General features: G+C 42.1%; 3 protein-coding genes and 1 long non-coding RNA gene across 11 annotated transcripts in view; 3 read left to right on the top strand and 1 right to left on the bottom strand.

The window, feature by feature from the left end:
* The first annotated feature begins 10,529 nt into the window (after positions 1-10,529).
* Positions 10,530-14,062, top strand: LOC117594385. Of its 3 annotated transcripts, none has more exons than XM_034291676.1 (3): positions 10,530-11,299; positions 12,881-12,984; positions 13,193-14,062. In XM_034291676.1, exons 1-3 carry the CDS (start codon positions 10,579-10,581, stop codon positions 13,199-13,201), a joined length of 834 nt encoding a protein of 277 aa, XP_034147567.1. In that variant the 5' UTR covers positions 10,530-10,578; the 3' UTR covers positions 13,202-14,062. The 3 variants fall into 3 exon arrangements, with proteins under 3 accessions (XP_034147567.1, XP_034147565.1, XP_034147564.1); XM_034291674.1 differs by having other exon boundaries at positions 13,190-14,062; XM_034291673.1 differs by having other exon boundaries at positions 12,881-14,062.
* An 18,160-nt stretch (positions 14,063-32,222) lies between these two features.
* LOC117594435 lies at positions 32,223-35,813 on the bottom strand. The gene is made up of 4 exons (XM_034291998.1): positions 35,706-35,813; positions 35,257-35,316; positions 35,113-35,170; positions 32,223-34,798 (listed from the first exon to the last, which is right to left on the bottom strand). Exons 1-4 carry the CDS (start codon positions 35,786-35,788, stop codon positions 32,534-32,536), a joined length of 2,466 nt encoding a protein of 821 aa, XP_034147889.1. The 5' UTR covers positions 35,789-35,813; the 3' UTR covers positions 32,223-32,533.
* A 221-nt stretch (positions 35,814-36,034) lies between these two features.
* Positions 36,035-41,004, top strand: LOC117594436 (unconventional myosin-X-like). 5 transcript variants are annotated; one of them, XM_034292001.1, is made up of 13 exons: positions 36,035-36,153; positions 36,411-36,547; positions 36,752-36,856; positions 37,014-37,079; positions 37,351-37,498; positions 38,035-38,078; positions 38,233-38,295; positions 38,520-38,606; positions 38,763-38,798; positions 39,186-39,330; positions 39,554-39,625; positions 39,843-39,870; positions 40,761-41,004. In XM_034292001.1, the coding sequence occupies exons 2-13, from the start codon at positions 36,452-36,454 to the stop codon at positions 40,909-40,911; spliced, it is 1,041 nt and encodes a 346-aa protein (XP_034147892.1). In that variant the 5' UTR covers positions 36,035-36,153; positions 36,411-36,451; the 3' UTR covers positions 40,912-41,004. The 5 variants fall into 5 exon arrangements, with proteins under 5 accessions (XP_034147892.1, XP_034147891.1, XP_034147890.1 ...); XM_034292000.1 differs by having other exon boundaries at positions 36,035-36,149; positions 38,230-38,295; positions 40,761-41,003; XM_034291999.1 differs by having other exon boundaries at positions 36,035-36,547; positions 38,230-38,295; positions 40,761-41,002.
* Positions 41,005-69,445: 28,441 nt separating this feature from the next.
* The window catches only part of LOC114828796, a 3,278-nt gene continuing 634 nt past the window's right edge, over positions 69,446-72,089 (top strand). The window contains exons 1-3 of one of the 2 annotated variants that reach the window (XR_003777184.2): positions 69,446-69,508; positions 71,538-71,677; positions 71,787-72,089. The exon at positions 71,787-72,089 is cut by the window's right edge and continues 634 nt beyond it. This is a non-coding gene — a long non-coding RNA (uncharacterized LOC114828796). Of the gene's footprint in view, positions 69,509-71,537 lie in introns of both variants that reach the window. The other variant, XR_004575711.1, reaches the window with a different exon arrangement.

The raw sequence follows: 72,089 nt of genomic DNA, 5'->3' as shown, positions 1-72,089 counted from the left end.
TCGGAGCTGTGGCCGTAAGGTCTCCGGTGCCTGTCGAGGCGGCAATCCCCGAACCCGGTGGTGGACACCGGAAGTAAGGGATGCCGTCAAGCTGAAGAAGGAGTCCTATCAGGCCTGGTTGGCTTGTGGGACTCCTGACGCAGCTGACGGGTACCGACAGGCCAAGCGGGCTGCAGCCCGGGTGGTTGTGGAGGCAAAAACTCGGGCCTGGGAGGAGTTCGGTGAGGCCATGGAGAAGGACTATCGGCTGGCCTCGAAGAGATTCTGGCAAACCATCCGGCGCCTCAGGAGAGGGAAACAGTGCCCTACCAACGCTGTTTACAGTAGAGGTGGGCAGCTGTTGACCTCAACTGAGGATGTCGTCGGGCGGTGGAAGGAATACTTCGAGGATCTCCTCAATCCCGCCGTCACGTCTTCCATTGAGGAAGCAGAGGATGAGGGCTCAGAGGTGGACTCGTCCATCACCCGGGCTGAAGTCACCGAGGTGGTTAAGAAACTCCTCGGTGGCAAGGCACCGGGGGTGGATGAGATCCGCCCTGAGTACCTCAAGTCTCTGGATGTTGTGGGGCTGTCTTGGCTGACACGCCTGTGCAACATCGCGTGGCAGTCGGGGACAGTGCCTCTGGGATGGCAGACCGGGGTGGTGGTCCCTCTTTATAAGAAGGGGGACCGGAGGGTGTGTTCCAACTATAGGGGGATCACACTTCTCAGCCTCCCCGGGAAAGTCTATGCCAGGGTTCTGGAGAGGAGAATACGGCCGATAGTAGAACCTCGGATTCAGGAGGAACAGTGTGGTTTTCGTCCAGGCCGCGGAACACTGGACCAGCTCTATACCCTCTACAGGGTGATGGAGGGTTCATGGGAGTTTGCCCAACCAGTCCACATGTGTTTTGTGGATTTGGAGAAGGCATTCGACTGTGTCCCTCGTGGCATCCTGTGGAGGGTGCTTCGGGAATATGGGGTCCTGGGTCCTTTGCTAAGGGCTGTCAGGTCCCTGTACGACCGAAGCAGGAGCTTGGTCCGCATTGCCGGCAGTAAGTCAGACTTGTTCCCTGTGCATGTTGGACTCCGGCAGGGCTGCCCTTTGTCACCGGTTCTGTTCGTAATTTTTATGGACAGAATTTCTAGGCGCAGCCAGGGGCCGGAGGGTGTCAGGTTTGGGGACCACACGATTTCGTCTCTGCTCTTTGCGGATGATGTTGTCGTGTTGGCCCCTTCAAGCCAGGACCTTCAGCATGCACTTGGACGGTTTGCAGCCGAGTGTGAAGCGGTGGGGATGAAAATCAGTACCTCCAAATCCGAGGCCATGGTCATCAGTCGGAAAAGGGTGGCTTGCCCACTTCAGGTTGGTGGAGAGTGCCTGCCTCAAGTGGAGGAGTTTAAGTATCTAGGGGTCTTGTTCACGAGTGAGGGAAGGATGGAACGGGAGATTGACAGACGGATCGGTGCAGCTTCTGCAGTAATGCGGTCGATGTATCGGTCTGTCGTGGTGAAGAAAGAGCTGAGCCGTAAGGCGAAGCTCTCGATTTACCGGTCAATCTACGTTCCTACTCTCACCTATGGTCATGAGCTTTGGGTCATGACCGAAAGGACAAGATCCCGGATACAGGCGGCCGAAATGAGCTTTCTCCGCAGGGTGGCTGGGCGATCCCTTAGAGATAGGGTGAGAAGCTCGGTCACCCGGGAGGAGCTCAGAGTAGAGCCGCTGCTCCTCCACATCGAGAGGGGTCAGCTGAGGTGGCTTGGGCATCTGTTTCGGATGCCTCCGGGACGCCTTCCTGGGAAGGTGTTCCGGTCCCGTCCCACCGGGAAGAGACCCCGGGGAAGACCTAGGACACGCTGGAGGGACTATGTCTCCCGGCTGGCCTGGGAACGCCTCGGTGTCCCCCCGGAAGAGCTGGAGGAAGTGTCTGGGGAGAGGGAAGTCTGGGCATCCCTGCTTAGACTGCTGCCCCCGCGACCCGGCCCCGGATTAAGCGGAAGATGATGCGATGCGATGCGATGTACCTTTGACAGGAACCACCTATAATAGGGAACAATTCACTGTCCAAACATACCATGATGTAGATCATTAAGCATCATCACAAAATATTCCAAAGTCCAATATTGGGATTGTCATTTTACAGAGTTTCCCCTGTCTTGCGAGAAACAAATCTTCATACATATGAAATCAACATATCAGTTCATTTAGGAAAATCTTAGATTGTTAGTAAAGAAGTTGGTTTCCAATCAAGCTTCCTTTAGTTCTTGTCTTCAGTTCTTTGTATTGCATCAGTGATGAAAGTTCCAAAATCAGTTATTGCAGTCAGTGGGATGTGGACCCAGAAAATTGCCTGATTGTCCTAACAAGTAAGTGTAGGTGTATAATGGAACCGTGAGTTTCCAACACTTCACTAATTAAAGATTAACACCACAACAGTGTCGTCGACTGTGTTGGGACCATGTGACCTTTCCAGTCAACTGGCCCATAGTACTCTGACCTGTAGAGTGTGGAGCTCTTTCGGACTGAAAATGGAGTGTGAAGCCAAGTGATCTGACCCTGGCATCGTTCTGCCATGTGAGTGGTCAGGAAGATTTGAAACAGATTCCACCAGTGTAGTTGTAGAAATCCTTCTTGAACATGTTGCTGGTACTCACACATTCAGTTGTCTGTGTCCAATCAGTGACATCATCAGAAAAGGGGTTGGGATGTCCTGATCTGTTGAAAGTATATCTACAAAACAACGATTAGTGTGGTTCCATATGACTTTCATCCACTGGGTATGGTTCCGTCAACTCCCAACAAGGAAGACAATAGATAAGTCCTGAAAACTTGTGGATCTCAGAAGTTCGATCATCAGAGTGAAGTGTACACCCTATTCAGACAAGTTTTCATAAAAGTCTATGTCAAAGTTCCTTTTCCATCCAGAACTGGCTTAGTTGTTGTTTGACTCCTTGTGCTATGTTAATGCCTGATAGCAGCTAGCTATCATGGAACAAAATTGTCAGACTTGACTTTGCTTAGCCAAATCAGAAATGGTTAGATCTATTTTATTCAACCATTAAATTGTTAGACCTTACATAAAAATCTCCAAATAAACCAATTAAAAACATCCTGTAAATGGAAAATTTAAAACATTACAGATGCCAATGTTCCGTTATAACTATGCTAACAGTAAAAACTCGATTTTATATGTATCTCCATATAAATACCATTTTGATTTGCCTTGAGCCCTAAGCTCAACTCTTTCCAATAATAATCTATTATCATATCATACATCCCCCCTGCATTCACTTCATTTAAGTCAATGGAAAGTGACACCATGAGTGAATGCAGAACAATGAAAAATATGGCAACAGGAGGTACCATCCTGAACCTGCACTGGCCCTCTTTTCAGGACGGACATGGAAAATAGAGAATTGGTAATAGGAATGGATCTATAATCCATTCGATAAGGAGTTGCATTCTGTATATTCATCAAAACAAAGTGAACATGTTAAAAAACACGAACATTTACTAACACTATCAAAGACATCAATGTGCAACACAGTTGCTTGTGCGAAGGAATTATAAACCATATACCCTATTAACAAATTTGTCTAACATAGCTAAACAGCTCTCAAATTTGAATTTACCACAGTACCATCACACAGGTCTGTGAAATTGGCAATCATGCATTTATAATATCCTGTAGTTTCTTGGCACATGCCTAACTAAATTGTTTGGCCCCCTAGGGGATAAGCTGCAAAACTAAATTGTAGGAGTCAAAAACCCCAGCCCATGTGCAGTAAAATTGTAGACCTGCACAAGGCTGTGATGGGCTACAGGACAATAGGCAGGCAGCTTGATAAGAAGGCAACAGCTGTTGGCTCACTTATTAAAAAATGGAAGAAATTCAAGATGATGGTCATTCTCCCTCGGTCTGGGGCTCCATGCAAGATCTCACCTCGTGGGTCATCAATGATCATGAGGAAGGTGAGGGATCAGCCCAGAACTACATGGCAGGACCTGGTCAATGACCTGAAGAGAGCTGGGACCACAGTCTCAAAGAAAACCATTAGTAACACACTATGCCGTCATTGATTAAAATCCTGCAGCGCATGCAAGGTCCCCTGCTCAAGCCAGCGCATGTCCAGGCCTGTCTGAAGTTTGCCAATGACCATCTGGATGATCCAGAGGAGGAATGGGAGAAGGTCATGTGGTCCGATGAGACAAAAATAGAGCTTTTTGGTCTAAACTCCACTCGCCGTGTTTGGAGGAAGAAGGAGAATGAGTACAACCCCAAGAACACCAACCCAACCGTGAAGCATGAAGGTGGAAACATCATTCTTTGGTGATGCTTTTCTGCAAAGGGGACAGGACGACTGCACCTTATTGAGGGGAGGATGTATGGGGCCATGTATTGCCGTGTATCTTGGCCAACAACCTCCTTCCCTCAGTAAGATCATTGAAGTTGGGTCGTGGCTCTTGGGTCTTCCAGCATGACAACGACCCAAAACACACAGCCAGAGCAACTAAGGAGTGGCTCCGTAAGAAGCATCTCAAGGTCCTGGAGTGCCCTAGCCAGTCTCCAGACCTGAACCCTATAGACAATCTTTGGAGGGAGCTGAAAGTCTGTATTGCCCAGCGACAGCTCCGAAACCTGAAGGATCTGGAGAAGGTCTGTATGGAGGAGTGGGCCAAAATCCCTGCTGCAGTGTGTGCAAACCTGGTCAAGAACTACAGGAAATGTATGATCTCTGTAATTGCTAACAAAGGTTTCTGTACCAAATATTAAGTTCTGCTTTTCTGATGTATCAAATACTTACCATACCATACCATACCATCTTCTTCCGCTTCATCCGGGGCCGGGTCGCGGGGGCAGCAGTCTAAGCAGGGATGCCCAGACCTCCCTCTCCCCAGACACTTCCTCTAGCTCTTCCGGGGGGACACCGAGGCGTTCCCAGGCCAGCTGGGAGATATAGTCCCTCCAGCGTGTCCTAGGTCTTCCCCGGGGTCTCCTCCCGGTGGGACGGGACCGGAACACCTTCCCAGGAAGGCGTTCCGGAGGCATCCGAAAAAGATGCCCAAGCCACCTCAGCTGACCCCTCTCGATGTGGAGGAGCAGCGGCTCTACTCTGAGCTCCTCCCGGGTGACCGAGCTTCTCACCCTATCTCTAAGGGATCGCCCGGCCACCCTGCGGAGAAAGCTCATTTCGGCCGCCTGTATCCGGGATCTTGTCCTTTCGGTCATGACCCAAAGCTCATGACCATAGGTGAGAATAGGAACGTAGATTGACTGGTAAATCGAGAGCTTCGCCTTGCGGCTCAGCTCTTTCTTCACCACGACAGACCGATACATCGACTGCATTACTGCAGAAGCTGCACCGATCCGTCTGTCAATCTCCCGTTCCATCCTTCCCTCACTCGTGAACAAAACCCCTAGATACTTAAACTCCTCCACTTGAGGCAGGCACTCTCCACAAACCTGAAGTGGGCAAGCCACCCTTTTCCGACTGAGGACCATGGCCTCGGATTTGGAGGTACTGATTTTCATCCCCACCGCTTCACACTCGGCTGCAAACCGTCCCAGCGCATGCTGAAGGTCCTGGTTAGAAGGGGCCAACACGACAACATCATCTGCAAAGAGCAGAGACGAAATTGTGTGGTCCCCAAACCTGACACCCTCCGGCCCCTGGCTGCGCCTAGAAATTCTGTCCATAAAAATTACGAACAGAACCGGTGACAAAGAGCAGCCCTGCCGGAGTCCAACATGCACTGGGAACAAGTCTGACTTACTGCCGGCAATGCGGACCAAGCTCCTGCTTCGGTTGTACAGGGACCTGACAGCCCTTAGCAAAGGACCCAGGACCCCATATTCCCCAAGCACCCTCCACAAGATGCCGCGAGGGACACAGTCAAATGCCTTCTCCAAATCCACAAAACACATGTGGATTGGTTGGGCAAACTCTCATGAACCCTCCAAAACCCCGTAGAGGGTATAGAGCTGGTCCAGTGTTCCACGGCCCGGACGAAAACCACACTGTTCCTCCTGAATCCGAGGTTCTACTATCGGCCGTATTCTCCTCTCCAGAACCCTGGCATAGACTTTCCCGGGGAGGCTGAGAAGTGTGATCCCCCTATAGTTGGAACACACCCTCCGGTCCCCCTTCTTAAAAAGAGGGACCACCACCCCGGTCTGCCATCCCAGAGGCACTGTCCCCGACCGCCACGCGATGTTGCACAGGCGTGTCAACCAAGACAGCCCCACAACATCCAGAGACTTGAGGTACTCAGGGCGGATCTCATCCATCCCCGGTGCCTTGCCACCGAGGAGTTTCTTGACCACCTCAGTGACTTCAGCCCGGGTGATGGACGAGTCCACCTCTGAGCCCTCATCCTCTGCTTCCTCAATGGAAGAAGTGACAGCGGGATTGAGGAGATCCTCGAAGTACTCCTTCCACCGCCCGACGACATCCTCAGTTGAGGTCAACAGCTGCCCACCTCTACTGTAAACAGCGTTGGTAGGGCACTGTTTCCCTCTCCTGAGGCGCCAGATGGTTTGCCAGAATCTCTTCGAGGCCAGCCGATAGTCCTTCTCCATGGCCTCACCGAACTCCTCCCAGGCCCGAGTTTTTGCTTCCACAACCACCCGGGCTGCAGCCCGCTTGGCCTGTCGGTACCCGTCAGCTGCGTCAGGAGTCCCACAAGCCAACCAGGCCTGATAGGACTCCTTCTTCAGCTTGACGGCATCCCTTACTTCCGGTGTCCACCACCGGGTTCGGGGATTGCCGCCACGACAGGCACCGGAGACCTTACGGCCACAGCTCCGAGCGCCCGCTTCGACAATGGCGGTGGAGAACATGGTCCACTCGGACTCAATATCTCCAACCTCCCTCGGGATCCAGTCGAAGCTCTGCCGGAGGTGGGAGTTAAAGATCTCTCTGACAGGAGACTCGGCCAGACGTTCCCAGCAGACCCTTACAGTACGCTTGGGCCTGCCGAGTCTGTCCAGCTTCCTCCCCCGCCATCGGATCCAACTCACCACCAGGTGGTGATCAGTTGACAGCTCCGCCCCTCTCTTCACCCGAGTGTCCAAGACATACGACCGCAGGTCAGATGAGACGACAACAAAGTCGATCATCGACCTGCGGCCTAGGGTGTCCTGGTGCCACGTGCACTGATGGACACCCTTATGCTTGAACATGGTGTTCGTTATGGACAAACTGTGACTAGCACAGAAGTCCAATAACTGAACACCACTCGGGTTCAGATCAGGGGGGCCGTTCCTCCCAATCACACCCCTCCAGGTGTCACTGTCGTTGCCCACGTGGGCGTTGAAGTCCCCCAGTAGAACAATAGAGTCCCCAGTCGGAGCACTTTCCAGCACCCCTCCCAGAGACTCCAAGAAGGTCGGGTACTCTGCACTGCCGTTCGGCCCGTAGGCACAAACAACAGTGAGAGACCTATCCCCGACCCGTAGGCGCAGGGAAACGACCCTCTCGTTCACCGGGGTAAACTCCAACACATGGCGGCAGAGCTGGGGAGCTATAAGCAAACCCACACCAGCCCGCCGCCTCTCACCATGGGCAACTCCAGAGTGGTGAAGAGTCCATCCTCTCTCAAGGAGTGTGGTTCCAGAGCCCAAGCCGTGCGTAGAGGTGATCCCGACTACCTCTAATCGGAACCTCTCAACCTCACGCACTAACTCAGGCTCCTTCCCCGCCAGCGAGGTGACATTCCACGTCCCTAGAGCTAGTTTCCGTGTCCAGAGATCGGGTTGCCTAGGCCCCTGCCTTCGACTGCCGCCCGATCCTCTTCGCACCGGCCCCTTATGGTCCCTCCTGTGGGTGGTGAGCCCACGGGAGGGCGGCCCCACGTCGCCTGTTCGGGCTGAGCCCGGCCGGGCCCCATGGGGGAAGGCCCGGCCACCAGGCGCTCGCATACGAGCCCCAACCCTGGGCCTGGCTCCAGGGTGGGGCCCCGGCTGCGCCATACCGGGCGACGTCACGGTACTCATAATGTTGTTCTTCAAATACTTATGTCATGCAATAAAATGCTAATTAATTACTTAAAAATACAATTTGATATTCTGGATTTTTGTCACTCACAGTTGAAGAGTACCTATGATAAGAATTACAGACTTCTACATGCTTTGTAAGTGGGAAAACCAACAAAATGTATCAAATACTTGTTCTCCCCACTGTGTAAGGAGAAAGAAAATACAATATTTTAACCTTTTGTATGAAAACCATGAGACTATTTTACCAGATTAGAAAATCATTGTACCAATATCCAATTCATTACTAGGTTTCCAATGTACCCACTCGTGCTAGTGAGCAGCTCAGTACGCAACAGACAGTTACAACGTGGTGGGCCTTGGTTAAGGCCTACCTACATTGTCGTGTGACCCCCCTTGAGGCCATACGGTTTTAACCCTTTGGTGCGTACGATCACACCGGTGTGATCAATCTAGAGTGGTCTCTGGAGCGTACGATCACACTGGTGTGATTAGAACGTCATGTTTAGAACGCACCATTAGCATACCTAGCTACAAGTAACGTAACAATGACTGGTAAAACCGCACAATTATTTACTCACATTTAGCTCAAACAGTGTTTATAACTTTATTTCCTGATTGTAATTGTTTCAAGACCATACTATGATATTAACCAGGTAGAAAGCATTCAAATCGGGACAAGAAGCGTTACTTACGTACCAACAGACAGCCAACACTAATGCACAAAAACAAATTATATTAGTGACTACTACCGATCAAAACCATTGCAAAAACTTTCTAGAAGTTACGTTCCCCGTTGTATGCATTTTATATAGTTTATTCATTTTCACTGCACTGAATAACTGGTCACGATTTGTTAGCTAGCGGGCAGCTGACGTTTGCTAGCGGTTAGCTGACATTTTCTAGCTAGCTACAGTTATAAATCAACCAACTTTTGCAGCTCTTAGAATTCGAGTCAACAAGAGAAGCTTGCAATGCAATGCATGTAGTGTTCCTTACCTAACAAGGTGACTGTTCAAATGCTGGCGTGAATTCAAATGCTGCAGAGTACTGAAGTCACGTGCAAAAAAACTCACGCTGGGGGGTCGGTAAGGAATATTTGAAACTCACACGTGAAAAGGTTAAACATTATCATCATCGCAATAAATAAGCATGACAGAAAATAGGCTATTTCGAATGCCTATTAAAACATGCTATATAACATCCAAGTGCTTTTCAAACTATTAGTAATATTCAATTAATTAAGCTTGGCTATTACCGAGGAAGGTGATCATGTTTCCTTGATAATTTCTAGCTTTATTTAATGGTTAGGTACGATACATTTTAAGAAAGAAATATTTAAGAACTCTGAATCAATGATTATGAAAGCTCACGTCAGTTTCTAGTATCGTCCAAGATTCCAGGATCCCATAAGAGAGACTCGATCTTAAGACTACTGTTGGTCGGCCAGGTGGTCAAACGGAATGAAACTTTGTCCATTATGATTGTTTCCTTTGTCTCCTTTCGACTGTTGTCCTTTCTCGGCCATCCTAACTTTCCTTCTCTCTTCGTCTGTACCACACTCTCCATCTGTCCATACACAACTTCCTCGGAATCCATTTTGTTTAGCCGGAAAACGTTCTTTTTCTTTCTGTCCATTTCGACTCCAGGCATCGTTGTTAATTATCCTTTTCGTTCTTGATGGTGTCCTATACACGCCATGATTTTTAAACATGAACGCATCATGCGTGTCAGAGGCTGCAGTTCTCTTGTTGTATTTGTACAACTGGACGGCAATATATTTTTACTTGTACAAATCACTGTAGCTTATGATAAAATGGAATCCGAATTGGAGAGGCTGCAACTGGAGGTTAAAGGAGCGTTGTACAAACTGACCATCGAACAGCTGATTAAAGTATGCAATGAACTGCAGATTTCAGGACCAGTGAAAGAACATGTAACTGGTAAAACTCGCAGCCAAGTGATTCCACATGTAATAAAGTATCTTGAACGGGAAGAGTTGGCCGACCTAGAGGATGAGGGTATGTCAGACCTCCTTAGTATTCATGACATAATAGACAAAATCGATTCGGCAACAAACGTAAGTGAAAGCGAAATCTCCAGTCAAATTGAGTCACAGGAAAACCTCCAGAAAGAGGTAGAGGCGCTAAGGCTGTCATTGAAAGAAAAAGAGAACGCGATGTATGACTTAATGAAAACAAACATGACCACCCCTGCCAGTTTCATCAAACAAGGAAAGAATTTGACCCCAGCAACCCCTAATGGCTCCATGTGGCGCAAAGATTTTAAAATATCTGGCCAGATAGGTGAGCCAGGGCAAAAAGATAAGCTGACGTTTTCTAGCCTGGCCAAACAAATTGAAAGTGGGCTCAGCAAAGGCTACCCAGAGTCAGAGATTATTGATGCTGTAATCCGTGCTATCACACCAGGCCTGCAGTTACGAAGTTACCTTGAAGGGAAAGATAAACTATCACTGCCTGCCCTTCGTAGGATCCTCAGGTGTCACTACCAGGAGAGAGGTGCTACAGAGTTATATAAACAGCTCACTTCTGAGGTTCAAAGCAGTAAAGAGACCCCTCAAAACTTCTTGCTTAGGGCAATGGACTTAAGACAAAAAATCCTGTTTGCTTCTCAGGAAGCTGATTCAAGTCTAAAATATGACCCGGTACTAGTTCAGAGTCTGTTTATGCATACAGTTCTAACTGGCCTTCAGAGTGACAATATTAAAGGTGACCTGCAGCCCTACCTCCTCCAGACAGATACCTCAGATGAGCTGCTGTTGGAGAAACTGAACATTTCACATGCCAATGAAAAAGAGAGACAGGACAAAAAGAAACACTCTGCCCCATCACGTGTAACTAATGTGAATACAGTCCAGTCAAGTGAAGCTCTGGTGGAAAAGAAAAGTGCCGCCTCACAAAGCCCAGCTTCACTTCCCCCTGATCTGCTCGCTGAAATAAAAGAAATGCGCTCTGACATAGTGCTATTGAAAGACTTGAAAGCTGAGATCTGTCAAATCAGGGAAACAATCCAAAGACCCGCCCCTGCACTGCCACAGTACCTTCCACCAAGCAGAGAACCAGCAACTGTGCCCTCTCCTTACCCAGTATTCTCACCCCCCCAATCCTCACCTTATCAGACTGAGTCAAATGAAATGCCATATTTCCACCAGCAGTCACCAGCAGCAGTGCAGGAGTATCGACCAACATTCGGGCCTGGACGGATGAGAGAGACGGCCCAGTTCCAGCAGAGGTTTGCACCGCAGAGGTTTTACCCAGCGCGACGCCCTCAGCCAAAATGTCCCTCATGTACTCAAGCAGGTGAGGAGTACTGTCAGCATTGCTTTAGGTGTGGAAGCAGTGAACACTTCAGAGCAGGTTGCAAAGCACAGAGACCTGTAGAGCCCGCTCGGAGAATCCCTTTAAACTAAGAGGGGTTGCCCCCACGGGACATGGAGCAACCAGCGGTATTGATAAGTCCCAATTCTGTGCAGGCTGTAAAGAGGAGAAAGGAAGAGAGGAACTAAAATGTTGTTCAGTTTGTAATACCACTCTATACTGCTCAAAGGAGTGTCAGGTAAACCATTGGCAAACACACAAAAGATTTTGTAAGCCATATGTATGTTCAGGTATCAAGAAGCAGACAACTCAGTCACGAGATAGAGTCAAGTACAAGAAAAAGGGGGCTTCAGAGAAAACACCTACTGTAAGTGAGTTAGTGGGGAAGAAGTGTGTCATTTGGTGTTTCCTGCACAAACAGAAAACCCAGGCACTTTGGGATACAGGTTCACAAGTTTGTGCTATAGATGAGGTATGGAAAAAAAGCCATTTACCTGATGTTCCTCTCAGAGACGTATCAGAACTAGTTGACCCTTTTGACCCTTTGCAAATCGAAGCAGCCAATGGAACAGAGATGCCGTATGTCGGATGGCTCGAAGTGTCCTTTAAACTTACTGCTGGTGATGATGAGCTGCTAATACCCATGCTAGTGTTAAAGGGCAAACAACAACAATGTCCCATTATTGGCTTTAATGTCATCGAGCGTCTTGTCCTAGATAGCCTGCAAGATCAAACAAAGTATGTGGATAAAGACAACCTTGTGAAGGCAGTAAGAATGGCTTTTCCTCACCTCAGGAAAAACAAAGCAAAGACCCTTATTAATGCAGTGCGTGTAGGACAGACATGTGACTATAATGTGAAGACAGCAAATGAGAGAGTTAGTGTGCCTAAGCATACCTCCATCCAAATTGAGTGTCGAGTACAGGTCCCACTTTTCAGAGAGGATAAGACTCTTATCTTTGAACCTGATGATAACCCACGTTGGCCTGAAGGACTAGAATTTTGTGACACTCTTGTGTCAGTGAAGGCAGGGATGACCCCAAAAATTATAGTCACTGTGCAAAACCCTACAAGTCATGACATTATGCTGTCAGGAAGAACAGTCATTGGAACTGTACAGTCAGCCAGATCAGTGTACCCTGCTAACATATTTAAAACAGATAACCTACCAACTGCATCTATTCACCATGTCCAGGCTCAGATTTCTAGTGAAAACACCCCTAGCCAAGAACAATGGGAACCTCCTGTTGATTTGACTCACCTTAATGAACACCAGAGGCAGACAGTTGGTCGGATGTTAAGAGAAGAGTCAGAGTCATTCTCCAGGTCTGATAATGACATAGGTTGTGCAGAGAATCTGCAAATGGACATTTCACTAAAAGACGGTGAGCCAGTGTCAAAAACTTACCTCTCTGTTCCAAAACCTTTATATAGAGAGATGAAAGACTATTTACAGGACTTGATAGCACAAGGGTGGGTTGAAAAGTCGACCTCTTCCTACTCCTCTCCAGTTGTTTGTGTCAGAAAAAAAGACGGTACCATGCGCTTATGCATTGACTACAGGGAGCTCAACAAGAAAACCCATCCAGATCGCCACCCCATCCCCAGAGTACAGGACATTATGGACACCCTGGGAGGGAACACCCTCTTTTCACTGCTGGATCAGGGTAAGGCGTACCACCAGGGATTCATGGCAAAGGGAAGTAGACATTTGACAGCTTTTGTTACCCCATGGGGCCTATATGAGTGGGTTCGGATCCCGTTTGGACTCATGAATGCTCCTGCCGTATTCCAACGTTGCATGGAACAATGCTTAGAAGGCTTAAGAGATGAAATATGTGTGCCATATCTCGATGATGTTCTTGTGTTTAGCAGAACGTTTGAGGATCATGTCAGTGACGTCAGAAAGGTGTTGCAACGCTTGAGAGAGCATGGGATAAAACTGAAACCCAGGAAATGTGACCTGTTTAAGACAGAAGTGCGATACCTTGGGAGAATTGTGTCTGCTGAGGGAAACAGAATGGACCCTGCTGATACTGTTGCGGTAAGAGCCCTGAAAGACAAGCAACCAGGTACTGTTGGCGAGTTGAGAGCCATTTTAGGACTGTTGAGTTATTACCGGCAGTATATCAAGGATTTTTCACGTATTGCCAGCCCCTTGTATGATTTGCTCAAAGCACCTGTCGAGACTGAGACCCTGAAAGATAAAAAGAGAAAGTGGCAAACAAAACGAAACAGTAGAGGAGTTCCGTCCAACACACCCATTGAGTGGGCTAATGTGCATCAGATCATATTGGAACGGTTGATAGACTGCCTCATTCAGCCACCTGTTCTGGGTTTCCCAGAATTTTCCCAGCCATTCACCCTCCATACTGATGCTTCCAATCAGGGGTTAGGGGCGGTATTATATCAAAGACAGAATGGAAAGCTACGTGTGATTGCTTATGGCTCGCGTACTTTGACTGCAGCAGAGAAGAATTATCATTTGCACTCAGGCAAGTTAGAGTTTCTAGCCCTAAAGTGGGCGATCACAGAGAAATTTCGTGACTACTTATACTATGCACCATTCTTCACCGTCTACAGTGACAATAATCCACTCACCTATGTGCTGTCCACTGCTAAACTGAATGCGACAGGTTGTCGCTGGGTAGCGGAGCTGGCCGATTTCCATTTCACAATAAAATACCGCCCTGGTAAAGAAAATATTGATGCAGACAGTTTGTCCAGAATGCCTTTGGATGAAGAGACGTTTATGAAAGAGTGTTCAGAGGAAATGTCATATGATGTGATTGGAGCAGCGTCCCAAGCAGTGGAAAGTCAGGACGAGTCCAGCGTATCTTGGTCCATGGGCATCTCAGCTGAATGTGAAACACTAGCTACAGAGACAATACTCAGTCCACTAACAGCAGGACAAGTTAAAAATGACCAGAGGAATGACCCCGCTGTTGGACCTGTGGTTCAGTTCAAACTGACAGGAGATAAACCATCAGGTCACGAACTAAGACAGCTCAGCCCACAGATCACATGCCTTCTTAGAGAGTGGGACAAACTGGACATGAATGAAAACGGTGTATTGTACAGGAAAACGACAAACAGAAAACAACTAGTGCTTCCAGAGAAATACAAAAGCACTGTGTTAAAGGAACTTCACGACGAAATGGGCCACCAAGGCGTAGACAGGACTACGTCACTGATACGAGACCGGTTTTACTGGCCCTATATGCAACGAGAGATAGAGGATTATGTCACACGGAAGTGTGCATGTCTCAAACACAAGAAACCAAGCCGTGAGACGAGAGCCCCGATGAGAAGCATTGTCACCACTCAACCGTTTGAACTTGTCTCTGTGGATTTCTTGCATCTTGAGAAATGTAAAGGTGGCTATGAATATATTCTTGTAATCATTGATCACTTTACACGTTTTGCCCAGGCATACGCCACAACTTCAAAATCAGGAAAAACAGCAGCAGACAAAATATTTAATGACTATGCACTGAGATTTGGCTTCCCCACAAGAATACACCATGATCAAGGTGGTGAATTTGAAAACCAACTGTTCACACAACTGAAAATGTACTGTGGAGTTGCTGGGTCAAGAACTACTCCCTACCACCCCCAAGGGAATGGACAGGTAGAGCGGTTTAACCGAACATTACTTCAGATGTTAAAGACCCTTACGGAGAGACAAAAGAGTAACTGGAAAGACTCACTGAACAAGTTGACCTACGCATACAATTGTACCCGCAGCGAAGTGACTGGATTTTCCCCCTTCTACTTACTGTACGGACGCTCCCCACGGTTGCCAGTTGACATGTTATTTAGTTTGACTTCAGAACAAGGAAACTGTAATCACCACCATTACATGGAAAAGTGGAAGCAAGGCATGGAAGAAGCCTACGAGATCACAAGAGAGAATGCTCACAAAGCTACGATCAGAAGTAAGAGATATTATGACTGTAAAGCTAAAAGCTCTGTGTTACAGCCTGGAGATCGTGTTTTAGTCAGGAACATGACACCTCGTGGGGGTCCAGGAAAATTGAGGAACCATTGGGAGGATACTATCCACACAGTTGTGCGCCAAGTGAGTCCAGACGTTCCTGTTTATGAACTCAGACCTGAGAAAGGAAAAGGGAGATCAAGGATTTTACATCGTAACCTTCTCCTCCCATGTGACCACCTGCCACTCGAAACGACAGTGCAGCCACGAGCAAGGAAGAGAAATGTGGAGCAAACCGAGGAAGCAGAGCAGTCGGAAGAAGAGGACGATGGGGATGAGTATTATCCAGTCTCATTCCAGCAGCAATCTGAGTTTCGCTCACCTGAAACAATGAACCCTGTGTGTAGTACACCTCCGGAGCCCGAATGCACACAGACTGAGGAAAACATGCCATCTGAGCCAGAGAGAGAACAAGGAACGACGAACCAAATGGAAACCTCACTGGAGAGAGAGGACAGTTTTGTCGAGAGTATGTCTTTGGAGGAAGCTGTCCCCTTGCTTGTTTCAAGTGACCCAAGTGGTGAGGCGCTCCAGCGGCCCAGACGACGGCACAGACAGCCTAAAGTTTTCACATATGATAGGCTTGGCTCACCAACTTGCCACAACATTAGGACATCACAACAACAACACTGGATGGTTCCGTGGACATACGTTGCGCAGCCACACCACTTCCAATACTTCCGGCACTACGCGCATGAAAGATAGAAATTGAACTGAGCAAATGCAGAGACAATGCACATTCAAATGGACTGTGGTTACACTCTACATATACATTCATGCGACGCTGTTGCAGTGAATCACACCACATTCATGGACCTTTGTTAAAGGAGAGTGTAATTGACTTGAACATGAACAGAACTGTTAACGAGGTACTAACGTGTCTAAGTGGACACAAAACAAAGACCAAAAGAGGGAACAAAGACATTAAAAGATATTGGGTACTTACCTGTGCTTGAAAGAATATATGGAAAGAGTTCCAGTCTGTGATAGCGCACTATATAAGATACGTTGTAGCAGAAGTGTTGATCTGAAATAACCGTGCCTTGTGTGTTGATTAATAGTGTATGACTAACCCCTTTCTTTGCGCTTAAGGTCATAGGTTACATTCGGATGTTGGGGACAACATCTATTTTGAGGGGGAGTATGTGACAAGTGGTTCTAACTCATTTAATTTACAATAGTCTGTTATATTAATGGTTATATTAGAATACACATTAAGTTCGTCACTGTTAAAAACCGTATTATTGAGAAGCAGAATTCAGATAATGCTGATCCGTGTATAGATTGATTATTCGTCAATGTATTAGTAATGCCTTGGGGCTTCTGTAGGGGGATCGCAGGCGCGCGCTTTTCTTCCTCATTCAATACAGACGAGTGAAGGCGAGAGCAGCGTCTTGTGTGTTTCTTAAACCTTCCCGCTACTTTTTTCCCTTTTTAAGGTAGTTACCACTCACAAAGCAATGTAGATATTAAAACATGTTGATTAAAATATAAATCGTTATGATATTGTGGTTTTATATGAGTAAATAAGTTTTTGCATTGTTTAAAGAGTTTTGTGATAACCGCGTAGGTGTGTAATTTTATGCTAGCTGCTAAGTATCTCGTGGCTCCGTCGTGTCCGAGTCTCGACACATATGAGTGTTTACAGTGTGTACACACGTTTTTGCTGTAAAGGTTATTGTGTAATTATCACTATAAGGGTGATTTATTGTGATGCTGAGATACTGAATACTGCTGAATATTGTTAAAAGTATAATTCATTTAATGTTACTTGAGAACCCATTTAAAAAGGAGTATTAAAATGTATTTTGATAACTTTGTTTAAAACAATTCACATTTTATATGGTAATTTAGTTAAAAAGAAATTAGAAAGCCTTAGAATGTGTACAAGTGCAAGAAGTGTATGGTTTATTGTATACATTGTTCAACTCATTTAATACAGACGAGTGAAGGCGAGAGCAGCGTCTTGTGTGTTTCTTAAACCTTCCCGCTACTTTTTTCCCTTTTAAAGGGTACAACATAATCGCCAAAAAAATACAATATCACACTCTAATCCTCAAAAGGAAAATGTAGTGTCATCATACTATGGCGACACGAAATACAGTTCAGCACTGAAACACACCGCTCAACGCCCCACTAAATTGAAACGGACTGTCCGCACCTGTAGACAGATTCCACGCAATAAAAATCACGGCCTAGTCGGATCGTCATAGGGCTTGTTCGACTACCTAACACTTTTTGTAATCTTGACAGTTCTTTATATGCCGTAGTTTTACGACTCACTGTTCAGTTGTTCTCAGCAACCAGGGAAAACAACTTCTTCCTCGTGATTGCAAATCGAGCCCCTAAGCTCTCCTGCCGAAGTTCAGTAGAATCGTTAAAACTTGTCCATCCAGGTCATGGCACCATCGTGTTAGAAATCAGCCATTTCGTATAGTGGTTGTAATAATTATCGCATACCTGTTTGTCAGGAGAGAGAGTAATTAAATTATTTATTGCAGCGTTAGATAGTCTTGTTCATGAGGTTACGGACCTGGTCTTGCTTACACAACCTCAATCTCATCTCTTCTCACTGTAATGTTGGTTACAAGCTGATATATACATTGAAGGGTGTGTGTGCCTAGCAAAGATCAGGTTTCCATGCCAAATGGTCAATGCAAACATTCCTGTGGTTACAGTCATGGCCAAAAGTGTTGGCACCCCTGAAATAATTCCAGAAAATCAAGTATTCCTCACAGAAAAGTATTGCATTAACACATGTTTATTCCCTTTGTGTGTTTTGGAAAAAAAAAACTAATTGGACATAATTGCACACAAAAGTGGCGCTCCACCAAGTTGGAAGTATTTAGAATAGCCTGGATAGACAGTACACTACAATACCGAAAATCACTCACGTCTGCTGGATCAGCTTATTTCTCCAACCTGATTGAGGTGAACAAAAACAATCCAAAATTTCTCTTTGATACAGTTGCAAAGTTAACAAAAAAGCAAAGCTTAGCAAGTGAAGAGGGTCTTCACTTTAGTTGTAATTAATACATTAACTACTTTAATGAAAAGATTGTCACCATTTGAAAACAAATAACTGACTCCTCCTTAAATGATTATGGTCCTCAAAATCTCAGTTGTCCTAAAAATGTCCTGAATCTCCCTGACCAGGTGTCAATGGGGACACTTGAATTTTTTGATACCGTATCGCTTGACACATTTACTACATTTGTAATTAGTTCTAAACCCACAAACTCTCAGCTAGACCCGATTCCAACAAACTTACTTAAGGAGCCATTTCCTGTGCTAGGTCAGCCAATGCTGAACATAATAAATTGCTCCCTTTCCTCTGGATGTGTACCAAACTCACTAAAAATAGCGGAAATTAAGCCTCTTCTAAAAAATCTAATCTGGATCCCGACATATTAAATAATTATAGGCCAATTTTGAACCTCCCATTCCTCTCAAAAAGCTTAGAAAAATGTGTTTCCCAACAACTGAATGCCTTCCTAAAGACAAAGAACATTTATGAAATACTCCAGTCCGGTTTCAGATCCCATCATAGTACTGAGACTGCACTCGTGAAGGTAACAAATGACCTTCTAATGGCCTCAGACAAAGGTTCTGCATCTGTCTTGCCGTCTTGTTGCTGCTAGAATCCTAACTAGAACTAAAAAAATGTAACACATTACTCTTGTCCTAGCGTCCTTACACTGGCTGCCTGTTAAGGTTGGGGCTGATTTTAAGGTTTTACTCTTAACCTATAAATCAATACATGGACTTGCTCCTACTTACCTTGCTGAAATGATCCAGCCATACATACCTACACGTAACCTACGATCGCAAAATGCAGGCCTTTTAATTGTACCTAGAATTTCTATACAAACAGCCGGAGGCAGGGCCTTTTCTCATAGAGCTCCACTACTGGGGAATAATCTGCCAATTAAGGTTAGAAATGCAAACTCAGTGCAAACTTTCAAGTGTCTACTAAAAACTCATATCTACAGCACGGTTTATAATTAGGTGTAGCCTAGCCCGGGGGCGTGAAGGTGACCAGTAGGCTTGATACTGTCCACCCTTGCTGTCTTGCCAGATGGGCTCTCGTCGCCACTGGGATGCCCTCCCTCCAATGCCTTTCGGGGAAGAGTCACTGGCTTGTTGACTCTCTTTTGCGCATTGTGCAATTGGGCTGAACGCTGCTGGCAATACTCGGCCCTCATTCAGGGGGGTTGCGGTTGGTGGGTGTCCCTTTGGTTGATGCCTGGCAATGTGGGTGGATTGATTTCCTGCCTGTTGGGCCCTGTCCGGGGCCTGTCCGGGTAGGGCCACAGTGTCGCCGAACCCCCCCGTCTCAATTACAAGGTGTGACACTGCTATATTATTGTGCTGGGGGATATTAGGAATGCACTTCTAACTTTTCTCAGTCTCCTCCAGTTTAACATTTTAGGAGTAGATGACGTCCTGGTCCACACCTGCGGAGTACCTGGTTTGGAGGGCCCATTGCTGTCCCTGTCCACCTGGTCATACTTTTGACCTAGTCTAGAATCAAATAGCCTCTGGATTTAGCCCAAATAAATTCATTTATTATTCCAATTGGACTGGTCACCCCTCTGAGCCTGGGTTCTCGCTAGGTTTCTTCCTAAAATTCGACCTTCTTAGGGAGTTTTTCCTAGCCACTGAAATTCAACACTACTGTTGTTTGCTCCTTGGGGATTAAGGCCGGGTGTCTCTGTAAAGCACTTTGTGACAACTACTGTTGTAAAAAGGGCTTTATAAATACATTTGATTGATTGATTGAAAACCCCAAAAATGGGCTGGACAAAGTTCTTGGCACCCTTTCGAAGTTGTGGATAAATAAGATTGTTTCAAGCATGTGATGCTCCTTTAAACTGTGGGCAATATAAAAATCACACCTGAAAGCAGATAAAAAGGAGATAAGTTGACTTAGTCTGTGCATTGTGTGTACCACACTAAGCATGGACAACAGAAAGAGGAGAAGAGAACTGTCTGAGGACTTGAGAACCAAAATTGTGGAAAAACATCAACAATCTCAAGGTTACAAGTCCATCTCCAGAGATCTAGATGTCATTCGTCCACAGTGTGCAGCATTATCAAGAAGTTTGCAACCCATAGCACTGTAGCTAATCTCCCTGGATGTGGACGGAAGAGAAAAATTAAGGAAAGTGTTGAAGTCTAACACTTCCCCGAGTTGGTTTGATGGAAAGGAGAATAACACACCAGGAGTCAGGTCAATTCCAATACCGTATATTCCGTTTATTACAGAAGCTTCTGGTGACAGAGTGTCGCCCCACAATGTCCAAAAATCAGTAGTCACACAAGTATTATTTATACTCCCAATACGCCCAAAAAGCAGGGGGTGGAGGTAGCCAAGCATGTGTGCCGTTCGTCCAGTTTATGTTCTTTACCTTATATGTGTACGTGCAGCCCAACCATCATCTTGCCCTTTGTGGTTTCTGTCTTGTCTATTCTTAATTCACTCCTACCCAGACTATGTGTGTGTGTTGTTAATCTGTCTCCCTCTATTTCCTGTTAGTCTGACACACAGGCTTAGTCTACTCTTCCACCCCAACAACAGCCTAAATAAGATTTCCTGTTTTCTACTTGCAACTTTCAGTTTCAGCGTATGCCACATACATTCAACATTTTGCTTCAATGCTCACAACAGTTTGACAGCTTATACATTCAGTGTATCCACAAAAGGTTGCAACGCAGGATATTTCGGATGGTGGATAAGCAGCCCCAAACAAGTTCCAAAGAAATTCAAGCTGTCCTGCAGGCTCAGGGTGCATCAGTGTCAGCACGAACTATCCGTCGACATTTGAATTAAATGAAACGCTATGGCAGGAGACCCAGGAGGACCCCACTGCTGACACAGAGACATAAGAAAGCAAGACTACAGTTTGCCAAAATGTACTTGAATAAGCCAAAATCCTTCTGGGAAAACATCTTGTGGACAGATGAGACCAAGATAGAGCTTTTCGGTAAAGCAGATCATTCTACTGTTTACCGAAAACGGAATGAGGCCTACAAAGAAAGGAACACAGTACCTACAGTCAAATATGGTGGAGGTTCAAAGATGTTTTGGGGTTATTTTGCTGCCTCTGGCACTGGGTGCCTTGACTGTGTGCAAGGCATCATGAAATCTGAGGATTACCAAAGGATTTTGGGTCGCAATGTAGGGCCCAGTGTCAAAAAGCTGGGTTTACGTCCAAGATTTACGTCCGGGTCTTCCAGCAGGACAATGACCCCAAACATACTTCAAAAAGCACACAGAAATGGATGGCAACAAATCGCTGGAGAGTTCTGAAGTGGCCAGCAATGAGTCCAGATCTAAATCCCATTGAACACCTGTCCAATTTGCTTTTTTTCCTTCTTTTTTTTGTTTTGTTCCAATACACTCAAGGGGAATAAACATGTGTATAGCAAAACATGTGTTAATGCAATACTTTTCTGTGAGAAATACTTGATTTTATGGAATAATTTCAGGGATGCCAACACTTTTGGCCATGACTGTATCAGAGCGCAACCTACAGAGAGGTTTCTGTTGTTGTCATTATCTAGGCACATCCACTTCCAATGAAACGTACATTCTCATTGTAATTGTTAATGCTCAGATTCCACAGGTGTTAAACCCTGCCAGATTATCTGTGGGCAATGGGCCGTACCATGGGCCAGAGATGGGGACAAGTCACACATGGTCAAGTCCAAGCAAGTCTCAAGTCTTAACCATCAAGTCTCGAGTCAAGTCTCAAGTCACAGTTCAGATAAATCAAGCAAGTCAAGTCAAGTCAAGGATTCACCCTAAGCAAGTCAAGTCGAGTCCTTAAAAGTTTCAAGTCAAGTCACAGTACTAAAGAGATGAACACACACACACACTGTCCTCTGTTTCTGACGTGTGCTCGGTGCGAACCTCGATTTCAAAATCAAATATTTTTCTCTTCTGCGGTACAATTTTTTGGGGGGACGAAGCGGAGGGATCTTGAATCAGCCTGAAGGGGTTGTATTCGCTATAACAACCACCTCGCTATACCTTATCCCGCTTATTATATGGCTACCTACCAAATAAATCAATAATTGGCACAAAATATTAGAATCCTGCTGCGTCCATAGCAACGCGCTGTTTTTCATGGCAACGGTCTGTTATCAAGAAATAACACGCATTCTGCACTGGAATTCAGCCAATCCATGTAATAAGGGCTAATAATAACAACCTTATAAACTAATTATTGTGATTGAAAAACTGCCTAATATTTAATTACGCTGTAATTATTCTTGTCTGTATGAGTAAAAAAAAAAAAACTCTTCGAAATGTTTAGGTGCTAGTACATCGGCGCCTCCATGTTAGCCTTTCATGCAGTAAAGTTAACTGTTATGGTGTAAGCACAATGCTTTTAAGTTTCCACACGCAGTCCACAAACACTTGAAAATGCGCACATTTAATACAGACATTATAGCCTACGTGTAATACATGCCCGCTCATTTTAAGATGCCCATCAACATTAAAATTCAGGCTATGCCACTGTTTTAGTCAAATTCCCTTACATCTATTTACCAGACGTATTCAGTAATGATAATGGTCACATTTCTAACAAGAAAAAAAAACTAACATAAAATGCAACCAAGGCCAAATTCTGACAAACAAAAGATTAATTCATTACATTAGTAACTTAATCGTTATAGATCTTAGTGAAACTGAATATAAAGAGATTACTTTCTTACCTTTCCTTGTGGTTCTTAAAATGACGAATGAAAATTGACGTTGTTGCATATTTTGCATCTGGCAAATCTTTTTTTATTCACACGGTCCAGTTTAAAGTCCTTGTATCCAAATGATACTATTTGTGGAGCTCGACTAACGTTACTGTCTGCCATGTTTGGCGCGGTTTGAATTGTGCAGCGTTAAAGGCACATACGCTGATTAGTAGTGCTGATGTCACAACATATATAATTATTTTATTGCTGTCTGTTTATTATAAGTTCAAGTCATTGTCTTCCACTTCAAGTCAAGTCAAGTCTCAAGCAACTTGTTCTCAAGGCAAAGTCAAGTCAAGTCATTTTCATACTTTAATCAAGCAAGTCACAAGTCCTGAAAATTGTGACTCGAGTCCCCCACCTCTGCCATGGGCCATACAATGGACCGTACCATGGGGCGTACCACTGATTGCCTGGTTTTAAGACTAATATCTGTTCGATTTTTTGCACAACATTTCTAAAAAAATTGCGCTCGCCTTTAGAAACTTTTTATTTTTAAATTCATCATATCCTGCCCATACACCATGTGGTTTTATATGAATGTTGATCTGTGCCACTAGTTTTCCTATGCCATTGTAATAACCGGTGTTGAGTTCATATTTCCAACAAAATCTTAAATAACCTCAACATAGCGATGAGTGTTGGCAGCTGTGAGATACAATTAAATTACAAGGTTTTAGTAAATCTATTTTATGTTTTATGTTGTACTTCTTCATTAACATTTCAAAATGTGAATTAAAAAAATCCTTCCCCTTGTCCATTTGGACTTTTTGTGGTGTTCTTCCTTCTTTTAATGTCTTCAAATGCTCGCTTCACCTCGATAGCGCTTTTATTTCTCAGCACACTGTTCTATGTGTATTTGCTTAATACATCTATGCATGTTAACTTACATTTCATGTTTTCATTTTCCACACTAGAAGCACACAACCAAATCCAGCTGAAATTGTGAATTTATATCATGAACAATAACTAATATATAGCTACAGGCCTGTGTAGCGTGTATGTATACTGGGTGAGTAGCCATTTTTGAGAAGCCAATGGTAGTTTCTTGTACGGTATAGCAGTGAAATCGACCTGTCAGGGTCCGTGGTACCATAGCAGGGTTCAGCGTTGTCATCTAAGGCATCACACAGCCAGTCCTCAGCCTTGGGTTCTTCAAAGTCTGGTTGGTTGTATTCTTGAGACTTGTTTTGTAAATTCTGCTGACTGCTTGCTAGTCACAGGCGGTCTGTCTGTTTTTATGGTGTGTTGAGGACTGTGTTAGCTAAAGTCAGGGCTTCAGGGTCTTATGTCAGTCGAGCAGTCCGCAGTCGCAGTCACCCTCTAACCTGCTGATGTTTTCCGCAAATAGCGCCAATCTCACAGTCATACTGTTTCATTCCTTCAACTTTAAAGAACACATCTACCGTATTATGTGTGCCCTGTTATGGGCCACACTATTCGAAAGGTGGTCCAAAAACTGGCATTAAAGACCATTTAAAGACCACTATGACCAGCTATTATGAGTAGACAAAAAAGTGATGTGGACAACCCAGTCCATCAGTACAGTAAAACTGCATTACAGGACAGTGGCTGTCCACCAGCACTCAAGCTATCTGCACTTACATTGCTGCTACTATTTATTTATTGAATCCTACTACTACTACTATTTTACCATTCACTGTACTGTTTATACCTGATGTATCAAGTGCAAGTGAATTTTTTTTAATTTGGTTTTGATATAGTACAGTTGATATAAAAAGTCACACCCCTGTTAAAATGCCAGGTTATTGTGATGTAAAAGAATGAGACAAAGATAAATCGTGTCAGAACTTTTTCCACCTTTAATGTGACCTATACCATGAACAATTCAATTGAAAAACAAACTGAGATCTTTGAGGGGGGACATTTTTTATAAATTCACAATAACCTGGTTGCATAAGTGTGCACACCCTTAAACTAATACTTTGTTAAAGCATACTTTTTATTACAGCACTCAGTCTTTTTGGGTAGGAGTCTATTAGCATGGCACATCTTGACTTGGCAATATTTGCCCACTCTTCTTTGCAAAAGCGCTACAAATTCGTCAGATTTCGAGGACATCTCCTGTGCACAGCCCTCTTCAGATCACCCCACAGATGTTCAATTGGATTCAGGTCTGGGCTCTGCCTGGGCCATTCCAAAATGTTAATCTTCTTCTGGTGAAGACATGCTTTTGTGGATTTGGATGTGTGCTTTGGGTCGTTGTCGTACTGAAAGGTGAACTTCCTCTTCATCTTCAGCTTTTTAATGCACGCCTGAAGGCGTTCAACCTTAGTTTAATCAGACCATAACACAATTTCCCACGTGCTTTTGGGGGACTTGATGTTTGTTTTTGCAAATTTCAGCCGAGCTTGGGTGTTTTTCTTTGTAAGAAAAGGCTTCCGTCTTGACACCCTACCCCATAGCCCATTCATATGAAGAATACGGGAGATGGTTGTCACATAAAGCACACAGCCAGTACTTGCCTGAAATTCCTGCAGTTCCTTTAATGTTGCTGTAGACCTCTTGGAAGCCTCCCTGACCAGTTTTCTTCTCGTCTTTTCATCAATTTTGGAGGGACGTCCAGTCCTTGGTAATGTCTCTGTTGTGCCATGTTGTCTCCACTTGATGATGACTGTCTTCACTGCATTCCATGGTATATCTAATGCTTATTTGTACCCTGCTCCTGACTGACATCTTTCAACAATGAGATCGCTCTGATGCTTTGGAAGCTCTCTGCAGACCATGGCTTTTGCTCTGAGATGCAACTAAGAATATGGCAGGAAAATCCTACTAGAACAGCTGAACTTTATTTGTGATTAATCAGTCATTTTAAGTGATGGCAGGTGTGTAATGACTTCTATTTAACATGAGTTTGAATGTGTTTGGTTAATTCTGAGCACAGCCACATCCCCAGTTATAAGAGGGTGTGCACACTTGTGCAACCAGGTTATTGTTTTTATTTTTCATTTTTACCCCACAAAGATTTCAGTTTGTTTTTCTATTGAATTGTTCACATTATAGATCACATTAAGAGTGGAAAAAGTTCTGACATGATTTATCTTTGTCTCATTCTTTTACAAAATCACAAAAACCTGGCATTTTAATAGGTGTGTGTAAACATTTTACATCCACTGTATGTGTTCATTAGAGACTGACCAGACCAGTTTAGCACAAGGTCAGAGTGTCCCCATTTTAATACTTAAATAGGTGGGGGGGTTTAATGGGTGAACAACGTTGAATGGGGGTAAACAAAGACCAACATGATAAATTGAAAGCGATTCATGTTCAATACAGTGTTGTAGAACAAAATCCAACGCGGAGCAAAACTATTCATGGCAAGTGTGAATCTTTCATTATCTATCAACCACCTAGTATTTAAAAATATGAAGGACAACATTTATATAATAAGTAAAAAAACTTTAACCAGTGCACCAAAGGAGTGTAACGATGTTCAGGAATTTGTAGTTTAGCCCTTAACCTAGTGTTTGGTGCCAATAACCCTCTAAACCTCATAGAGGAAAAAACAAAACAAAGATTAAACAGCCATTACAGCTTGGTAGTTAATCAACACTAATTACTCTAATTAGCAAACGTAATTTGTTTTATTGTTTCCTAATTTGAAGTAGGGATAGCCTAAACTGGTGTAACAATGTTGGTTTCGTGTCTGTAGCTCGAACGGTTCAGAAGATACAGCCTAATTGCTAATGAATGCTAATTACACAAATTAGTATATGTTAAATTGATAAATGTTTCCTAATTTGAATTAGGGATAGCTTAATCGTGTGAAACAAAGTTGGTTTCGTGTCTGTAACACAAACGGTTCAAAAGATTAGTCTATTAGTTAATTTACGCTAATTATGTAAATTTGCATACGTAAAATCAAGTACCGGTTCATAAATTGCAGTGGTTATAGCCTCAATGTGTGAAACAAAGTTGGTTTTGTGTCTGTAGCTCAAATGGTGTCTGTAGCTCAAATTGTTAATTCATGGTAAATACACTAATTAGCATATGTAAAATCAATAAAGGTTTCATTATATGAACTGGGGATAGTCTAAACTTTGAATGAGAGTCAGTTTGTTTTCTGTAGCTCCAATGGTTCAAAATATACAGCCTAGTATTTAATAACGCTAATTAGCATAACGGTTAGCATGTTAAGTATATGCTCTTTTCGTCCAGTGAACCGCTGAAACCCTAATAGTGAAACGGAACAAACACAGTAGGGTTTAACCAGTGAACTGGCAAAACCATAATAATAAAACAACGATAAAAACATAAGAGGGTTCTAGCAACTTCGTTGCTTGGCACCCTGATAAACCTGTGAGGAATTTCTGAGGAAAACAAAGAACAGTCAGAGTATTTAAACCGTTAAAAGGGGTGTGGTAAGACTGCTCATGCATTCCCTAAAGACAACATTTGTTCCTTATCCTTCCTGCCCCTACTTGTGTTTACTCTCAAGGGGGTAGGGGAACATCGTAAAAGTCACTCTCAGACAGCTAGCCACATTCCTGAAAAACAAAAGACAGATACCCTTATCGGTTTTGGCAGATTAACAGATATCCACTGATATCATTCAGACATGTCACAAAGACCAGAGTTACATACCAGGGAATAGAAAAGCAGACATTTCTAAAATGTACATTAGATCAAGAAATTCCATAACAATAAAAAGGACGTTTTAATATCACAGACAACCTAAGAGATCTTTCATCGTGGGCATGGATGTAGGAGTCAGTATCAAAGCCATTATTGTTCTTTTTCTTGTGTTCACTATTCACTCACTTTAAAATCCCTCAGTTTATACAGATTGAAACAAGTCACAGATCTAACCCTAGGAGAAACTGAAAAAGTGAGAGAGAGAGAATGTTGAAAGGGGGTTGATCCTTGTTTTATGACATACAATATTTGAAGTGGTCTCGCCAAAATCCGTCCTTAGGTCTCTTCCTAATATGAGAGAGTAAGTTTGAACCTATGAAACCATCCTTGCCCAACCCCACTTCCAAAGGCAACTCGTGATCCCTCAGTAAATGTGCACCTTTCTAAACATATATACAATAAGACCATTTTAATACACAATTCCCCATAGGCATCTTTGAGAAGGTCATGAAAACATAAATTATCTGGTCTAAATAGTCTGGAAATGACCTGAACGGTCATAGAAATTAATATCTATATTTAGCCCTGCCTAAGGGCTCAAAGGTCAAAGTAAAAAACAATAAATCAGACAATGTTTATCCAAAAGTGTAATAAAGTATGTGGTCTATTCTTCTGCTATACATCAGGTCTGGACAGTTACAGCTATCCCTATCATCAATGGTCGAAGAGTTCAAAGTGGCGAAGTGCAGGGCAGTGATGATACAGAGACAGAGACTCCAGCAATGAAAAGATCAGAGGTGCAGTCATCACCACAAGATCAGGATGCAAGTGGGCAGCTGCTAGATCAGGCAGAAAGCATGCTAAAGTGCACCATAGGGAACCCATGCATTGGGAGGCAAGGTCTCTGAACCACCGATTTCCAGCAGCGAAGGAAAGCAGATCATAGGCTGAGGAGATCCAAGCTGAGGTCTGTTGCCTGGTGGAGGAAGGACAAAGTGGGACTTTCCAAAATGGAAAATCAGGTTGGTTGCCTGGAGGAGAAAGGACTAAGTGGGACCTTCCAAAATGGAAAATCACATGGCCTGAACTTAGGAGCCAGAGCCTTTTCACATCTCTTTCCTGCTCCAATCAGTGTATTACACTCTTCCAACACCAACAAACCTGCACAGGTGGGGAATGAGGGAGGACCCACTGTGCAAGTTATGTGAAGGGAGAGGCACATTGGCACACATACTGGCAGGGTGCGATACAGATGGCATCATGACAAGGTCCCCATAGCACTGGCTGACAGCTAGGATGAGGAGATACAGAAAAAACACTAGATCCATTGGAAACCAGCCCCATCGGGGGGCGCTGTTGAGCAATTGGCGATGTGAGATGTGGCTCCTGGAAATGTGGCACTTTATATGATATAATTCATCTACTTGACGTCTGCAAAGACTCTTGTTAATCAAGGGAAAATAATTTCCATCTTCCCCGACTTCGCCCCGGCGGTGGCTAAGAGACGGGCCGCATTTGCTGCAGTGAAGAAAGTGCTCAATTCCTGCCCAAGTGTCAAGTTTGGTCTTCGCTTCCCAGCTACTCTACAGATCACTCTACCAAGCAGTGCTGTTGAAAGGTTTGAGGATCCTGACATGGCTTTAAAGTTTGTTGAGAAAAAGTTGCTACACCAGAGACGGATGAATGAGTCTAGGTTGACATCATTTTTGTAGCTAGGCTATACGTTCTAATTTTGTCTGTTTATTTTCCCTACATCTGCACTCAATGTATATAAAACTTGTTAACAGTGCAGTTTGCACTTTACATAATTTATTTTATGGGCTGCAATTCCTTATATGCCTGTGTAGTTTAGTGTGTTTAAAACTAGAGGGTGATTGTGTTTATTACTAGGAGGGGTATGCATGCATCTCCATTAGGGCGAGGCTTATGTTGCAGACGGGGGGTGGGCGGTTATTGGACAACTGTATTGGTGTTTCCCTGGTATTGTTTCATGATAAAGTGGGTGGGGGTTTGTCCATGGATGTTTTTGTGTGGGAGGGGGGTTTAATAAATGGTATTAATCTAAAACAAGGCTGGGATGGGCTACAGGACAATAGGCAAGCAGCTTGGTGAGAAGGCAACAACTGTTGGCGGAATAATTAGAAAATGGAAGAAGTTCAAGATGATGGTCAATCTCCTCGGTCTGGGGCAACATGTAAGATCTCACCTCATGGGGCATCAATGATCATGAGGAAGGTGAGGGATCTGTCCAGAACTACACGGCAGGACCTGGTCAATGACCTGAAGAGAACTGGGACCACAGTCTCAAAGAAAACCATTAGTAACACACTACACCGTCATGGATTAAAATCCTGCAGCGCACGCAAGGTCCCCCTGAAGCATCTCAAGGTCCTATAAGAAGCATCTCAAGGTCCTGGAGTGGCCTAGCCAGTCTCCGGACCTGAACCCAATAGAAAATCTTTGTAGGGAGTTGAAGGTCCGTATTGCCCAGCGACAACCCTGAAACCTGAAGGATCTGGACAAGGACTGTATGGAGGAGTGGGCCAAAATCCCTGCTGCAGTGTGTGCAAACCTGGTCAAGAACTACAGGAAACATATGATCTCTGTAAATGCAAACAATGGTTTCTGTACCAAATATTAAGTTCTGCTTTTCTGATATATCAAATACTTATGTCATGCAATAAAATGCAAATTAATTACTTAAAAATCATACAATGTGATTTTCTAGATTTTTGTTTTAGATTCCGTCACTCACAGTTGAAGAGTACCTATGATAACAATTATAGACTCCTACATGCTTTGTAAGTGGGAAAACATCAACATCGGCAGTGTATCAAATACTTGTTCTCCCCACTGAAGGGATAAAGGGTGGCAGGCCTGGCTATTTCCATTTGAGGTTGGCTACAGAGGTTTCCCGGGCTAGTGTTTGTGAATGTCCGTTCACAGCCCTGGGAATAGCAGGAAGGGAGAGGAAATTAGCTCTGGCATAGGTGGGAGGAGTTGAGGTGGAAGCCACGAGAAGAGCTTCATCTGTGTTCTGGGACTACAGCTTCTCAATAATTTGAGTATATTTTGCTTTATCCTTATAGTTGTTAATGGTATTGTTTTTCTTGACCTATTGAAATTTAGTGCAGTCTTTTTGGCTGACCTGTCATCCTTTCATTTGCTTCTCTCTACCTTCTCTTCCTCTGTTTCTGCTGGTAAAATTTCAAGCATCTGCCTCTCATCCCAGGAAACACGTTGCCACCTTTTCCTCTCTCCTAAATCCTCCCCCTCCTCCACCTTCTTCCTTATCGGTTGATGACCTTGCCAAACAACGAAGGTTGACAAGATTTACTCCTCTTTCACTTATACAGATTTAAGAGTACCCCTCTAATCCACACGTGCCGGTCAAGGATGTCTCCTATTCAAACACCAGACCCCTCTCGGTATCTTTAACTAGTAACTCATTCATACATGTATAGGACGACAAAGAATACATCCTTCTTCTAGGCAGAAATACCTAATAATCCTCTGATATTATACAGACATGTGTGTCCCAATCAAAGTACAGATTTACATATCAGCCAATAGAAAGACAGACATTTCTCGAATGCACCTTAGTTCAAAATTTCCATAACAACATTTGTGATTTAATTGTTTTATTAAATCTCTCAACGATACTCGCTTTGACATAATTTCCTGTAGCAAAATGTGTTATGTTGTACTTCTTCATCAACATTTCAAAATGTGAATTAAAAAACTCCTTCCCCTTGTCCGTTTGGACTTTTTGCGGTGTTCTTCCTTCTTTTAATAGGTCTTCAAATGCTTGCTTTACCTCGATAGCACTTTTATTTCTCAGCATGCGAATCCATGCGTATTTGCTTAATACATCTATGCATGTTAACATGAATTTCATGTTATCGTTTTCCCCACTGTAAGCACTCACGTCAACCAAATCCAACTGATATTGTGAATTTATATCATGAACAATAACTCTATTTCTTTTAAAATGTATAGCTACAGGCCTGTGTAGCGTGTATGTACCCTGAGCGAGCAGCCACCCACATGGAAAGAACCTATATGAGGATATATGCACATATATGTAACCTATATGCAGTCTATATGCACATATATGCTGCATATATACAGCATATATGCACATATATGATAATATATATGCTGCATATATGCGTGTATATGCCACATATAGGCAAAATTGAGGTGCATATATGTGCATATACAGGCCATATAGGTCTCCTGTATTGCTTCTTTATATCCACATATAAGCCCTATATGTACATACAAGATACGTCTCCTAGCTCATGGCAAGATCTGGTCATTTTGTAGCTCATATCTCACTTTGGAAACTGTCATACATGATGCCTAGCTCATATTTTCTATTATCAAGGCAATAACTAAGAAATAACTAAAAAAAATTATGCAAGAACTTATGTATGTGCGAACACATGAAATGGGTATCACATCTAATTGGCATGTTATGGAATTTAACTATGGCACTTAAGTGAGAGGAGATGGAAAGCTATGATGTCTACACGTTTTCCTGAAACATTTACAAGGTCAATTCTTTCTTGTATGAAAATAGTGGAAAAGAAGGAAATGTATAACAAAATGGTTTGTGTTGTTTTTTTTATTTTTGTCAATCAAGCCTTTTTTCCAATTTCAAGTCACTTCCAGATTCACATTACAGCTCATACACATCCACACATTCACCGTTACATCCACCAAATGCAATGTTTTCTGTATTGTCTTAATGCATTTTCCAGAATATGGCTGAAAGGTCATTACAGTCTGAATGTAGCAAAAAAACTAACAAAAGAAAAGTACATAGAACATACATTCAAGTAATCATCATCATCCCACATCTATCTGAGCATTTCACTGTGGTTAATGAATTTGAAGACAATGTCAACATTTCTGTTCACAGTTTTAACAAACAGACACTTTTCTTTTATCTGAGATGCTTGTATAGCAACTAAAGGCCCCAGACATTTCCCTACAGGGATGAAATAACAAGGATTCTTAAATTGACCGCAGATGTCCTGTTTCACTTTTTGGTAGTACTTCCCCACTGCATAACATGTCTCCCCCTGCCCCAGATCACAGACAATGAATGTCTTCACAGAGAAAATACTTTCCTCTCGATCAGAAAGAATGACAGTGTACGAGTTTCTCCGAAAAGTACGCGAGTAGTTTTGTGAATGAACTATTTCAAGATTAACCACTACTCTGCAAAAATACTTCACAGTGACTCTATTTTCAAGGTTGCTGATGCTGTTCAAGGCCAGAAAATCATCATTTCTGATCATACAAATTTTAGGCCTACCCAGAGATGTAACACCATGACAGCGACTTACTTCCTGCACCATTTTTTTCTCAACTGAAAAAGACTCTAAGAGAGCTAAGTAATCATCAGAAGCTGCCACCATGGTTTTTTGGGAAAATGATGGAAATGCAACCTGTAGCCAAACTGTTTTCATTATCTGCAGAGAAACTCCCTGGCTGCTCTTTATCATATCTAAAATGATCCCATTGTATGACTCAAACACAAATGCAGACTGTGCCCAGAGGGGACCCCAGTTCCTCACAGTATTGGGCAGATGAAGGCACAAATGTACATTGAAAGTGACATTATTGATCCCATAAAGGGTCTCCATTTCCTGAACAAACTCTGTTAGCAACCCCTCAGATTCTGATATGTGCAGTGGTGATATATTCTCACCGAGTAGAAGAGAAACCCCCTTTACCAACTTAAACCAGTGCTTCAGATATTTTTCAGGTAAGACCCCTTTCAATGTTGGTATGCTGTAATAAAACAACCACATGTTCCACTCGTGTGCCTTCCAGAACTTTTTCTCTTTCACTGAGCGGGGGACACGGGAAACATTACAGGGGGGTTTAATAGAAGTTAAAATGTCATCAATCTGTTCTGTTGAGTGTCCGATATACCATGGCGATTGGTTGTTTTCAGAATGAAACCACAGCGTGGTGATGCTTCTTGCTACACCCAGCAGCACACTGTGCATATAATCTGGAACACAGCCATCAATGATATTAAAATCAGGTAGACAAGACAAAATACTAGGCCCTTTCACTCCCTTAGTGGGGTTTCCAGCAAGAGCCTCTTCCACCAGATCATCAGTCTGGGAGGGATTCCTCAACTCTGCTTTTTCATAGGGATAAGCCCTTACACGCCCCCTGCGTTTTAGCACACTTGTTCCTTTCTGCATACAAAAAGAACACCCAAACTCACCATTAAACTGTTTAAAGTTCTGAATCAGTGGCCGAGCAACTGAATCTGCCACCATGGTAGTAAGCAGTACTTTACTTGTGACAATTTCCCAACTTTCACTTTCCCATATAAGACCATTAGAGTACAACTCTATGCATTCATCGACAAATGGTTTCATGTAAGTGTTCATATTTGGTTTGTTTTGACCAAACCACAGGCCACAAAGCATAACATGTTTTGCACGTAGCTGTATTGGCAGTTCATTAATAGTACACAAAATTGGCCACAAACTTTTTGTGTTTGATTTGTGCACTGGCACTCCATCACAGTTGAAAGTCAGTGATATGCTGTCTGGTGATGCAAGGGGTGATAGTTTTTTGTATAAATGTCCATCATATATATCTTTGATGGAGGCATCCTTCTTCTCAAAGCGGTGTTTCAGGTGTTTCCCTAATTGGTGGTCCTCAAGCAGTTTTTTAATTTGGTATTTTAGTGGCAAGTACAAAAAACACTGGTCTTTTTGTGCATGCGCTTTTGATGTGTCCTGGTCACAGACTGGGCACTTGACATTAAAGGGACCTTCCTGCATGCTTACCTTGCAACTCTTGCACACATAATGTACTTCTAATATGTCTTTCACTGAATCAAATGCTTTGTAGAAAAGGTACTTTGAGCCACTAACCAATTCCCCACCAGGACCAGCAATAAAGTTGATAAGATGCATGATGTCCTCCAAGGCTCTATTTGTTAATCCATGTTTAAGTTTTAATGCCAGCAGCAGGAGTTCCACCTGTTCTTTTGTTGGTTTCTGGTCTAAAGTTGGACTTGTGGGGTCTTCTAGATGTTCCTCTACTGGCTCCCTAGGTGAAGAGCTAGGGCCAGGTATGGGTTGGTTCATCTGTGAATTTAAAACATTGGATTAGCAATCCCAAATTTGCACAGACTCATACAAATGTACCATTTCATGTGGTTGGTAACCACTTGCATTTGAAGGCTCAAGTGTATTTGTTTATTTTTTTAACAGTCTTCTCCAAATTAATTTTATGCCCCCTTTTGTCCACATGTATATTTTTCTGACACTTTAAGCAACATCAGGAAGAATTGGGTTGTGGAATTATCTATGATGATTTACATTAACTAGTGTGCATGCACATGCACGAACAAAACAAAAAACACCTAACTTTAATATTTTTGCCATTTTTAGCCACTTACTGTGTCATCAGAAGCAGTAGACACCGGGTCATCTTGATTGTCCTCTTGGGTGAGATACCTAAAATAAAAATAAAAATCATTCAGCAAGAAATATGTAGGTTTTTTTATTTGGTATTTAATTTGGTGTGCTTGTTTTCTACTTACTGAGTTGTAGAAGAAGAGGCCACAGCTTCTTCATCATCACCCATATCTTCAGAAATGTCCCTAACAAAAATGTTGTGGTAATGTTAAAACACTTCATGCATCACTCAATATAATAGGATTGATATGACTGATTGATTAAGTCCAAGCAGGTAAATTCCATTCATGAGGTGAAACCTTTAAGACTGTAGATTCAAAACACACAAAGTGAAATATTTTCCTGGCTAGAGTTCCAACTTGAACAGTTTTCTTTATTTATTTACTTTGGACATGGAAAGGTACAGTGGACATGGAAAGATACATTTTACCTTTATACAAACATACTTAACATACATTAAGGGGAATTATGCCACATGCGTTTACATGGTATAGGAAATTATCTGTAGCTGGTAGCTTTGTTAGCTGGCTAATTTAGCTAGCTAGCTTCTAGTACGTTTTGTTACAAGACTTACTTTCGTTTACGTCTTCTCTTTGTTCTTTCTGGAACGGGTGCTTCGTCGTCAACGAGGTACCTTTTGTAACGTACTGGATCCATATCTATTGCTTTTCTTTAATTGCGTCTAAATTGCATTTCTCCACTCTGCTGCCACCGATCAGCCGCTACAGCGTCGCGTAGTTGATGACGTCATCCGCATGCGGCCCAGCACACTATCTTTCGCGCCGAAAGATAACGGCTGGGCGTAAAAATTGCGATATCAGCGTTGGAGATCCGCTATGTCCTACTTGAATGGACTGAGGGTGAGGATAGAGGGGCCCATAGTATTTTGGCTCTCGACTGTGTCCGGAATTTTTAAGTAAAAAAATTTCTTGAAAGGACTGAAAAAAACGAGAAGCTGGTGGAATGGCGAAAAGGCCGCCAACCCTGGCCGGTGCACCGAGCAAGAATTATTGACGTGGCAAGTATGTTACATGCTAACTTTATCTGACGTTATGAAGTTACATACCACATTTAATGTTTTTTCTCGCTCTTAAAGAAGTCTAAAATGGATCTTGCTAGGTCCCTGGTTAGCAATAGCTTCGCTTTCTGGCTCATGTTAGCTACATAATTTGCTAATGTAAGCGAAGTCCAATTGGGACTAATGTTAGATTTGGTAACGTTAAGCATGATTAGACAAACGTTTGCAGTTCATGATAACATTTTAATTTTATTGTACCAGAATTTGAAAAAACTCTCCAAATTAAACTGCGTGGGATCGAGATGGAGAAAGAAGTCACACAGCAAACAAAACGTCCTCACATCCCAAACTCAAAGTACCGTGATCAGGGGCAGACTGAGAAGGCTTCAAAGAAAAGGGTAACTGACTGCACCAATTGGTGCTTTACTTAAATGATCTCCCCCTCTCTCTCTTGTTTCTTAATGTGTAGGCATGTGTGTAGGTTTGTAATTGTGTCATCTATGATGATTTCATGTGCTTTGTTGACAAGATGTATGTGCAAGGTGGTGTAACGTAAGTTAATAAGAGTTGGGCTAAAAGTCAGTCTGTTTCTCTCTGTCAAGGTTGACAATAAAAAGAGATGTCCTTCTAAATACAACCACGAGGAGGAGGAGGAGAAGGAGGAGGAGGAGGATGAGGCGCGTCATGACAGGCCTTCAAAGAACAAGGTACACTACCAGTCTGCATCCAGTGTGTGTTGTTACATTGCAATACAGTAAAGATAAGTAAGACTTTTATAATAAAGTGCATTACCAGTAGCTGTAACAAGGTATGACACCGGCACAGTAGGCAACTTTGTCCTCTCTCTTTCTCTCTCCCTCCCAGCGGGCCAGCGAAGAGGAGGAGCGTATTGGGGATGAAGAGGACATAGTACCACCCTCTAAGAAAAAGGTAGCCTAAATGATGACATCCATTGTGTGGTGTATTACATACATACATTACATGACATACAAGATGAGGAAGTTTCATGTTTTAAGTAAGGAATAACCACCAGGAGGCCGGACAACCAGTTACATATAGCCAAGGGACTTCTGCCCTAGACTTCTTGCCACCTTCCTCTTACACCTCTCGTGACATCCTCCCAGCCAATCAGAATCAACCATTTACAAAATAAGTTATATAACAATTAGCTGTTGTTCTTCTCTCTGTCTCTTTCTCGTAGACAGCTGCTGAATTTAGAAAACACCTGGATGAACAGATGTGGGAGAGGAGGAAACTTGACCAAATGCAAAGAAATTTGCAGGAGTTGAGAAATGAAGTCCATTCTCTTAAAAATGAAAATGCACGTCTGAAAGACATTATCATCAATCGTAAGTATTCCTAATTTTTATATTTATTAGCAAGGTTTTTTCTGGAGATGGATATTGCGGTGGCAGAGAAGTGTAAACTTAGAAATGTTATGGGCTGAAACACGTGTTTGGCAAAATATGTTGTTAGCTGGTGAGGTAGTGTGTGTGCTCATATAGCCGTTGATAAGATTCAAATTAGATTTATATTTATTTGTCTCTTTCTGGAGGAATTTGTAGAGGGTTAACAAAAGTCATGGCCTAGAGAACATACAGTTCATGAGAATAAATGATGCTTTTCTGCCTTCAACGGCTCAAGAAGGCAATCGGCTCCAGAAAAAAACCCTGGGGAATTAGAATTTGGGAGAAATTGGAGAAAGAAAATTGCGTTCACAACCAGGTTTCCTATGCAGAGCCTTATCAATGGGCTTTGGAGGGTTTTAGCTTGAGTTCACACCTGCAGGAAATGTCTTTCGAAGAGTAAGGGCACTGAGTTGCTGGGTGCTATTTTGATCCAGTGATTGTAATTATAGTTTTTTCTTTATATAACCTCTTTCTAGAAATCCCTCAAATGAAAAGTGACATCGCCATTATTGCTCAAAAGGTAAGTTCCTCTGATTTTCATTGCTTTTTAAAATTGTTTCTCAAGCAGAACTGGAGAGACTTGTGATGTTGGGCTGATTGATAGTGTTAATTTTTTATGTATTTACACTTTAATTTATTTAAGAGAATAACTATATTTTTCTTCTATGAAGAAGACTGGAAGGACTCCTGTGGAGGATCTAGATTCCTCCTTCTCGACTTTTGGAGAAATGCAACCGGTGAGTAACCCCCTTGCATTTTTATTTATTTATTTATTTATTTTACTTGTTACTCAAACAGAGCTATGGATTTTCATTATGTTTGGCTGATTACTTTTGCATGTAACTTTAATTTATTGGCATGTTTAATGTTTTTCAAGCCCCCCCTGTAAATAAGAATCTATAGTGGCTTGCTTGGATGAATAGAAATTGTTGAGTTTGACTATGTTTCTTTCTTCTCTAAGACTCCAGAGAGGAGACAGAGCCCAGAGGACACCGAGCCCTTTAAAGAGAGTCCCATGGTGACTGAGCGCTTTCGAGAGACACCACAGGTGTGTGTAACCCTTTTATACCTCAGATTTTACTTAAGGCTCCAACTGAGCTATAGGGATTTTTATGTTGGGATAGTTAGTGGTAATATGTAATTTACTTGCCCCATATTTATAAAATTGTTGAAGAGTTTAACAATGTTTTTCTTCTCTAACAAGACTGCAGCAACAGCTGAGACCTCAGCGAAAACACAGGTGAATAACATATTATGTAGTAAGGATGGGTATAAACTGTGTGCTTTGTAGGAGCCAATTAGTGTTATAAGTGACAATCATCCTCTCCTCCTGCCCCCCTTCACTCCTCTCCACCCACTGTCTTTTCTCCTTCCCTACTCTCCATCCAACCTCCTCCTTTCCCCCCACCCTGTCCTCCTCCTTCTCTCCTTTAATAACGTTTTGGGCAGTGATTAATTTGTTTCATTTCTTTATCATTCATCTGCATTTATACATATCATTAATCTGCATTTATACATAAAAACCTATTAACTATTGGGAAGCTAAGCATAAGAATCAATATGAAACATGAAAAAGTTTCTAAAAATTGCCAATAAATGTATATTGTGATGTGAAATTATTTTTCAGATGGAAGTTATAAAGGGCTCTGGGGTGTTTTGCCAGGCAGAAGCGTGGAAAGCAGCCCGCCTTGCCCCCTCTGCTACTGCCATGGTGCGGAATCTCCTGCTGGGCACCTTTGATTTGGAGACTTTGCTGAAAAGCAACCTGAATGGTACAAAACAACATGTTCCTAATATCTTCTGTCCTTGAAAAAAAAAACAGTCATATTCTGTGGAATAAATTATGTGTGTGCGGGCATACCATCGCTTTTTTACTTGGCATTTTTGTATTTCCTTGCACCTCAAGAAAACATGATGTGTATATAAAAAAAACTCTTGCTTTCTCCACCTTCATTTTACACCCCTTTCATAATAATTTTGAAATATTACTTTAAGGTGGGAAGCCAACCAGAGGGGATGGGGAGCAGCTGGTCGCACTTGACCAAATTAAAAAGGCAGCCATTATTGGTGAGTAAATGCATAATGCATTGAGAAGGGAAAACCAAACTTTTAAGACTTTATAAGTTCACCACTTTAACCATAGCCTACTTGTATCAATATTTATTAGGCATCAATGGAGACTGCATAAAGTAGGGCACCAATTATTGTTACTGTATCTGCTTGGCACCTTTAATACTAATTCATCGCTTTCTGACTTCTTGATCCTACCTTTCCTCTTCTAAAGCCACATTGCTGGGGTATTGCGCTGTAAGGTGTGTAGTCCTCTATTTTGTAGAACATATAGTGTTGCAAATAACCTCATGGCATATTGTTGTCGTCTGAAGTGTTCTTAAATAATCATATTCACCCCTCCTTCACCTTAATCCCCTCTGTCCTGTGTTTGTGCCTTATTTTGTCTATACCGGTTATTGATTTGCTTGATTTTATTGCTTGATCTTATTGCTCTTCGAGTAAACCTAGCATGGCAGCTCGCGGGTGGAATGTGTGTGTGAATGGGTCAATGGGAGGACATTGTAATGTATTTTGGGGGTGCAGGAAAATGCTATAAAAGTGCAGCCCATTGACAACTAGATATGTTTACATGTGCAAAGTTTCTTACATCAGATAAAAAATTTGAGGGATTAGAATATCTGAATCTGTTTACATGGAAACAAATAATCTAATCATGACGTGCATAAACATGCACCAAGCCTTATTCAGAATAATAGCATTTTGACATCCGCAGAGCGGTCTTAATTTCCCTAAAACAACTGCAGAAGTTGTACTTCACCTGTGTTTTAAGCTAAACAAAAAACTCGGGAGTGGCAACATTTTTCCTATCCATGAATTTTCTCTGCTTTGGATGCACATGATTGACTGTGTGACTGTTAACAATGCAGTTCCCATGACGGACGTGTGCATATGAAAGAACAATGCCCCCCCCCCAAAAAGGGGGGGTGATGTTTCCAATCAGAATTTCTTTCAGATTTAGCAGAATCCAATCAGAATCTTCCAATTGACGTGTTTACATGACACATTTTTTATTATGGTCAGCCCTTTATCCAAAATATGTCTCCAGTCGCAGCTGTACTGTAAGCACTTTGGGTTCCTGATGAAGCACTATATTATTATTATACTGTCTAATTATTTTTGTCTTCTCTAGATGCTACATTGAAGAAGTGGCCGGCAGCCAGCCGAGGGCAGATAGGCACATCTATCAATTCAAAGCTCACGGAGCTGAGAAGATCAACAAGATAAATAGTTTTTTTTTTCTATTCAGTTTTTTGTCTTGTTTTTGTTCTTGTTCTATTTGATTGTTCTTAAGTAAATAAATAAATGTACATTTCTACATTTTGGGCTTTTATTTATGTTGCATAGTAGCTATGGATTTTAATAATTTTACTAATATATAGGTAAACATATAGGTGCATATATACATGCATATATGCACCCATATATACTTGCATATATGTACCTATATAGGTACATGTATGCACGTATATATGTACCCATATATGTACACATATGTGCATATATGGGTACATATATACGTGCATATATGTACCTATATAGGTACATATAAGCCCGTATATATGTACACATATGTGCATATATGTGTACATATATGCACACATATATACGTGCATATATGTACCTATATAGGTACATATATGTACCCATATATGTACATATATGTGTATATATGTACATATAATATAGGAAAACGGCCAATTTTATATATGTCACATATATTAAAAACATATATCAAAACCTATATTTAAACATATATGTTTATATAGGTTATTTCCATGTGGGCAGTCATCGGCCTCACAATTTTTTAGGATCTCCCCGTTTTTTTCCAAGTATGCTCTTTTCAAACCCTCTCTACCCACATAAGCACCAGGGTTTGCCGGGTTGTAGTAAATACTTTTCATAACCTGTTCAGACATCGTAGAGTGTTCGAGCAATAATGAGAATTAATGCGCTGTGTTATATATGTTTAACATCATGCTCATGCAGAAAGTTCTCAGCGGCCTCGTGAACATCAGTCATCGGCGCGTGAAAACCTGATGCGTTCAAAGCCTTGACCAACACGTTTCAGTCACACGGTTAAAACTGTCGCCACAATGTCATCATAATGGGCCTCAAAAAACTCTGCGGTTCGAGACATGAATGTCTTGTCTGGCTCGGGTGGTCCACTTCACATCCAATGCATGCTTTGTGTAGAATAACCCCAACAACCCCATTTTCCAGAATCATATCCATTGTTGCTTTGATGATCTTTAAAACTTTTGGTACAAGGTGTTTGTCCATTTTGTGATAACTCTTGTTAGCATTTGAAATGTATGACAGATTAAGAGGACCTAGCTGATGACCAATCCGGTCAATCCAGGGGTAGTTTCTTGCAGGGTATGCCGGTGGAATCGAGCTGTCTGGGTCAGGGGTTCCGTAGAAGGCTTCAGCGTTGTCATCCCAGGCGTCACACAGCCAGTCCTCGGCCTTGGGTTCTTCAATCACTGCTTGGTTGTATTCTTGAGACATGTTTCGTAAATTCTTCCGACTGCTTGATAGTCTCAGGCAGTCTGTCTGTTTTTATGGTGTGTTGAGGTCGGTGTTAGCTTAAGGCAGGGCTTCAGGGTCTTACGTCAGTCGATCCGCCCGCAGTCACAATCTACCCCGCTGACATTTTCCGGAAATAGCTCCAATCTAACAGTCTTTAAACAGTACATCTACTGTATTATGCTGGCCTTGTTTTGGCCCCATATAAAACACTTTTCGAAAGGTGCCCCATAATCCGGCATTAAAAACCATTTGATCGGTCACACCAGCCTTAAACACATGGCCTTCTGGTAATTCATAAAATGCCACCTCCGGTAGCTCTGGGTTGAAAATGTATCCACTGATCCGACCATCATCCATTCCCCATTCCTGTGCCAACATATCCTGGTGTAGTTGATGGATTTGGGTTAAACTCTGCATCGGTTTATTCTGGGCTGGCATGTTGATTGCATCTCTGCGGGCCATCTGTAATTTTTTACCAAATCGCTGAGCGGCGTTTAAGATATTAGCTTTCACCGGTGTTTCTCCCAAAACATTGATCGTAGCACAATCCTCCATGTTTTGTATTGTGTATGTAAGTTTGCTCAGGTAAGACTGAATGACCATCACCGATGTCTGCGTGATTTAAATACACAGACCACGCCAAACAACCCATAAAACATGAAAGGTTAACAACCGGTTGTAGGCCATCTGTTGCACCACTTGTCAGAAGATTAAACACCGGGGGTTTTAGATCTGACAAACACCATTTGTTGAATATCAAACAACATATCGCTGGCACAACAATTATTTATTGCCCCATTTGTTAATTAACGTTCCGGAACCCTAAGACCCATTTGTTAATCATCAAACATAACCCACCTGTTATAACACTAGTCTGTTTTGCTCATCAGATGTTGTAAAACATCAAACACGGACACATCAATGTAATCATAAATCACAAAGTCACCGGACATGCGTACGTCACTCCTGAAGTCCTGCCTGTACACACGTCATACAGGAAGTCCCACCCTAACATACATCATACCGGAAGTCCCACCCTACAAACCGGATGTCCCGCCCACCTGTCACATCAATATGGAAGCCCCGCCCTCTAGGGCCATAAATCACCATTCTGACACATTATACCCTACATTAACTACTGATACAGACAGGGTCTGATTTTGGACAGATTTTGTAAATCTCTTGTGACATGATGAACTGCCCCCCCGGATGAGGATTGCTATGTACTGACAAGCCCAGTGTTGAAGGATAATAAGTGGTATTGGACTCACCTGAATACAGGTGAGTCCCAACCATGTGAATAGGTGGAGATGTTAAGATGATGTTTATTGTACTGTTAACATTTCCAAACCTCTAGGATTACTGGTGTTTCAGTATCAATGAGGGTACCACCCTTTGCAGATCACCCGACTTCCCTAAAGTTAGACCCGCTATGATATGTCCCTTAACAGTTCCACGTGCTACGATAGTTCCTACTCCTGCACCACGTCGTTCTGAACTAGGTAGAGTAAGGAGAGCACTGTTAGAGCCAGACAACATAGCCCTTAGGATAATGGTTGATTATGCAAAGCACAAGAACATGACTAATTGTTGGATCTGTCTACACATACCAACATCTTCACGTTCCCCTATGTTAACCCCTATCCCATTTTCAGTAGCAGACTGGCAGGCACATGGTTGGACGGATGTGGCAGCACAAATGACGCCGCCAGATAAGGACTGTTATACCCCGTCAGCTATTCCTGACCAGCCGGGTGGGGCTAACTTAGATTTGGTCTATATGGTGATAGTAGAATTTAACAATCACCGTCGTCCTGTGGGGGTGAATATATCCAAATTATTTAGGTTAACCTACACTGAGCGAATAGGAAAAGGTGGCTTAACTGTAAGGATACAAATGACCCTGGTGCAGACAGACTGTCGCACTATGGAGGATAGAATCAGAACAGGTAGGACCTGTACTCCCTTACCCTCAGGTTTCTCTGTTTGTATTGATGCAGTGGTTAACTATATCCTATGGGAAACCTACATGAACATAGATTCAATGACCTTCAATTTGCATGACTGTTCTACTCCCTCGATACCTGAGAAGCTCAGTTTGCGTGATTGTGCCCAGACTTGGCCACCAATACCTGTTTATGAATTGCATAATGTCTCGCTCTGTATTACAGATGCTCCAGGAGCCACACAGAGTTTAGGACACAGTGATTGTCCCACCACGACTCAAGCCAACTTCACGGCTCTAGGAGCTTTCCCGGTGCAGGTCTGTGGTGGGAATGCATACAGTTGCATCCCTAGAGACGCAGGTGGATTATGGTACATGGAGTACTTGGTCCCTTTGATTAGGCGGGCTGACCACGGGGAAATGACTGCCTTACATCAATCCCAACCTCGCCATAAGCGAACACCAATATCCCAGGATATTGGAGAAACAGTGTTGGAGAAACACATGAATTTGACAAGTGACACAATTGCAGCGATAGGTATGGAGCGAAACCCATTCAGTTGCTTTACAAAATAGAATGGCACTAGATTTGATTTTGGCTTCCCAGGGCGGTGTCTGTAAGGTGGTGGGATCCGAGTGTTGTACATACATTTCAGATGCGTCACAAAAGGTAACTAATTTAGTCCAAGAATCTTATAAAGGAATAGAAGACCTTAATACAGTTCATGGGTGGGACCCATTCTCAGGGTTATCTTCTATGATTGGTACCTGGGGGATGACAATATACAAGTTATTGACTACTGCCTTAGCCGTTATTGCCCTGTTGTCTGTTTGGGGTATATTTTTGTCTTGTTTAATCAAACTATGTGTTTCTAAATTTGCTACACAGGTAATGGTCCAGGTGCGTGTAAATGAGGAGTCAGACATTTCAGATATGTTTCCATTCCCAAACTACTGGGATGACGATATCATAAAAAATCATGTTGTGTAAGATAGTGTTTAATGATTAGTGAGTTGATTAAAAGTTGCATGTTACCACTACATGACATGAATATAGGGCGGATTGTCAGGGAAATTTCTTTTACAATGTATTCTTACTGATTAAAGGACTGAGTTCCATTGTTCAAATTGGGAAAGGAAGGTGGAAGTGGGGGAGCTGGTATTTGCATAGGGGGCATCATTGACTAGTGTCGGCTGGTTATAAAGGTACTCATTTATCTGCGCATCTGTATGACTCATCGGGGCATCTATTGTCTGTCCAGATGCTGTAAGAACTCTTAGAATTGAAGAAGTTACCTATGGGGGAAGGAGAGCTGTCCTTTGTGTGAAGTTAGGTTATAATAGAACAAACGGAATAAGTCCTGTTGAGTTGGGGGATTGTGCAGGATTTTGTCACACCCATCTTCTGTCCTTAAATACTGTCGATTGACCTGTATTTAATTTAGAGACTATTCACTTTTACTTTGTAACCTGTGTACTCTCTCCTTGCAAGTATATTAAACCGTTTATTGTGCAATTGATGTCTCCTGTCTTACCTACCATTTTCATAGAACTGTTTGAACTTTAGAAATTGCCATCACAGTGTTTAGCGGTTTGAAATCTTGCTAGATTATGTCTGGATGGCCAATCGGATAAGTCTTTGCAGAATGGGTAAAGACTACAGACATCGTTATACTGAATAGTCTCCCCTTCTCAAGCCGTAAACTTCAAATGAATTGCGTTGGTACGACCGCCAAAAAGAGCATCCCGAGGATCAAGGCGCTCTGGAGCATCAAAGGTCTTAAAGAAAGCTTTGACATCTGCGGATGTGTTTTTAAGCTGATTTCACTCACACTCCCATATGTATTGAACATGTACGTGGTGTTGTTCTTTTAAAGCCTCTAGCTTTGTCAGCCATTGCTGGTGCATCAACCCATACATAATCTTTGTCACTGGATTGATGCTTGCTGAACAGTGACACTTTGGGGGACCGTGCCAGAAACAGCATAGAAATTCATAGACTGTGCTCAACCCATCGCGTTTTAGCCTGTTCAGGGCGGCTGTATTGATATATTCTCATCGAAGGCAACATATTCAAGCCACTGGATTGAGCTGTTTGAGAATGTTTTCTAATAACAAAAGTCTGAATAACATATCCGCTTACAGTCTGGGCACTGCTTTGTGTTACGGGGTTGGGTATGACAATCTTCATGAAGACAGACACTACAGCTATGTTTACAACCATGATCACCACAGGTGTTGAAACCGGTATATTACCAGTCAGACATAAGACACACCCAGAAAACCCTTCAGATTCATGATGACATGGAAATGGTTATCGTGTAAGTACATAATGGCAGTTCTAGGCTGGGTGTCCTCGCTGTTTTGACACTTGGTAAAGTGACCATCCCGTGTTCGATGAAAGACAACAATTTTACACCCTGTAATTTCTTTAAACCGAACAATATCTGTGAATGCCACACAATCATCTAACGCTAAACCAGCGCCTGTATGTAACCCACGAGCACTAACCAGGGCCTCAGCATATGTGTACTGCAGGTTCAACATACCCATCAAACAAACAGAAAAACATTTAGAATCATTATTCACAGCCACATATAAATGCCTTCTTTTTTTATTGGTAATTTAATATCAACAGTATTTGAGCTTTACATCGCGGGGCACCACACTCGCGGTTTTTGACAATTTGTACCACCAGCTCTAGTGATTCATCAATCATAATCTCAGCATTACTCTGCATAACACTTTCAAGTAAATGACCAAACGTGCGTTCATTATATTCATCCGCTCTCATGGTCACATGTATGGGGTCTATCAGAAATTCACCAATGAAATCAATCTGCAGACGATCACCAGGCCCGTGTCTGAAGTTCTAACAATCAAAAGTATCCAAGCCCGCCATAATACTTGCATAGAATGTGCCAATAACCAACTTCACCTGTATTTTGTAAATGTATCAACTGTCGTAATTCAACATTGTCAAACGCATTACGTTGTATAACCCTAACATCGCCATCATTGCAATGAGTTTGCATCAGAGAGCTCGGCGGAGAGTCAGCTAGATCATGTGAAAAATGGGGGCTACTATGCTCAGTTAACAAGCCTTGTATCTGAGGATTATTGTGTGCATCGCTGTGTAACAATAAAATGGTTGGTTCATTTGTATTTTGGGGTGTGGTCGGATGATTATGTGTAGAGGTTGTTGGCTGTTCCGTGTCTGGTCTGTTGTTAGCATTATCTTTTGCCATTTCTCTAGCTTAACGTGTAAATAACGATCCACTTTTCAGGTTAAAATATTCTAACTCAAACTTATATTTACACACATCACAGTTTTGATGAGTGGACTGTATTACCTTCAGCTTTCAAGCATGAAAGAAAACAACTCATGCTGTGAAGCCACAAGGTAGGGTGTCCGTAACTGAATCCATTATGGTAATGTACTCTGTATCATCACTGGGCTGTCATCAATCTTTTGGTTGGTAAATGGAGTACAAAGGTTCAGCTGTATGCATATTGTCGTAATTGTTAATAACACTTTAGTACAAGATTTAACATTTCTGTAAATAATCAAACTTACACATAAAGTATCTGTTCAGGTTGTGTAAGATCACAACCATGCAGTCCAACCTGCACAGATGCTGGTCACTTGGTCTAAATACAAAGAGGATTAACAAGCGTACGCAGGTAATTAAAGCTGATTAACAATAATGTCAAAAGTCTACTTACCAAGATTTGAAGGCCCAAAAATGTGTTTACCAAACACGGCTGGTGTTTAATTCCGCTCAACCTAAACCGGAGATTTAAACAGGTAATATGAAAGACAGCTAAAAATGCATGGACTGTGCAATCGTAAAATGTATTTACAATTTTTTTACAAAAAGTTCAAATGTGTTGTTTGTTAGCGTTTGTAATTTAAATCAATTACTTCAAATAAAATAACTTGTACATACAGCAGAAACGATATACTCCGCGCTTGAAACAACAGCTGACTTCTGTGGATGCTGCGAGGTTAAATACTGTCTTTATATCACAGCCGGGGTGCCTCCAGCAGGTCACACCTCTTAACTTTGTCATTGGTTACACGTCATTGTTCTTCACATTAGATTAAAATTGTGTTAGAACTATACAGGCTGCAATGATTAAAATTCTGGATAAAACTTAACTATTTAGTTCTGATGATTGTTGATGTTTGACAACCATATATATTGATAATTCCTGTCTGGTAGAAATGCTGTTCTCGTTATTTATTTTTGTGGATTTTGATGATAAACTCACCAAATCGTAAGTCCCAAACCCTTGTTTATACTTCACGAAAATGTCCCCCACATGCAATTCTGTGCTTGTGGAAAAACACCATGCTACACACACACATTGTAAAACATGGAAGTTTACAACTGTTGTACCACTTGGCAGTGGACCCCTGCCACCCTCTTGTTGAACACCAAACATCTTACCACTGACACACTTATTTATTTGCCTGGGAATTTAACATTCCGGAACCCTAAGGCCCATTTGTTAATCATCAAACATATCCCACTCATCAGGCGTTGTAAAACATCTAACACGGACACATCAATATATTCATAAATTACAAAGTCACCGGACATCCAGCCGTGATATCACGTCATGTAAATGTATATATTAACGATAAACTCATCTGCTTACATACAGTGGGGAGAACAAGTATTAGATGCACTGCCGATTTTGCAGGTTTTCCTACAAGCAAAGCATGTCATTTTAATCATAGGTACACTTCAACTGTGAGAGACGGAATCAAAAAAAATAATCCAGAAAATCACATTGTATGATTTTTAAGTAATTAATTAGCAATGTATTGCATGAAATAAGTATTTGATACATCAGAAAAGCAGAACTTAATATTTGGTACAGACACCTTTGTTTGCAATTACAGAGATCATACGTTTCCTGTAGTTCTTGACCAGGTTTGCACACACTGCAGCAGGGATTTTGGCCCACTCCTCCATACAGACCTTCTCCAGATTCTTCAGGTTTCGGGGCTGTCGCTGGGCAATACGGACTTTCAGCTCCCTCCAAAGATTTTCTATTGGGTTCAGGTCTGGAGACTGGCTAGGCCACTCCAGGACCTTGAGATGCTTCTTACGGATCCACTCCTTAGTTGCCCTGGCTGTGTGTTTCGGGTCGTTGTCATGCTGGAAGACCCAGCCACGACCCATCTTCAATGCTCTTACTGTCGGAAGGAGGTTGTTGGCCAAGATCTCGCGATACATGGCCCCATCCATCCTCCCCTCAATACGGTGCAGTCATCCTGTCCCCTTTGCAGAAAAGCATCCCCAAAGAATGATGTTTCCACCTCCATGCTTCACGGTTGGGATGGTGTTCTTCTAAATAATAGCATTGCTCATGCAATGTTTGTTTACTGTAGTGCTGTGTTGGACTACAAATCGTGAAACATGGGATGATTTTCAACCTGCATATACTACAGTTTGTAATACTGGTCATTAAGGTACCATTAATACAGGGCAGATCTGATCTTAAGGCCCATCTCTTGTTAAAATGAAAAAAATGGCTGAAACTCTCCAAATTTTAAGTCCCATACCCTTGTTTATACTTCACAAAAAGCATTTCCCCCACATGCAATTCTGTGCTTGTGGAAAAACACCATGCTACACGCACATTGTAAAACATGGAAGTTTACATCTGTTGTACCACTTGGCAGTGGACCCCTGGCACCCTTTTGTTGAACACCAAACATCTTACCACTGACACTTATTTATTTGTCTGGGAATTTAACATTCCGGAACCCTAAGGCCCATTTGTTAATCATCAAACATATCCCACTCATCAGGCGTTGTAAAACATCAAACACGGACACATCAATGTAATCATAAATTACAAAGTCACCGGACATCCATACGTCACGCCAGAAGTCCCGCCCGAACACACGTCATACAGGAAGTCCCACCCTAACTCACGTCATACAGGAAGTCCCAATCTACAAACTGGATGTCCCGCCCACCTGTCACATCAATCCTAAATCACAATTCTGACACATTATACCCTACATTTACTACTTTTATCGATGGAATTACCATCATAACGCTCCTTCTTCAACCCTGCATTTGCCTCCTGCCTTCCGTGAATCGTTACAATACTACGTTTTACTTGAATTTAGCACCAAGTTTAGGTCTATAAGTGAACTTAGTGGTAGTTGAAAATCAGACTGCAGAAGCGCAAATGCTTGTAGAAGACATGGGTCTGTGGAGTACAGTACTGTAATCAGCAATAAAATAAAAAATGAAAATTAGTTTTTCACTAATTCAAAGATATTATTTATAGATAGAGCGGAAAAAATATAGAACCCATAATCAAACCTTGTGGAACTCATTTGTGAACTGCAGCAAATATAGATTCAGCCTTGGAATCTATGGCTAATTAAATTGTATTTAATAATCTTGGATTAATTATGTTTTTTGTTTATTTATGATTGATCTGTTCATGTGGCATCCAGTATTCCATGCTCAGCATGTCAGAGGATACACTCTTGGTTCTTTAAACCTCAGCGCCATGTTTAATATGGAGATAGCACAGCCACACCAGAATGGCATAAGAAGACGCAGTCAGTTAAGCCTAACCAGCATGATTTTAAGAGCAAAGCAAACAGGCTTATGGTCCACCACCAAGCTGTCAACAGGTACCTCTCACTTGATGCTGGCTGTGAATACACACTGCACGTGTTTGTTATTCCTTGGATCCCTCCCTATCTAATAGAGTTCTGCATTGGTGAGTCCACACACTCCACTCAGGAGAAGAGCTTTTTCCTATCTATGAATTAAGCTGACTGCGAGTGAGTTGAGTTGAATGTGATACACTACTCCTCATTATAACTGCATGCTGCCCCATCCTCCTTAATGAAACTCCATGAGTTGTTCTCCTCTCTTCTGCTTTCTCTTCATCTTTCTTCTTCCATTCCCCCACCCACTCACTTTCTGCTACTGCCCTCATCTTTGCCTTTTTCTCACTTTGACTTCCTCCAATCCTCCCCATTTTGTCTTTTGTTTTCCTCCTTATCTCTTCCTCCGTCCCTCTTCACCCATCCGTCTCTTCCTCCCAGCCTGCCATTATTTTTTTCCTCACTGTTCTCTCCATCCTTGACACCCAACCCGTCTTCATCCTTACTCCTTTATGAAAATCCTTAGTATAATGTCAGGGCTTACATTTGATTGGCTGTGTGCCCCAGTGCTGATCTTGTTTCTTTCTTGGTAAAATAGGCCTCTGTACCCTGAAGCGTTTCACTGCATGTGGATGCTCAAAACATTAAAGGACTCAGTTTGTGCTGCACAAAATGAAAGGGAATATGTATATATGAAAAAAGGAAAATGCTGATTCTTAGGAAAAAGAAAGACAAAAGCTGTTCTGCATGAGAGGGGGAAAGAGAGAGATCAGAGGTCCAACATTCATTTACAATATTCTTACATAAGTTTTTCAGCATGGTTTACATGGTGAATTTGTTCTGCTTCATTTTCAGCCAGTAACTAAATCTTATGTCTATCATAACACTTTTAAGAATGTACTACAACAAATAAAGTCCACAATTTGCTCAGTCTTGATCTCATGCCATCAACCACGCCAGCAATCTGAATGCAACTCACTCCCCAGATCACAATCCCCGGAATTCTAATCACCTGTTTCCAGAGGTGTGGACTCGAGTCATGTGACTTGGACTCGAGTCAGACTCGAGTCATAAATTTGATGACTTCAGACTCAACTCACAAAATGTACAAAGACTTGCAACTCGACTTGGACTTTAACATCAATGACTCGTGACTTCACTTGGACTTGCACCTTTTGACCCGAGAAGACTTGCTACTTCCCATGAAAACTGGGGAAAAAAATGTTCACACGGCCGCACCGCTCTCAGTTTATCTGCATCTGTGAAAAAAGTTTGCACCACCTGTATGCATGCAGAGAGCCGCGCGCGCTGCCTGCATGACATCCAATCACTGTAGTCCCACGTTGTTTTGATTCGACAGCATCTAAGCAGGCACATTGCAAGACAACCAATGAAGCGCAACAAGCGACAACGCGCCAGTTGGCAAAATGATACCGAAGATTTGGCTATAAAAATTACGAGATAGTCGACAAAAAACGAGTTGCAATTTGCAAAACATGCGGGTCGAAGATTACAGATGGAGCTGCCACAACATCCAACTTTGTTCGACACCTGAAGTTGCACAAAGAAAGGTACGTTTTGAACGAATGCTAAGCACCTTATCGGATGTACCGTAACTTACTAGCTGCTGCATATTTACTGTATCAACGAGACAGTAAACGCACGTCTCCCTTGCAGGTTCATACTTACAAAAATAGGGATTTTTTTTAACCCGGATTATATGAGGTACATGAGTGTAGCACATGTTGAGATAAATGAAGTTTAATTAATGCTGATTTAATAACCATGTATTCTTATGTTTTTGTTTTATTAAATTGTATACTGCAGCCTGGTTAGGGAAATATGATTAAATACAATAACCATCAACGTATAGAACTCCATACATTACACTCAGCCACACTCACTCAGACTTCATACCTGGCTCAGATAGAGAGACAGGATTAAAACCCCACAATTAACATACAAATGAAACTGCCCCCTATACAGCACAAAGAGACCTTCTGTCTCCAACCCCCTGATGTTCTAGTCTAGGTTAGGACAATAGAATGTAAATTACTGTAACCTGGTTAAGATTTCACACCTGTATGCAAAGAACCTGTTGATCTATGACCGAGAGTATCCCCCAAATCAAGTTCAAGTTCAAGGATTCTTTATTATCCCCGAGGGGCAATTCGTTTTGCAGCAAAATAAAGTGCAACATAAACGACACATAAGCCATACATACAACAGACACTATCGAAGGAGAACACAAGTAAATACATAGTACACAACCACATCTCACATTGAATTATTAACAAAACCTATAGCAGCAGGAACAAAATAGTTTTTGTGTCTGTTTGTCCTGCATTTAGGCAGACAGAATCTGCGGCCAGACGGCAACAACATGAAGCAGCTGTTCAGAGGGTGGCTTATATCAGCCAGGACTGACTGGGCCTTCTTCAGGGTCCTTGTCTCGTATAGAGATTTTAAGTCAGTCAGAGAGTTCAGGGAAATTTTTCCACACACTTTAGTAATGTATTGCAGCCTGTTTTTGTTTTTTAGAGTGAGGGCCCAAACCAGCTCACAAAGGCAAAGGAAAGAATAGTTTCAATAAAACAACAATAAAACATCCTCATAAAAGTCTTATCGACATTAAAATTGTGAAGTTTACGATAAAAAAACATATACGCTGGTGTGCTTTTTTACAGACAGCGTCAACCTGAGGATCGAAGGTGAGTTTGTCGTCTATTATAATACCGAGGTATTTGTATTGCTTCACCACTTCGATAGCTTGATCATTAATAAGGGTCGGAGAGAGGGTAAATGGGAAGAGTTTAGAGCATGCCCTTCTTTATTGGACAGCGAAAACAAAGAGATTCATCCAACATGTCACCATGCCAACGAAGAGCCAATAAGGATGGGTTTTACTCACGAGAGTGAAAAGTAACCGCCCCTGTGGCGGGAGTATCAAAACTGATGTTCGATCTTGATTCGGGGCGAATATTTTGTGGAAGCTCGAGGGTTGAGCAAATATTTGACTGCTGCAGTGTATTTCATGGATTTTGACTTATCAATTCATATTAATAAATCTTTGTGCTAAATTTTCATTCGGACCAGAGCCTCGTCCTTCTTCAGAAATTCTGGTACACGTAAATTCTTAACACACACTCAGATGGAAAACCTTGCCAACATCATGTCAACGTCCGTTTTAAAGTACCATAACACAGTCACAGTAGATCCAGCCTTCCCTTTTCATATCATGCCCAAACAGCAGGCAGCGCATGGACTTAGAGTGCTACGTAGTCTAGGTCTGTGAGGCAACGCACCACTGGGATATATACAGTATATAATAAAATAATAACGATTATAGTAGTAATGTTCAGAGATGCAGTAGATTATTATAGCGCAGTTCTTAACTAATGGGAATATTGTTTCACTTATTTTTGGTTTAATTTGGTTTACTTAAGTTATTTAATTTATTCAATTATTTTGTTTTGCTATACTTTTTATGCCAACTTGCCATGGCCCCCCTAGCACCCCCTCGCGGCACCCAGGGGTCCCCGTCCCCACTTTGAATAACACTGCTATAAAGTATATGACTTCAGTTTCTTGAGGGAAAGGGCTTTCTTATGACTTTTGAAGCAGTGAAAATATTATTAATATTGCATACACTGAAACTGAAATGTATCATCGTATACCGTAGTGTACAATAGATAATTAATATTAACACAACAACGTTGATATGAGTAAAGAGTAGTTTCAAATACAACATGTGTGGCTATAAGGGATTTTCTGAAATCTGTTTCATATTCTTCTCTGTTACAGGTATCAAGAATACCAGGTGAACAAAAGCATCGTAGATGAATCACAACAGCCTTCAATCTCACAATTCCTGGACACTCGTATAGGGCGTTACAGCATGAGCCACCCACAGCAGAAGGCCATCTCCAATTCGATGACTTGATTATTGATTGCAATTTTCCTCTGTCTATTGTGGAAAATAAGAGCTTTCGTCACTTTCTGGCTGTGCTGGACAGCAAGTATACCCCAGTCTGTCGCCGAACGCTGACCACAAAAACAGAGAGCCTTGCTGAGGAAAGATGTTCAAAGTTAAAAACTCAATTGAGCAACACTGACCATGTTTCAGTCACTGTGGACATTTGGTCTGATCGAAAGATGAGGGGATTCCTTGGTGTCACTGTGCACTGGATGGAGAGAGATGCAGAGAGGGTACAGCTAAAGACTAATCTCCTGGCCTGCAACCGCTTTAAAGGCTCTCACAGAGTGCATCTGTGACCAATTTGAGGCAATATGTGATGAATACAACATCAAAACTAAATTGGACTATATCATTAGTGACAATGCTGCTAACATGCGCAAGGCATTTACGGTCTGCTTCCCCAGCGTATAGGAGGAAGATGATGATGCTGGAGATAATCTTGATGATCCTGAGCTATGGCATGACTTAACCCTAGAAGACCAGCAAACCGTCGATGCTGCTGTGACAAAGAAACAGCGCCTGCAGTGTTTTGCACACACATTGCAGCTGGTTGTGGGAGACGGTTTGAAAGAAACAAAAGCGGCATGCTCCACACAAGCACAACGTTTAAAGACATCTTCGATGGTGAATTTGGGGAGCACAGAGGCATCCCTGCTGCATTGAGCACGAGTGAGCACGAGGTGGAATTCCACACTGCGGCAGGAGTCCTCCATTGTGATCAGCAAAAGCTCTGCGCAGTTCTTGAGAAGGCCGGGCATAAAGAACTGTCATTCAAACCACGAGAGTGGAATCTGCTGAAGGAGTTGGTGGACATCTTGAAACCGTTCGGAGAAGCAACTGATTTGACACAGGGGGAGAAAGTCATTACAAACAGTGCAGTTGTTCCAATCTGAAGCCTCAAGTTCGTTTCCTGAGTGGCCTGGTCAGAGGTCTGCAGGCATCCTTATTGGCTGAAAAAAAGATTTCATTAATGTGAAAATGGCCCAGTCTGAAGAAGGGATCACTAGCCCCTTTTCAGACACAGTCTACCTGAAAGCAGCTGCCTTGGATCCAGCCTTTTGTCTGCTGTGGATTGAGCCCTATGTGCAGGTCAACCGTGAAATCAAGGCAGAGGTGGCACAACGAGTTAAAGGTAAATATTATTGACTTGCAATGCAACTTAACTGCAACGTAAAATTATTTGATCTTAATCTGATCTAGGATCTAATGTGATATTAATCTGACTTTAACAATAATAAAAATGTTCAGTCTTGCACAGTATCATCAACATCAGTAATGGTAATAAGGGCTCTTTTGTTTCTGCTGTTGTGACACGTTTTTTTTAGAATTGATCCTGCAAGATGCTGCAGAGACGGAGCAACCTGTGCCTGTGCCGGTGCCTGCTGAAGAAGAACTAGAGGACATGGAAGGAGAAGGGCTGTTTGCTGCATACCATAAGAGGCAGAAAAGGGATGTTGGGACCCCACCAGCAGTTCAGCTAAGTCACTACATTGACATGGCAGAAGGACAGAATGCCCTTTTGTTCTGGGCACTGAACAGTAAGACTCTTCCTTCACTCTTTCAAGTAGCCATCCGAGTATTGGCAGTGCCTGCTTCTAGTGCTCCAGTGGAGCGAGTTTTCAGCCATGGTGGCATCATTCTGCGTCCCCATCGTGCACAAATGACTGACAGACTTTTGGCCAATTTGATCTTTTGCAAATGCAATGCAGTATAGGGGCCTCCCTCCACCTGTCCACAGCACTCATGCGCACACACACTCACTCTCTGCTCATCACCTGTCCACACAGCTCTCTCTCTCTCTCACTCACTCACTCATTCATACACACCAGTCTCTATGGAGTCATTCCAATTATATTATCAGGTTGGTCCAGTTTTTCAGAAGTGATAATTTTGAGGAGTGAGGATTTTATTGATGTTTAAAAAAGTTTAGGCTAAAAGGACCCATGTCTATGTGAAAGTTAAACTGTTTTGCAATATGAGGTCAATACAATACAGGACTGAAGCTGCTGTGGATTGTTCTAGTGCAATATGCTGTTGAAATACAAGCATTTTTGGTGACAATTAAATTTTCTGTTTTTTACTGTATTTGGTTAATGTCATTGTATAAAAAGAGGTTTAAAAAAATACAAATCTTATAGACATACATGATTTATATACATTTTATTTCTGTGGTAAGAGGACTTGAAATGACTCAACTAAAATGGTAAGACTTTGGACTCGACTTGAGACTTGTTGGCTTTGACTTTTGACTCGACTCGGGACTTGCCTCATCTTTGATTCGACTTGACTCGGGACTCGAGGGCAAAGACTTGAGACTTACTTGTGACTTGCATAACAATGAATTTGTCCCACCTCTGCCTGTTTCTAATTAGCACCCACTATTTATTTCAGTTCTTTACAGCTCTTTCTTTATTAGGTATTGTTTGTTTGCTACGACATTGCTAAGCATGTCTATCTGTTAATCTTTTGGATAGCCTTTATGAGAATCGATTTCTCTATTCGGTTTTCTCTGTTAGTCTTTTCCCTGACTGTACTTTCGCTCTAAATCAGTGTTTTAAATCTACCTGCCTGTTTGTTGGACTTAAGACTTTTGCCAGCCATTCTGTACTTTGGCCAGATCCACTACTTACCTGTTATCCACATGTCTGTTTCTGATGATGAGTTTTGCCCATCCCTGATTCTGTTAATAAACCTGCACACTCTGCGATTGCACAATTTTCACTTTAAAAGGAATTCATCTTTATTTACAGCAATGTTCTTTCACTGTCTGAGCCACCATTCTCTCTGAAGACCTGACATGATAGTTTTAGGGGCTTCAGGAGGGTGAGGAGACATTAAAGAGTCTATGGCTTTCTGCTATAGAAATATCCATAAAAATCGATTAAAATTAAAATCTTTCAGAACAATTAAAATCTATTTGTCACTATTGGTGATCAAGAATCTGATAGGGTGGCTATGACATGCAGAGTTCCACAGGGATCAGTTCTCCGACCGCTTCTGTTCAATCTCTGTATGCTACCTCTAGGCCAAATTCTACAGAACAACAACATTAACTACCACAGCTATGCCGATGATTCTCAAATATATATGGCTCTCGAACCATATGACAACAGCTAAATAGACTATCTGTGTCACTGTATAGAGCACATAAATACCTGGATGAACCAAAATTGTCTACAATTAAACCATTAGTGATTATTGTGTTTGGCAACAAAAATAAAAGAACAAGTAGTAAAGAACTGGATTCTCGGGCCCTTAAAACCAGGGATCAAGTGCACAATCTTGGTGTTCTGATAGACTCAGACCTCACATTTAATAGTCATATCAAAGCGGTCACCAGAACAGCATTCTATCATCTAAAAAATATAGTCAGAATCAAAGTCTTGGTGTCCCAAAAAAATCAATAGAACCTCATCCATGCCTTTATCTCTAGTAGGGTTGACTACTCTAATGGCCTCTTAGATCCATGAACACAAGTCAGCTAGTAGAGCCCAGGGTCCAAACTAAACATGGAGAAGCTGCATTTAGCAGTTATGCTGTAAACAACTGGAATTAACTATCAATCAATCAATCAAATGTATTTATAAAGCAGTTGTCACAAAGTGCTTTACAGAGACAACTGGCCTTAAACCCCAAGGAGCAAATAACAGTAATGTTGGATTTCAGTGGCTAGGAAAAACTCCCTAAGAAGGCTGAATTTTAGGAAGAAACCTAGAGAGGACCTAGGCTCAGAGGGGTGACCAGTCCTCATCTGGCTGTGCCGGGTGAGATATTAATACCAATTGGAATAATAAATACATTTCTCTGGGCTAAATCCAGAGTCTATTTGATTCTAGACTAGGTCAAAAGTATGACCAGATGGACAAGAACAGGGACAGCAATGGGCCCCCCAAACCAGGTACTCCGCAGGTGTGGACCAGGACCTCATCTCCTGGAGGAGACTGAGAAAAGTTAGAAGTGCATTCCTCATATCCTCCAGCACAATAATATAGCAGCGTAACACCTTGGAACTGAGACGGGGGGGTCCGGCGACACTGTGGACCTACCCGGACAGGCCCCGGACAGGGCCCAACAGGCAGGAAATCAATCCACCCACATTGCTAGGCATCAACCAAAGGGACACCCACCAACCGCAACCCCTCTGAAGGAGGGCAGAGTATTGCCAGCAGCGTACAGCCCAATTGCACAAGTGCGCAACAGAGAGTCTACAACAAGCCAGTGACTCTTCCCCCGAAAGGCATTGGAGGGAGGGCATCCCAGTGGCGACTAGAGCCCACCTGGCAAGACAGCAAGGGTGGACAGTATCAAGCCTTCTGGTCACCTACACGCCCCCGGGCCAAGCTACACCTAATTATAAACCGTGCTGTAGAGATTAGTTTTTAGTAGACATTTGAAAGTTTGCACTGAGTTTGCATTTCTAACCTTAATCGGCAGATCATTCCACAGTAGTGGAGCTCTATGAGAAAAGGCCCTGCCGTCAGCTGTTTGTTTAGAAATTCTAGGTACAATTAAAAGGCCTGCATCTTGCGATCGTAGGTTACGTTTAGGTATGTATGGCTGGATCATTTCAGCAAGGTAAGTAGGAGCAAGTCCATGTATTGATTTATAGGTTAAGAGTAAAACCTTAAAATCAGCCCTAACCCTAACAGGCAGCCAGTGTAAGGACGCTAGGACAGGAGTAATGTGTTCACATTTTTTTGTTATAGTTAGGATTCTAGCAGCCGTGTGCAGCACTAATTAAAGTTTATTTATTAATTTGTCTGGATAACCAGAGAGAAGAGCATTGCAGTAATCTAGTCTAGAAGTAACGAAAGCATGGATTCATTTCTCTGCATCAGTTTTTGATAGAAAGTTTAAAGTTTTTGCAATGTTTCGAAGATGAAAATAAGCAACTCTTGAGTCATATTTTATATGTTCTTCAAAAGAGAGGTCAGGGTCAAGGGTAACGCCAAGGTTTTTTGGGATACGACCATGCAGCCGTCGAGGTTCACCGTGAGATCTGCTAACAATGCTCTTTGTTTCTTGGGTCCTAAAACAAGCATTTCTGTTTTTTCTGAGTTTAAGAGCAAGAACTTATCTGTCATCCACTTCCTAATATCTGAAACACATGCCTCCAAAGTAGCTAATTTAGGGGCTTCTCCATGCTTCATTGAAATATAACTGTGTGTCATCAGCGTAATAAGATATAAACCAGGCTAGAACATGTCCACGTAGCCCAATATGGGTTTCCAGTCTCTCTAAGAGAAGGCAGTGATCAATAGTGTCAAACACAGCACTAAGAAGCAACAGGACGGATGCAGAACCTTTGTCTGAGGCCATTAGAAGGTCATTTGTTACCTTCACGAGTGCAGTCTCAGTACTATGATGGGATCTGAAACTGGAGTATTTCATAAATGTTATTTGTCTTTAGGAATGCATTCAGTTGTTGGGAAACACATTTTTCTAAGATTTTTGAGAGGAAAGGGAGGTTCGATATTGGCCAATAATTGTTTAATATGTCGGGATCCAGATTAGATTTTTTTAGAAGAGGCTTAATTTCAGCTATTTTTTGTGAGTTTGGTACACATCCGGAGGAAAGGGAGCAATTTATTATGTTCAGCATTGGCTGACCTAACACAGGAAATAGCTCCTTAAGTAATTTTGTTGGAATTGGGTCTAGCTGAGAGTTTGTGGGTTTAGATCTGAAATGTAGTAAATGTGTCAAGCGATACGGTATCAAAAAATTCAAGTGTCCCCATTGACACCTGGTCAGGGAGGTTCAGGACATTTTTAGGACAACTGAGATTTTGAGGACCATAACTATTTAAGGAGGAGTCAGTTATTTGTTTTCTAATGGTGATGATCTTTTCATCAAAGTAGTTAATATATTGTGACGGTAATTCTATCTATCAGAACTCTTTTAGAAGGATGTACAGAGACGAAATACTCTTGGCACAAAGTAACAGTTCATTTATTATGAACTGTTACTGAATAGTATTTATTACATAGAAAAAGGGGTGTGGTAAGATCCTGCACAATCCAGCTCAACAGGACACATTCCCTTTGTTCCATTATAACCTAAACTTCACACAAAGGACAGCTCTCCTTCCTGCCATAAGTAACTTCTTCAATTTACTTATGGAAACCGAACCCGAACAGACAATAGATGCCCTGATGAGTTATACAGATGAGGAGATAAAGAGTAACCATTTCATCAGCTGATACCAGTCAATGATACCCCCTTGACCATTACCAGATCCCCCACATTCCTCTACATATCTAAACAATGGGACTCAAGTCCTTTAATCAGTGAGAATACATCAGGCTTCAGAAACTTCCCCAAAAATCCATCCTCTTGATACCATGTTAAACCTTAGTATCAATCCTTAAACCGTTCACTCATTAGGATGTAGACTGCAACAAAACAAGTTGTGTGTGTGTTTTATAGCTGACCACAGCTCTGCCCAAACTTGAAAACAGCTTTATCCTTGATGAACGCAAAGGACAACTCAAAACTGTTCACTTTATGATTTTTTATTTCCATAAGGATGGAACAGAATAGGTTGATAACCTTTAAACACAAACAAAACCCCATGAATTAGTCACAAAATGAATATAAATTTCACTTTCTCAAAATAAATGTTCCTGAATCCTCAAATCAAACCAAACATTTAGTCATATAGGATTAACCTAGGATCTTTACCCCTAATTAAACTTATCTAATAACAAAAGTCATATAGAAGCATGAATTCAACACATTTAACCACATTCTGTCCTACCAGTTGCGTCGTTGGATGATCAGGAGTTGTGGTCGTTAGTATGTTTTTCCAGGAATGATCTTTTACCAAGCATTTCACTGCCATGCACAAACACTGCCTGTGGATGCACAGGTTAATATGGCCCCAGGAGCACTTCCTGGAAGTTGGTTCCAACAGAAGTTGGAAGTTTCAGCTTTGGTTGCCCCCAGCAGTTTGGGAGTGCTTTGAGCAAATACAGGCTTGAATGCTCAATATAGCTTGTACCCAAGAACTGACACAACACAACATTCAGGGCCTTTTCCACAGCTTGAATTAGGTCAATTACCTTCCTTGGTTGGTGTGACTTTAAAGGAGGGATCCTCTCCAGGTCCTCAATTATCTCCAAGGCAATTGTTGACTTGTTTCCATACCTGTTCTGGAGTACCCTAAACATGTCTTCAGCACGGTTGTATGTAGACAGGCGCAGGTCTCTACATATTCTCTCATCCACACTGTCAAGGAGTTGAAACTTCTTCACTTCCACTGAACCAGTCGGCTCTCCCTGCTTTTGCAGACTCTCCCAGTCTTTCATCCATCTGTGGAAGTTCCTTTTAATCCCAGTGAACTTAGGTAGACTTGTTGGCTTTATTCTCACTGCTGGTTGTGGAACTGCTATTGGTTGAGGCTCTGTAAGTCTTCTTTCCTCTTCTGCAATCTTCTGTGCGGTGAGGAATTCTGCCCTTCGGGCCTCAAGATTGCTGCCGAATATTTTCAGATCTTTTACTCTGCCTTTCAGGTCTGCAGTCTCATCGTGTGGGATCCATTTTTCCCAGGCTTTCAGGCTTTCACTTGCATCATGGACTAGCTTCCTTGCTCTTTCCAGCTGCAGTTCATAGCCGTCTCTGTTGATAGTAGTGACAGGGATTTAATTGGCTCTGTCACAGGCATTCTCCGCTTCTTGGATTGCAAAGTCTACCTCCTCTTTACCATATCTTGGCCAGAGGTTGCATTGGACTGCCTCACGGACCTCCTCTAGTTTCATGTCGCACTCTTCAATCGTCCTTCCGAGAACAGCCTGCTGGTGCTTGTCGAGCTTGCCCTCTTCATCTTCTCTAGTTCCCACTTCAGCCAGTAGGCCAGCCGCGTAGTCATCATTTGCCTCGCCGACATTCCTCGCCAGGAAACTGAGCTTGCTGAACTCCTGTAGTAGTTCTTGCCTAATCATACCAGCTGCAGCTTTGCTCAGGTAGGTTGCTTGCTTGGTGAAAGCAGATTTAGCAAAGGTCCGCTCTTGCTTCAGTTGCTTGACTGTTTTCCCAAGAGTTTCCTTTGCCATGGTGAAGAGTTTTACAGTCAATTCTTCCTTTGCGTCGACAGCTTCAGGCCTTTGATCCTTGTTCTCACTGCCACGCTAGTTATCAACTGTCAAGTTGTGTGTGTGTTTTATAGCTGACCACAGCTCTGCCCAAACTTGAAAACGGCTTTATCCTTGATGAACGCAAAGGACAACTCAAAACTGTTCACTTTATGATTTTTTATTTCCATAAGGATGGAACAGAATAGGTTGATAACCTTTAAACACAAACAAAACCCCATGAATTAGTCACAAAATGAATATAAATTTCACTTTCTCAAAATAAATGTTCCTGAATCCTCAAATCAAACCAAACATTTAGTCATATAGGATTAACCTAGGATCTTTACCCCTAATTAAACTTATCTAATAACAAAAGTCATATAGAAGCATGAATTCAACACATTTAACCACATTCTGTCCTACCAGTTGCGTCTTTGGATGATCAGGAGTTGTGGTCGTTAGTATGTTTTTCCAGGAATGAGCTTTTACCAAGCATTTCACTGCCATGCACAAACACTGCCTGTGGATGCACAGGTTAATATGGCCCCAGGAGCACTTCCTGGAAGTTGGTTCCAACAGAAGTCGGAAGTTTCAGCTCTGGTTAACCCCTGCAGTTTGGGAGTGCTTTGAGCAAATACAGGCTTGAATGCTCAATATAGCTTGTACCCAAGAACTGACACAACAGTACTCTTTAACAACATGACCCAGTCAATATTATTACCCTTAATGATTAGAGAACGGAACAAATCTGAAATGTCTGGATCCTCCTTTACATTCTTCTAGATCATTACCTTCATATTAACTCCAAGATCACACATTGTCATCATACAGAATTATAACATAGTACAGCAAAACCTTTTTATGTTAAAATCATTGGTCAAAGAAAATGATTTCAGGTGACATATTGACAGTATGGGATATGCATCATCGACACGTGAGTGTGTAAACACATATTACTAAATACATCCTTCAATCAGTCACTGCTACAAAGTTCTCTCATGCTAATTACTCGATTCACTGAAAAGTCTTCTCCATGGTTCCAATTAGATGTACTTCCAAAGTCATCACAAATGGTCTGCTCTTTCAAACGTCATGAAGTTAATTATGAACCATTTCTTTGGCAGGTCGATGCAACAGAACGTAAAAGTCAGATGTATATTCCAAGGCGTTGTCCTTCTTTCTTGCTGCTTCATCAGCCAGGCCAGGAGAATCTGTGTGTTCTCCCCTTTAAACAATGAAGCCCTCCTGTAGCGTGTGCCGTCGACCTGCAGGTTCCTTTCTCAGCTACCTGGACAGCAGATGAGATGTACCTGGTATGGACCCAATCAGCGTAGCATCATGTCGTGCAGTAGATCTTTCGCGGCCCGGTAAACGTTGTCCCGAACCGGAGCTTTCCTTCGCCTCCATCCTCTCGGCCGGAGGTTGCTTTCTCCATCACATTGCAGAATCGTCAGGACTCTAATCAGTCCAGCTCACAGGAACCCAGCATCCTGTAGACGTGCGGCACCTAGACGTGCAGCGCCCCAGAGTAGACTCCTCTCTCAGCTGTATAAACAGTCTGTCTGTGTGTCTGTGAGATCCATCTCACCTCAGCCACCTCACAGTTGTCCTTTTAAGCCAAGCTCAGTCTCTCTCTGGGCTCCAACAAGTCCTCTATTGCCAAATCACTTGCAACTGCACAGTACAACATCGCAAATATGTCCATTACGTTAGCTTGTTGCATCTTGCTGATACATTTGAATCACACACTATCAAACACTCAAACCCTATATTTCCATTGTCTTTCTACTTCTTTTGTCAAAAATAGATTAGAACAGTTGTAATCAGTAACAGTATCGTTAAAACATGAACATCTCTGGTGCTTCTGTTCTGCTAGTGTAGCAAAACAAAAAATTCCACTCTTTTCTATAGTTGGTTTAACAACAATAACAACAGCACACAATTTCTCATTTCCCGTCACTGTTTCAATTACTCATCAGCTAAGATAGTTTTTTTACATTGAAGTATCACTCTCAAAGAGTAGTTCATGGACAATTCTCAGTTCACCTATATAATTTACATCTGATTGTGTTGTATCGGAACTACAATCAAATTCACCCTTGTTTCACATAAATGATCAAATACCTTATTTCAAATCAAACATTTCACACCATCTTGAAGGTCAGCTAACATAACTGTTATTTAGCCTAATTTCTCTACAAGATGAAACTCAGTGTGAATTTCCCCAAATCTCCTATAATCCTAGCATATAAAAGACACTTCTGTAATCCTGTCATAAATCATGACCCCCCCCCCCCCTTTTTACGCCCTATCCCAAGAGCTCAACCTGGAGTGGGGGATGGTCCACTAACCTAAGGATAACAGACCCTGTTATGGTCACCTTATCAATAAGGGACACTGTTGTTATCTTGAGAAACAACCCATCTCAAACACTATGGAAACAGAAAACTAGATTATTCACGTAACCTCTTTAAGTACCTATTTAATTTGCTTTGAACTCTAAGTTCAACTCTTTTTCATCATAGATGATAATTTCATACATTCCCCCCTTTGCTTTCACGAATGACTCCAAGTGTGAAAGCAATATTCATTCAGTAAAAAGTAGCAAATTGAAAATGTAACAAAAACAAATGTAAATGACAAAAACATTAAGTAAATCAGAAAATAAAACATATGCCACCCGTTTGCCCGTGTGAAGGAACCCAGAAAACCTATAGGCCAAATTAGCATATACACATTTTGCATTTCCACAGGCAACGGCCAAACGAATTTGAGACTAAACAAACATCATGACTCAATTTACCTCCTAACGTCTAGGGAATTTACTCAGTTTTAGATGTAAGCCTATGTCATTCAAAATAGTGTCAGTCAGCAAAAATCTCTACTTTCATGCATATGTCATGCAAAGACATCGAATTTGTTCTAGCAATTAACAAGGTTGGATGACTTAAGGTCTCCACCCTTACTATAATTTGATTCGAAATCATAAATGTAAACATTAAAGCTATTGAGAGGAAAACTTATTTAGCTTTCACTCAATGTTTGATTATCCCAAAACTGAACATACTAATGTAGGGGAAATTACCACGGTTGAGAACAGTCTGAACCTTCAAATTTAACCCTTAGTAATAGGCTACTCTGATGTAATGGGAAAGGTTGCTACTCTGAGCTCCACCCATTTATGGTAAGCCATTAAAAAGGCCAAATGTTTGTTTATGGTCCTCAGACTATCCTATCAATTTAGCCGACATCCGTTGTTAACTGGAGATTTTAGATTTAGTGTCCAAACCATGTAATATTTTCGCAGTTTGTAAAAATGTGCTTATCATTATCTATACAACAACTCAACATTAGGGTGGAAATTAAGAAACTCTTAAGAATGGCAATCCAGACAGAAAACGGATGTATGACGTCACTAAACTTAAGGTACAATAAGTAATCCAAAGGAAACTCAACGTAGGCCTTAAACACTGTTACATCAATACCCTATTTGTTCAGTAGTCAATGTACCATTTCAGAATTTAAATTCCATGAACGAGTATCAGGCGTTGGTTTTAAAAACACAAGTATTATCCCAGTTATCGTTGGTAAATACAAACGAAGTGAAAGTAAATCATTAATTGACCAAACCCAATTGAAAATTTGAAATAGGACGTCTATTTATTCGGGGAATAAACAGGCCATGGTCATTTTACCCTCTTTTGCACTATTTTAACCTCTAATTACGAAACCATGAGACCATAGTTTACCAAATCAGAGAAGCATCATTATACCAATTTCCAAGCTATCCCTCTAATTAAATTTAGGACAATATTGTTGTATACAATCCTAAGGTAGCAGGCGAACACCCACGCGTGCACAACACTAGCACAACACCAGAAGGCAAAGTTCAGATACCACACAAAAGCAAAACGCGAAAAAGTAGGCCTCGCATAATAACCATACCATAATAAGTGTTCACCCAAATGTACACCAAACAAGACAAAACATTGCGATTACAAAACTTCCAAGTTAACACCAACCTCGGTAATCGAGATCAAATATTCTATCAAGGAATACTCAATGCAGCCAATCGGATCCCTTGTGCACAGGGAATACCAAAATGGACAAGTGCATTTACTAGGCCGACCACAACCAAACATATTCACACTAGGTCGACCACAATCAGACATATTCCCAATTCAACATCCAAAACCATTATATACAGGAGCATGCTATACTCCATCATGCTTATAATCCAGCACTAATCGCAACGCAATAGGTTAGCTGCACGGGAATGGGTGTCAGGACACGGAACTTAAACTGACCAACAATTGCGGCAATTTACAGGAGCAATCCCTACTCCCTTCTACAGGCACTGAAAGTATGAGATCCAATCTCAACTGCATATTTAAATCCAACCTAAATTGCAGATTTTCAAGCAGTCCAACTGCTTAACATCCTGCACGAAATCACAACACAATAGGTTAGCTGCACCGGAATGGGTGTCAGGACACGGAACAAAAACGACATGTTTCTAACTACAGTCGCTATAACTAAAATACACCAAAAATAACTTTTAGTTACCATACTTTCTCAAATTCATCAAATCTGACATACAAAAACAAACCAGATAGTTTACTAAAGCATATGAACACTGTATTAAGGAATGATCTCTCCGGTCGATGCCCCCTCTGGTCCGTCTCCTGTCTGACCGTCCACACCCCTCCCTCAGGCGGTTCAGCGTTCCTGCGTGTTCCCGTTGGATTGCTCATGGCGAGGCCAAAGAGAAGCCATAACTGTTCTCTATTCTTGCGGGAACAATACGTCTGTACAGCCATTGTCTTGATTCGCACAGGCATCTTCCCAAATCCAATGTCCAGTCGAATGTCTAGTGGTAGCTTCATAACTTTAAACATAGCGGTTAGCACAGTCTCTTCCTCAACCCGGGTCTGTAGTCTTCTTTGGTCTCAGCCGCAAACACCCCAGTTCTAGAACTTTTCTTGAAACGCGTAGACATGCTCAACACTTCCAAAGCGGAGCAGAAACGGCCTCCAGGCGGCCCACAGCATTTCCACGTTCACAACGAAAAGGTCCACAGAGCTTGGCTACGTCGACTGTCCGACTCCAACAATGCAGTGTCCCGAGCGTGATGGGACGACGCAAGGAGTCCCAGTGAACGGCGGAAACTCTGCGGGAGGGTGAGGGCGGTCAGAGGGGACGATCCATCTACCTGAGCACATTTTTTTTAAATACAACACAGATCAATATACTCCACACAAACTTTCCCAAAGCTTCCATCACTCCACACTGTCTACACACCGTAGCCTACGCCTTCCAAACAACTTCACATCATGCCTCCTGCAACTTCCATACGTTACCACGTCCATCTACCTCCAATCAGCCCGGCAGGCCGCGCATCCATCACCGAACGAAAACGCCAGTCGCCGGAAAACCTAATAACACTCAAAGAAACATTTGTTCACATGTCCAAACACCATAAACTTCAGAGATAATCCTTGCCGGTCCAGCGTCAACACGAGAGACCGGCAAAGATTTATTGTCGCACCTACCCATAATTAAACCCAGCAAACCCCAAGCGTGGCGAAAACGCCGGATCTAGAGCAAACACAATGGTGAGGTCGAACCTCCACCAGTCACCCTGGTACCTCGATCAACGTGCCTAGAATGCGTTGATAAGCTTGTCAGCCCTTTCGCGAGATATACCTTACACTAGTGTTTAACACAGTGGTCCAACCACCGTACTGTTAACAGTTTTTCCTTAAGCGCTGACTGTAATGTGCACGTACTTCCTGAGGTCGAAATTTAAGCCCGGGTATACACCTCCGTGAAGTTGGCACCCCATAAAAGGAAATAATCTCCAAAACTATGCCATTCGTTTGTGCTGCGTTTGTGCTGATTTGTGCCGTAAAAACTGACGTTTGTGCTGGTTTTGTTTTTGAGATATTGAACATTATTTTTTTGGTTGTGTTATGTCACTCTCCACCCCATGTCATTCAAAGCGCTCCAAACCGGTGTCATTCATTTGTGCTCGGTTTGTGCTGATTTGTGCCGTTAAAACAAACACTCTATCTATTTCCCGTTCACAGATATAACAATTTTAATTCGGGAGCTGTGACGTCATCTCTCCACCCCATTTCGTTTGAATCTCTCCAAACCGGTGTCATTCGTTTGTGCTGCGTTTGTGCTGATTTGTGCCGTAAAAATAAACACTATATATATTTCCCCTTTGCAGATATAACAATTTTAATTCGGGAGCTGTGACGTCATCTCCACCCCATGTAGTTCAAATCGCTCCGAACAGGTGTCATTCGTTTGTGCTCGGTTTGTGCTGATTTGTGCCGTAAAAACAAACATTTGTGCTGGTTTTGTTTTTGAGATATTGAACATTATTTCTTTGGTTATGATGTTGTATGTTGAGATAAGCCTATAGGAACTTTTTTTTGATCGAGTTATTAAGACTGTCAGGGTAAATAGGCGGAAGCAAGATGCAAGTGACTCAAGTTTTAATGTAGTAGGCTATATAGTCCAGAGATAACACACAATAAGTCCACAAACACTGATGATGATGATGATGATGATGGCGACACAGGGACTTCGATGGTCGGTGATGGTGATGAAGTGCTCAGTCATGATGAAGAGTGATGAGGTGAATAATCCAGCAGAAGTGAAGACACAGACGATCAGGAGCGTAAACAGGTAGGCTACACACTCGACTCAACATTAAACAGGATAACTGAACACACACACACACACACGAACGATGCACCAAACAACGATATGACAAAGGAGAAGCAGACAACACAGTGAGTATGGATGAGCTGAATGAGCTGCAGCTGGTTTATGAGTGATGGTGATCAGCTGCGCGCTGATGGGTGTCATTCGTTTGTGCTGATTTGTGCCGCAGGCTATAAACAATGGTTTTGTTTTTGAGGTATTGAACATTATTTTTTTGGTCGAGTTATTAAGACACTCTCCTCCATCCCATGTCGTTAAAATCGCTCCAAACAGGTATCATTCGTTTGTGCTGATTTATGCCGTAAAAACAAAGGTTTGTGCTGGTTTTGTTTTTGAGATATTGAACATTATTTTTTTTGATCGAGTTATTAATACACTCTCTAAAAATCGGTCCAAACCGGTGTCATTCGTTTCTGCTCATTTTGTGCTGGTTTGTGCTGGTAAAAGTTTTGTTTAAAAATCATAAATCGTTTGTTTTTTTCTTCTTCTGGAAATCAAGATATAGCTACAACTATTCAAAGGTTTTGGTTAAGTAATATAGCCTAGGCCTAACCTAAAAAAAAAAATCCCCTGTAATGTGTAAGATAAAAAGGAAAAAATAAGAGTAGGCTAACAGCAGTGAACACCAGTAATAATTGAGCACAAAATCAACATCTTAGGCCTACTGATTTCTAAAAAACAATGTGATGTTGAAAACGAGTAATGGTAGCCTAGCATACATAAAATTCAGCTTTGAAATTACTAAAACAGGAAATGTATTTTAGAGTGTAATCCTATTTCACAATATCAGCAGTATTGTGCAAGTTAATACATTATAGATTATCCTTACTGTTAGGCCTATTTAAAAGTAATTCTTTACATTCCAATATTACTGCCTCAGAATTGTAAGGATTACTCCTGTATTTCTTATTATTTAGTTTCACCAAAATGTAACTAAGAACTTAACATTCTTAAACAACTAGACAGAATCGACACACCCCTTCCAACTCCCAGTGTTATCCTTCCCGTCCAGGGCAACGTCGCTATCCTTTCACGAAGTGCTGAAATGTAACCTTATATGGAATTGTATTTTGAAAGTTTAGCCTAATAATCATGTGGATTAGCAAGACAAGTCTAAAGCGCCTATAGGCAGAGACACTGACAAAATGGCTGAAAAAATAATTTTAGAGGAGATAGAGTGAAACAAATGTTATTTTTACCAGATTTAAAGAACACCATACAAATAAGGAAAAACAAAGTATCGGGGAGGACATTGCAAACTAACTGCAACCACGTGTTCAAAGATCAGGCCCGCAAGAAATGCCTAATACATGGCTGGGTTTTGTGTAGGCTATGTCAGCAAGTCATTGACAGACTTTTTAAAAATTCATCCCTACTTTGACCTGTCTTTGAAGCATATTTCTACTTTATGATTTTTCTTTATTCATTTTTGAGTGAAGTAGGCTATTCCTGTAAGACCAGCAAACAATTTGGTTAAAGTTTTTTATTTATCTTGCTCTCTCTTACCTGAACAGACAACATTTCCCAAACTAGTTTTCTTTTAAATGCCAAGATGAATGTAAAAAAATAACAGAGCAATTTCTGTAAAAGAATTTACAAACTTTTTTTAAAGAACCATAAAATAAGAGAACAACAAAATGTTTTGACTTCATCTAAGAGAAGTGTTATGAATAGATAAAATATTATGAATAAATGAATAGATCTGAGTACAAACAGAACAATAACAGAACAGAACAATTAGGCTACTAAAGAAAAATAGAACTTTGGTTTAAAAAATCAGGGAACTGTTAAAACAGGCATAAAGTGAATAGAGATGAGATCATGTAGATTAACTACAATAGAAAATCAAAATAAACCATTCTCTTGGTTATGGACTAATTTCTGCAGAGACCAGTTTTAGTCCTTTGTGAACAAGGTGACATGGGGTTGTATTTTGGTTTTTGCTGAGACTGTTGTGACATAGTCACACAGATCATCGTATTTTTCCCAGGCTGAACCGTTTCTTCTGCAGTATGCCACGTAATGTCCAAGAGATTGTCTTGTTGGTCCTGAAATGAATGCGACAACCCCTCGCAAAGTGAACAGCTGATTGTCCAGCTCCATGTGGACCGGGATTTCCGAAAGTGGATGGTTTGTATCCATACTTGTTTCGATACACAACAGTTGTCCAGTTATGCATCTGTGTGTTACCGAGCCATTACAGAGGAATTTCACTGATTGATCATCCTTAACTTTCCAGCTGTCTGGACACTCTTGGGGTGATTTCAGTGGCTTCAAGCATTTGGACCTGTTGAGGTGTAGACCATCTTCCAGCGCTGCTTGGAGGCTCTTCAGTCCACCAGTTTGTAAAATATCTACATTTACTGGTAGGAGATAGATGGTCCTAGACGATTTCGTATGTCGGCTGCAGTATGGAGAAGAGCACTCAGCTGTAAGTGTTGCACTTGGCATTTCTTTCATTGTGGAAGCGATAATGTCTGCAACATTGCAATCCGCATTGACCTGCCTCACACCTGATTTTAGGTGAACACACTCAAATGTA

Source organism: Esox lucius, chromosome 4 (genome assembly GCF_011004845.1).
Source record: "Esox lucius isolate fEsoLuc1 chromosome 4, fEsoLuc1.pri, whole genome shotgun sequence".
NCBI classification, from domain to species: Eukaryota; Metazoa; Chordata; class Actinopteri; order Esociformes; family Esocidae; genus Esox; species Esox lucius.
This window is presented reverse-complemented; position numbering and strand designations above follow the sequence as displayed.

What these genes read in the sequence shown, in the direction of transcription:
- LOC117594385 (XM_034291673.1), top strand. Translation starts at nt 10,579, where the DNA reads ATGGACTTAAGACAAAAAATCCTGTTTGCTTCTCAGGAAGCTGATTCA. An exon ending in TCCCTCATGTACTCAAGCAG is followed by an intron (nt 11,300 to 12,880) that starts GTGAGGAGTACT and finishes CATTGACTACAG; the next exon opens with GGAGCTCAACAAGAAAACCC.
- LOC117594435 (XM_034291998.1), bottom strand. Translation starts at nt 35,788, where the DNA reads ATGGATCCAGTACGTTACAAAAGGTACCTCGTTGACGACGAAGCACCC. An exon ending in GCCTCTTCTTCTACAACTCA is followed by an intron (nt 35,171 to 35,256) that starts GTAAGTAGAAAA and finishes TTTTTATTTTAG; the next exon opens with GTATCTCACCCAAGAGGACA. An exon ending in CTACTGCTTCTGATGACACA is followed by an intron (nt 34,799 to 35,112) that starts GTAAGTGGCTAA and finishes TTAAATTCACAG; the next exon opens with ATGAACCAACCCATACCTGG.
- LOC117594436 (XM_034292000.1), top strand. Translation starts at nt 36,452, where the DNA reads ATGGAGAAAGAAGTCACACAGCAAACAAAACGTCCTCACATCCCAAAC. An exon ending in ACAGGCCTTCAAAGAACAAG is followed by an intron (nt 36,857 to 37,013) that starts GTACACTACCAG and finishes TCTCCCTCCCAG; the next exon opens with CGGGCCAGCGAAGAGGAGGA. An exon ending in GCTTTCGAGAGACACCACAG is followed by an intron (nt 38,607 to 38,762) that starts GTGTGTGTAACC and finishes TTCTCTAACAAG; the next exon opens with ACTGCAGCAACAGCTGAGAC.